The following is a 72,089-nucleotide window of genomic DNA, read 5'->3' on the forward strand; positions in this document are numbered from 1 at the left end:
GAAATAATAGAAAAGAAGGTATAGTAATAGAACATATCAATGAAAGAATAGAAGAAGAGATATAGGAATAGAAGAAAGGTATAGGAGATATAGTAGAGCAATAGGACAGGGGACAGAAGGCACTCTAGTGCACTTGTACTCGCCCCTTACTGACCTCTTAGGAATCTGGATAGGTCAACTGTAGATAATCTAAGGGTAAAGTATTGGGGGTTTGGGGATGACACTATGGAGTCTGGTAATGAGTTCCACGCTTCGACAACTCGGTTACTGAAGTCATATTTTTTACAGTCAAGTTTGGAGCGGTTAATATTAAGTTTAAATCTGTTGTGTGCTCTTGTGTTGTTGTGGTTGAATGAGCACCCATATTGTTGGGGAGAATATGCTTATTCTGTAAACTGCTTAGATAGGGCCGTAAAAGCACTGTGAAGCAGTATATAAGTCTAAATGCTAATGCTAACATACAAAAATAATTTCCATTTTACTGGCTATTTAAGGGTTGTTCCATATTTGTTGATATAGAACCATTGACACTTTAATTGCCATTTGTCCTACAGCTTCAAATTTCAGTGGTTTTTAATCCTTACTTGGTGTTTTCCTCTTTGACATCTGATTTATTTTCATCTCTGTCACTTCTCACTTACCTGTAAGGTCACTTCCTAAATGTATGTTTTCTCTTTACAATATTTTAATCTTTCAAGATATGTAAAAAAATCAGAGTTCCCTTTGTAAAAGGTTTCAATATTGGAGTTTTTTATATCCTTTAATCTCATCTGTCTTTATTAGATTTTTCTGTGATTGCTCTTGAATATTCCTATTTTATACATTTCCTGTAATATCTCTGTTCCTAAAAAAAATCTCATTTACTATTTCTTGTTAGGTTCTTTCATTTGCTCACAGCTTTGACTGAGATAGCCTTTCTTATCATTTTTTGCTTGATGTTGAAAGTCAGCAATCAGTCATCATATGTCATTCCTGTTCCCAAGTCTTTCATCCCACAACTTTCCCTCCGTATAACAATAGCTTTTCTTGAATCACTACTTTTATAAATTATATGGAATTGTTTTGCCACTTGATTTTTCAGTGTCTTTTATATCTTCTTATAGCTTCCCAGATTCACTTTTGCATATTAAAGATATCAATATTTCTTCCACTAATATTATATTGCCCTATTTTCTGGCAATAATAATAATAATAATAATAATAATAATAATAATAATAATAATAATAATAATAATAATAATAATTATTATTATTATTATTATTATTATTATTATTATTATTATTATTATTATTATTATTATTATTATTATTATTATTATTTATTGGATTTGTATGCCGCCCCTCTCCGTAGACTCGGGGCAGCTAACAACAATAATAAAAACAACATGTACAATCCAATAATAAAAAACAACTAAAACCCCTATTATAAAACCAAACATACACACAAACATACCATGCATAACTTGTAATGGCCTAGGGGGAAGGGCTATCTCAACTCCCCCATGCCTGGTGGTATAAATGAGTCTTGAGTAGTTTACGAAAGACAGGGAGGGTGGGGGCAGTTCTAATCTCTGGGAGGAGTTGGTTCCAGAGGGCCGGGGCCGCCACAGAGAAGGCTCTTCCCCTGGGGCCCGCCAAACGACATTGTTTAGTCAACGGGACCCAGAGAAGGCCAATTCTGTGGGACCTTATCGGTCACTGGGATTCGTGCGGTAGCAGGTGGTTCCGGAGGTAATCTGGTCCAATGCCACTTAATCTCTTTCATATCCAAATTCGTGTGTGTGTGTGTGTGAGAGAGAGAGAGACAGACAGACAGACAGAGAGGAAGAGAGGGTGCATCCTCAATAATCCACAACAAATTTACAATCTGGAAGTGGCTAATTGGATTGCTTTGATGAAAGTATGCAGAAGTTGGATTGCTTAGCTTAGAAAGAATACACTCATAAAAATATATGATCGAGGTTATAAAATTACTAGTTAGAAAATAAAAGGCAGATAAGAGAAAAGAAATGTTCATATAATTTAAAATGAGCCTTTGGAATATGTTGCCACAAGATATGCTGTTGGTTTTTAAAATTCCTATAGGATGGTTCCATCAATAACTACTATAATTATTCTAGTTATTTAGGAATGGAGGGCTACACTGATCTTCTATTTACATCATCTGGAGTCATTCTGTGAGATAGATTACTGGCTACATAGGCTTAGATTTGATCAATCAGGACTATTCTTAAATTCTTATTACTTCAAGTCTGGCATTCCAATTTTCCATTGATTTATTCTCTGATTTATTGGGTTATAGCTGAGCATGTAATTACAGACATCATTTTAGAATATCATTCCTACTTTATTCTTTCATGTGGTCTTATCTAAGTTTAAATAGCTCACTTTAGTTCACTAATGTCCAATTATTTCTAAGACATTCAATTCGGTGTACCTGCCTGCAACTTTGGATAGTAAACATTCCTAGATTATTTTCTTGAGTGTCATAGACCATACTGAATCTCTCCCCCCTACTTTTCTACCTTTTTACCTTTCCGCCTAATCTAATATGACAGGACTGAGCAAATGAATAAAAAGAATTCTATATTTTGTGACTAAATGTCCAGTAACTTGCTTACTATTATTATTATTATTATTATTATTATTATTATTATTATTATTATTATTATTATTTATTAGATTTGTATGCCGCCCCTCTCCGAAGACTCGGGGCGGCTCACAACAGCAATAAAAAACAGTATAACAATGGGACAAATCTAATAATAAAATATATAAAATCCCCAACAATTAAAAACCATACAGCACATACACACCAAACGTGAAATATAATAAGCCTGGGGGAGATGTCTTAGTTTCCCCATGCCTGGTGATATAGGTGGTTCTTGAGTAACTTGCAAAAGACAAGGAGGGTGGGGGCCGTTCTAATCTCCGAGGGAAGTTGATTCCAGAGGGCTGGGGCCGCCACAGAGAAGGGTCTTCCCCTGGGGCCCGCCAAACAACATTGTTTGGTCGACGGGACCCGGAGAAGGCCAGCTCTGTGGGACCTTATCGGCCACTGGGATTCGTGCGGTAGAAGGTGGTTCCGGAGGTATTCTGGTCCAATGCCATGTAGGGCTTTAAAGGTCATTACCAACACTTTGAATTTTGACCCGAAACTGATCGGCAGCTAGTGCAGGCCACGGAGTGTTGTTACTATAAGATACCAGTCATCATATTTATTTATTTATTAGATTTCTATACTGCCCTTCTCGAGGCAACTCAGGGTGGCATACAACAACAACAACAACAACAACAACAACAACAATAATAATAATAATAATAATAATTATTATTATTATTATTTATTAGATTTGTATGCCACCCCTCTTCGAAGACTCAGAGCGGCTCACAATATAAGAAATCTAATATCTCTAAAATATGAAAATTTACTAAAAAGCATTTAAAAGAACCCATGAATACTCTCATACATTCATCCAAGCCAATCATATCTCATATCATCCGGAGACAGTCTCATCACTCATGGTCCCCATGCCTGCCGACAAAGGTAGGTTTTTAGGGCGTTGCGAAAGACCAGGAGGGAGGGCACGTTATGTATCTCCAGAGGGAGTTCGTTCCAGAGAGTTGGGGCCACCACAGAGAAGACTCTTCCCCTAGGCCCCACCAGTTGACATTGTTTGGCTGATGGTGAGGAAGCTAGGCTAAGTAAGGCCTGATATATTCATTTTTACTTACTATTGCAATACCTGCCTGAACTATGCTCTTTTGATATTTGACCTTTGTCCTACATATATCTGATATAAACTTGACATTTTTAAAGTGCTGACAATCTCTGTTCACACAGTCTCACTTCCTCTGTACCCGGCTGGGTTACAGCTGTAGTGTTAAAAGCGTAACCGAGAAATGTACTCAGGAAAGGGAACATATCTTTGATGGTGTAAGATAGGTTTTCATCTGCATTCTAGGCATAAAGACTGGCATATAGCTTGACAAGAATATAACCACTTATTAACCGCAAGTTCTTCTTTAGCCCTACCACAGGTATTTTCATTTCTGTAATTTCGGTTCTGTGTTTTTACATCATATAACCTTGTTTCTTTGATATATGATTGGTTATTTCGCTCTACGCTTTTGCATATGTATAAATACTCCCAAGAGACAGTTTTGAAACTGTTCAGATGTTCTTTGATTTCATTCTGAACCACATGCAATAAACCTGAGCATCTCAAATCTCCTTGTGGTCTCTGCTACCTTATTGGCAACAAGTAGTTCTTGACCTGGAGAAGGCCAACTCTGTGGGACCATAATGGCCACTGGGATACTTGAGGCAGAAGACGGTCCCGAAGATAATCTGGCCCTAAGGCATGTAGGGCTTTATAGGTCATAACCACCACTTTGAATTGGGCCCAGAGACCAATTGGCAACCAGTGCAGCTGGCGGAGTGATATTGAAATGAAGGCAGATCTTGGTAGTCCCACTATAGCTTGCGTGGCTGCACTTTGCACAATTTGTAGTCTCCAAACATTCGTCAAAGCCCCATGTGGAGAGCATTGCAGTAATGGAACCTTGAGATGATAATATGTTGTCACTTTTTATAACATAGAGTCTGAACATTAGACTTTCTTATTTCTGCACGAACATTACACTTTCTTATTTCTGCTCACCCCCCAAAAGCAGGGATGAAATGCTCCCGGTTCATTCATAGCTATCGGTCATCAGAAAGCCGGTCACAAATGTAATGTCCCCGTATAAACAACAAGCAGGATTTGCATAGAGACGAACAGCAATAGGTGGAGCTATCATATAACCGGATTGGTTAGTAAAAGGGGGTCAGAGAAGGCCAACTCTGTGGGACCTTATCGGCCGCTGGGATTCGTGCGGTAGCAGGTAGTTCCCGAGGTATTCTGGTCCAATGCCATGTAGGGCTTTAAAGGTCATGACCAACACTTTGAATTGTGACCGGAAACTGATCGGCAGCCAATGCAGGCCATGGAGTGTTGTAGATACATGGGTGAATCTGGGAAGCCCCACGATGGCATATTTCTCAATAGAGAGAGACTCATATTCGTGAATTGAATCTCTTTGTCCAACTTCACTGAAGAAACAAGAGATCCACACAGGATGATCTGTACTTCTGCTGGTTTAGAAATGGCTTTATATGAATGAGTTGGCTCAGCCTGCAAGAAATCAGGCTGAGCCAACTTATTAGGCAATTATTAGACATTCTTTTAGAAATGTGACTCACTATGATCCAGACACCTTTGTGACACTACGGGCATATGTATGGGCATAAGATGTCAATGTTTCCACTGACAATGCATTTGAAGCCTACATTCAATTATCCTCCAGTCCTGCTGACTTCAAAATACTGAGCCATGAACCAATTGGTTTCCCGTCCAGATGGCTAACAGGAGTGTTTTATATTTTTAAAAAAAGACAACAGAAAGAAAGAAACATGAAAAACCAACGTTTCTCGTCTCACGCTGCCATAGCTCTTAGAATAACAATTGCCCCCTTTCCTCTATTCCATTAAAAAAAACGAAGGAGGAAATTACCTTCAATTTTTTCTGATCCATGCTTTCAGCACATATTACAGTGTGCCTGTAAAAGTAATTGCTAAAGAGCGTAGTCACCTTTCTTACAGGGGGGAAAACAACATTGCTTCTCGTAGTTGAATTCTCCGAGCCAAAGAAGAAAAATGGACATTTGCAAAGCCTCACTGATAAAAGTCAATGGACATTCCACTTGTATCTCTTTTTTTTAAAATAATTTTTTTATTAATTTTCATAAAATAGACAAACAGACATACATACATTCAACATAAAAGGTGGGGATATATTTTCCCCGCTTATCTCAAAAGTATGAATTTAAGTACATAAAAAAGAATACATAATTGAATATATAATTGAATGTTAAAAAAAAAGATTTGTTAAATTTTTCATTAAAGAAAATTCTTCTCATAATAATTCTTTGTATATAAACTAATTCTAATATATTTCAAAACCAAACTTAATTTATCTAACGCTATTATAAGCAAAACAATTTACACATTAGTATCTTAATATTCTATTGTTTTTTCTTATCTATCCGTATATAAACTTTGTTCCATGTTTCATAAAATTTCGTATCTTCTTGATCATTTAAGCGTCTTGTCATCATATCCATCTCGGCGCAGTCCAATATTTTTGTGATGACTTCTTCTTCTTTGGGGATATCCTCCCCTTTCCAGTTTTACGCATATATAATCCTAGCCGCAGTTAAAATATGTATAATTAAATATAAAATTTCTTTCTTATAGATCTGATTTGTAATTCCTAATAGAAAGATTTCCGGGGTAATTTCTATATCTTGCTTTACTATTTCTTTCATTATTTTCTCTATCATCTTCCAATACATTCTGGCTTTGCTACATATCCATCATTGGTGATAATAAGACCCTATTTCTTTCTTGCATTTCCACTTGTATCTCTTAAAGGTAAAAATCCTTCCCATTTAAAACAACAGCTAGAAACAGCATTAAATAAATTGGGGAGGATCAAATTTAATGTTCGTATCAATTAAAGGACACACATGCCTAGTTTCCAAGATTCTGCGATTTCATAAGAGAGGCAGAGAAAAGGGGGAGATGAATTGCAATAATCCAGACCACCAATAGATTGAAAGCAAGGAGAAAAATATTTTGCTGGTGTCCTGTGACCAGCCTGATTGTGGCGACTCCTAATAAAGGGAAAAAGATAAAATACTACTTTGAAAATGTTGCATGCTTTCCAATGTCCTTGTGAACTCAGTCCCTCACCAGGACTAGCATGGAGCTACGCCCATTTAGTTGCCCCGGAAGTTTATTCTACGTCATTTTCCGCCCCGGAAGCAATTGTTTGACCCTGCAGGTCCATTGTTTGGGTCATAGTTAGTTATGTTAATTATGCTAATTTAATTAAATAAATTATGCAAATTTATTTTAATAAAAATGACCCAGTTTTAAATCCAGCTCTTGTGTCCGTGTCGTTACTCCGTCTCTTCTGCAAAACACAAACATATTATTTCCACTACTGGGTTAATATCTACATATTACTGTGGATACATATATCTGCAATATCACAAATCCTATCCCCTTTTATTTTTTTCATTAATATTCACCGTAGAAGTGGCTGATAGATGGCACTTTAAGAACAAACTGGATCATAAAAAAAGAATAAAAACACATTGTTTTTCATTCTCAATGAATGCAACCAGCAGTTTATCCTCTTCCTCTTCAGTTCTCACATCTGCTAGGCTTTGCCTGCAGCTACACTTATTAAATTTTTAAAGTCCCTAGACTACTCAGTGCTGTAACTTGTCTATATTTAATGCTTTCAGCATATCATAAGTGCACAATCTAATGTATTCATTGTAACATTTTTTCTATCTTCTTGCAATTTACAAATCTCATTTCTCTCCTTTTTAAAGATGCTGAAGAAATTAACAGTATCTTACCATACTGCTTGAGCAGAATATTATTTATTTATTTATTTATTTATTTATTTATTTATTTATTTATTTATTTATCTATCTAGTTAGTTAGTTAGTTAGTTAGTTAGTTAGTTAGTTAGTCAGTCAGTCAGTTAGTTAGTTAGTTAGTCATTTAGTCCAATACACAATAATACACAATGAAGGTTATAGAGGATATAATAGGGAAGAAATACGAGATATAGGAGAGACTATAGGGCAGGGGATGGAAGGCACTCTAATGCACTTATGTACGCCCCTTACTGACCTCTGAGGAATCTGGAGAGGTCAACCATGGATAGTCTAAGGGTAAAATGTTGGGGATTAGGGGATGATACTACAGAGTCCAGTAATGAGTTCCACGCTTCAACAACTCGATTACTGAAGTCATATTTTTTACAGTGAACTTTGGAGTTTGATATTGTTATCATGTGGTATTGTTATCATGTGGTCTGGACTTTGATTTGTGATGAAAAGAAAAAAGAAATTAACTTGAATCTATAGGGAGCGAGGGAGGGAGGGAAAGAGAGATGGAGAGAGAGAGAAAGAGAGAGAAAGAGAGAGAAAGAGGGAGAAAGAGGGAGAAAGAGAGAGAAAGAGAGAGAAAGAGAGAGAAAGAGAGAGAAAGAGAGAGAAAGAGAGAGAAAGAGAGAGAAAGAGAGAGAAAGAGAGAGAAAGAGAGAGAAAGAGAGAGAAAGAGAGAGAAAGAGAGAGAAAGAGAGAGAAAGAGAGAGAAAGAGAGAGAGAAAGAGAGAGAAAGAGAGAGAAAGAGAGAGAGAGAAGAGAGAGAAAGAGAGAGAAAGAGAGAGAAAGAGAGAGAAAGAGAGAGAAAGAGAGAGAAAGAGAGAGAAAGATCTCATTGTAAATGCTCCAGGAAGTTTTTAAGAAGAGATTGGACAACCATTTATTTGAAGTGGTGTAGGGTTTCCAGTTTAATCAGGCAATTGGACTAGAAAACTTCTAAGGTATCTTCCATCTCAGTTATTCTATTCTATTGAAGATCATACTACAAATACACTGCTCAAAAAAAAATAAAGGAAACACTTAAACAATAGAATATAACTTCAAGTAAATCAAACTTCTTTGAAATCAAACTGTCCACTTAGGAAGCAACACTGATTGACAATCATTTTCACATGCTGTTGTGCAAATGGAATAGTTGTGCAAATGAAATATTCAATGAGAATATTTCATTCATTCGGATCTAAGATGTGTTATTTGAGTGTTCCATTTATTTGTTTGTTTGTTTGTTTGTTTGTTTGTTTGTTTGTTTATTTATTTATTTATTTATTTATAGCAGTATATAAGGGTTCTTATTATATTAACGCTTTGTAGACCAGCACATTTTTTAAATTTCCAGATTAAGGCTAAAATTCAGAAGGTCATTTAGCTTTAATTTGTGACTGTGTAGCTATAGAAACTATTACTGCTTCTTGATAGGAAATGAAAACATTTACAACTAATTATAGCTCCATCTTGCTTACATACCAATGAGGTGTCTGATAAACCCTTCAAGTAATCCTGACAACTGATATCATCTAACAAAAAGTATTCCGTTCTCTCAGGTTGTTGATAATTGGTAGCAGCTCATTCCCATGAACGTTCTCAGCATATAGCAAAATATAAGCAAAAATAAATCCCCCCCCCCTCTGAAATTCTTACAGTGCTTAATTTCATTCAACCACCCCCCTTTACCCATTTGACAAAGCCCATAGGGAGGAAATAAAATAATAATAATAATTCACAACTCTGATGCACATACTGGTACCATTCCATAGCTGTTCTCAACTCAATCAGTCGTAAATAAACACACACACAAACAAGCATTTGCTTCTTTCTATTAAGAGCAACATTTAGAATTCTGACATTTGAAACTCCGAGTCTGAAAAAACAGTGCCAAATGGAAGAAAGCTAACTTTTCTTTTGAAAAAGAAAAAGAATGCTATATCTACCAAATTCTACAAGTGTTGTGGAAAAATCTCCCATGCTCTTTGTTACATGCTATCGATGACTAATATGGATGAGCATATGACTCAATAGAAAATGTTGGAGAGTTTTTATTAGGAAATAACCCTATCTTTTAATTAGAATGTATGATAGAAAACCAAAACCAAAGCAAGATTGTAGCAAAAGACAGACCATGATAATACGGTGACCGGTAGTGGTCCAACGTACAGGGACATGGTGGCTCAGTTGCTAAGACACTGAGCTTTTCAATTGAAAGGTCAGCACTTCAGCGGTTTGAATCCCTGGTGCCCCGTAACGGGGGTGAGCTCCCGTTACTTGTCCCACCTTTTGCCAACCTAGCAATTTGAAAGCAAATAGAAAAATAGGAACCTTTGGCATTTAGTCATGCCAGTCACAGAACTGTAGAGACATCATCAGACAGTGCTGGCTCTTCAGACTTGAAACAGGGATGAGCACTGCCCCCTAGAGTCAGGAATGACTAGCAGAGTGATGGCGAACCTATGGCACGGGTGCCACAGGTGGCACGCAGAGCCATATCTGCTGGCATACAAGTCATTTCCCTATCTCAGCTACAATGTGCATGTGTGTGCCAGCCACTGATTTTTGGCTTGCACAGATAATAATAATAATAATAATAATAATAATAATAATAATAATAATATAAATAAATAAATAAACAGACGATCCAAAGTGCAGACTCTGTAAAGAAACAGATGAAACAATCGATCACATACTCAGCTGCTGCAAAAAGATCACACAGACTGACTACAAGCATAGACATGATGCTGTGGCACAGATGATCCACTGGAACTTGTGCCGGAACTACCATTTACCAGTGGCAAAGAACTGGTGGGATCATAAGCCCGAAAAAGTAGTCGAAAATGAGTAAGCAAAACTACTGTGGGACTTCCGACTTCAGACTGACGGAATTTTGAAGCATAACACACCAGACATTGTGATCGTGGAGAAAAAGAAAGTATGGATCATTGACATCGCAATCCCAGGAGACAGCAGAATTGAGGAGAAGCAGCTAGAGAAATTAGTGAAATACAAAGATCTAAAAATCGAGCTGCAACGACTCTGGCATAAGCCAGTGAAAGTGGTCCCAGTGGTACTTGGCACGTTGGGCGCAGTGCCAAAGGATCTCAGCGGACATTTGAAAACCATCAGAATTGACAAAATCTCCATCTGTTAATTGCAAAAGGCCACTTTACTGGGATCGGCAAACATAATTCGCCGCTACATCATGCAGTCCTAGGTGCTTGGGAAGCACCCGACTAGTGATGAAATACGAAATCCAGCATAGTGATCTCGTTTGCTGTGTTGTATTGAAATAATAATAATAATAATAATAATAATAATAATAATAATAATAATAATTTATTAGATTTGTATGCCGCCCTTCTCCATAGACTTGGGGTGGCTCACAACAACAATAAAAACAATATACAGTGTAACAAATCTAATAATTAAAAGAAAGCATCTAAAAACCCATCATTTAAAAAACCATACAACCCAAGCATACCATACATAAAACTCTGTAAGCCTGGGGGAGGTGTCTTAATTCCCCCATGCCTGCTGATATAGGTGGGTCTTAAGCAATTTACGAAAGACAAGGAGGGTGGGGGCAATTCTGATCTCTGGGAGGAGTTGATTCCAGAGGGTCGGGGCCGCCACAGAGAAGGCTCTTCCCCTGGGGCCCGCCAGACGACATTGTTTAGTCGATGGGACCCAGAGAAGGCCAACTCTGTGGGACCTTATTGACCGCTGGGATTCGTGCGGAAGAAGACGGTCCCACAGGTATTCTGGTGCAATGCCATGTAGGGCTTTATAGGTCATTACCAACACTTTGAATCGTGACCGGAAGCTGATCGGCAGACAATGCAAGTCACGGAGTGTCGGAGAGACGTGGACAAACGTAGGTAACTGGGAGGGAATTTTTTGCTTCCAGGGAGCCTCTGGTGGGATGGTGGAGGGCATTTTTACCCTCCCCCGGCTCCAGGGAAGCATTTGGAGCCTGGGGAGAGCAAAACACGAGCCTACTGGGCCCACCAGAAGTTGGGAAACAGGCCATTTCTGGCTTTAAGAGGGCTTCTGGGGAGCAGGGGGAGCTGTTTTCATCCTCCCCAGGCATTGAATTATGAGTGTGGGCACTTGCGCGTGCGTGATAGCAAACACCCATGGTCTTTCAGCACCCGAGGAAAAAAAGGTTCGCCATCCCTGGACTATCACATATGTGCGAGGGGAACCTTTACCTTTACCTTAATGGTTCAAGATACTGTGTTTCTCTGAAATACATGAAATCTAATGCTGTTTTATTTTATAGTTGGTATAAATTAGATTAGATTTAGATTAGATTTATTGGATTTATATGCCGCCCCTCTCCGCAGACTTGGGGCGGCTCACAACAATAGTAAAAAAAAGTACATAGTGACAAATCCAATGCCCACCAATCCAATTACAATTTTAAGTTGAGAAATTCATAAAACAATCCCAATATATATAAAAAACAAGCACACAATCAATCAGATAGCAAACAACATGGGCAAGGGGGAAATGTTTTAGTTCCCCTATGCCTGGCGGCAGAGGTGGGTTTTAAGGAGTTTACGAAAGGCAAGGAGGGTGGGGGCAATCCTAATCTCAGGGGGGAGCTGGTTCCAGAGGGTCGGAGCCACCACAGAGAAGGCTCTTCCCCTGGGTCCCGCCAGATGACATTGTTTAGTCGACAGGACCCGAAGAAGGCCTACTCTGTGGGACCTAACCGGTCACTGGGATTCGTGCGGCAGAAGGCGGTCTTGCAGATATCCTGGTCCGGTGCCATGAAGGGCTTTATAGGTCATAACCAACACTTTGAATTGCGACCGGAAACTGATCGGCAACCAATGAAGACTGCGGAGTGTTGGAGTAACATCGGCATACTTAGAGAGGCCCATAATTGCTCTCACAGCTGCATTCTGCACGATCTGAAGTTTCCGAACACTTTTCAAAGGTAGCCCCATGTAGAGAGCGTTACAGTATTCCTGAACTTTCAGAGGTTTCAGCACTAGAGATTGTTTTCTCCCTAGCAACTGCTTCATCTAGCTCTCCCTAACCATCATTTTGCCAAAGAAGAGTATTGGGGATAGATGGTCTATCTTTTCAATGACAGCTGGGTGATGCATGAAGATGCTGTAAATCGCTCCTGCAGAAAAGGGCCAGTGACATCCTATTAATTTCTTTCCAATATACACTGTTGTCTTGATCTTTCCTATCCTCATATGTACCATGTTTTGACTCCTTTGTAATCTTTCTGGGAAGAAGAAGCCTCCCTGAAGGACAAAATGTAATCATGGTAGATGGGTCATATTTAATAGTTTTTTGCTGCTTTGCTATATTCTTATTTCTTTTATTCAGTGTTGGTTATGACCTTTAAACAAGGCTCCGCAAAACTAACTGCATTGGTTGCCGATCAATTTCTGGTCACAATTCAAAGTGTTGGTCATCACCTATAAAGCCCTTCATGGCAGCGGACCAGGGTATCTACGAGACCGCCTCCTGCCGCACGAATCCCAGCGATCGATTAGGTCCCACAGAGTGGGCCTTCTCCGGATCTCGTCAACTAAACAATGTCGGTTGGCGGGCCCCAGGGGAAGAGCCTTCTCTGTGGCGGCCCCGACTCTCTGGAACCAGCTCCCCCCAGAGATTAGAACTGCCCCTACCCTCCTTGCCTTTCGTAAACTCCTTAAAACCCACCTTTGTCGTCAGGCATGGGAGAACTGAAATATCTCCCCTGGGCCTGTACAATTTATGTATGGTATGCTTGTATGTGTGTCTGCTTAATAATGGGTTTTTTTAAAATATCTTAAATTGTAAATTATTAGATTTGTTATGAACTGTTTTTATTTATTTATTTATTATTTATCATTTAGATTTGTATGCCGCCCCTCTCCGCAGACTCGGGGCGGCATACAAATTATTGTATTGTGAGCCACCCCGAGTCTACGGAGAGGGGCGGCATACAAATCTAATAAACATAAACATTATTTAGTTGATTCTTTAAAGCGAGGCACAATACTGGAGCTACTATTGGCTAATTGCAAAGACAGTGATCATTTTTTTAAAAAGCCTAACTTCCTTACTTATGTGTATTGTGATGGTGAAATTTTTTATAATAAATGTAAAAAAAATTCTTAGGGCAGCATTAAGTCACACATACACACATACATTTTTACATTTTTGGGGGCGAGGAGTTGAATCCAGATTTTACAAGCTCTAGTGAATCTGTATTAATAGCTGAAGAAGCTCGGCTTTATCTGGGGAAAGAGATCCATTGTTCTTCCATCAAAAAACGTAAATTGATTGTTAATTTCCCTGAAACCAAATAAGAAAAAAGTGGTTAATTGCGAATGAAAAAGAGGGGGGATGGGGAGTTCCATGTTTGGAGCTGTATAGGGAAGCTTTTCAAATGGAAAGGTTAATGGAGTTGCAATTATGTGAAAATAAATGGGGTGAAATTGGAAAAACAGATAAACAAGATGAAGAATAGAGAATTAATCTTTAGAAAGTGGAACAAGGATATACAAACTCAATACAATTATCGACCTTAAGTCGACGTGTTAGCTGCTGCAGCTTACAACAATCAAGTAAATAATGGAGAAAACAAGGTGACCTAGAATGAAAAGACACACAAAGACACAACACACACATACACACAAGCACACATACACACAAAGACACAACACACATACACAAGCATACATGAACATACACAAGCACACAACAGATACAAACGCAAAGTAAACCGCTCCAAAAGAAAATACAACTTCAGCAACTGAGTAGTTAATGCCTGGAACTCACTACTCGACTCTGTAGTTTCGTCAGCAACCCCCCAAAACTTTACCCTTAGACCAGTGATCCCCAACCTTTTTTTGCCCATGCCCCACCTAAACATCTCTAAAATCCTGATGCCCCCCCCCCCCCGTGACATAGAAACATAGAACATAGAAGACTGACGGCAGAAAAGACCCCATGGTCCATCTAGTCTGCCCTTTTACTATTTCCTGTATTTTATCTTACAATGGATATATGTTTATCCCAGGCATGTTTAAATTCAGTTACTGTGGATTTACCAACCACGTCTGCTGGAAGTTTGTTCCAAGGATCTACTACTCTTTCAGTAAAATAATACTTTCTCATGTTGCCTTTGATCTTTCCCCCAACTAACTTCAGATTGTGTCCCCTTGTTCTTGTGTTCACTTTCCTGTTAAAAACACTTCCCTCCTGAACCCTATTTAACCCTTTAACATATTTAAATGTTTCGATCATGTCCCCCTTTTCCTTCTGTCTTCCAGACTATACAGATTGAGTTCATTAAGTCTTTCCTGATACGTTTTATACTTCAGACCTTCCACCATTCTTGTAGCCCGTCTTTGGACCCGTTCAATTTTGTCAATATCTTTTTGTAGGTGAGGTCTCCAGAACTGAACACAGTACTCCAAATGTAGTCTCACCAGCGCTCTATATAAGGGGATCACAATCTCCCTCTTCCTGCTTGTTATACCTCTAGCTATGCAGCCAAGCATCCTACTTGCCTTTCCTACCGCCCGACCACACTGCTCACCCCATTTTGAGACTGTCAGAAATCACTACCCCTAAATCCTTCTCTTCTGAAGTTTTTGCTAACACAGGAACTGCCAATGCAATACTCAGATTTAGGATTCCTTTTCCCCAAGTGCATTATTTTACATTTGGAAACATTAAACTGCAGTTTCCATTGCTTTGACCATTTATCTAGTAACGCTAAATCATTTACCATATTACAGACCCCTCCAGGAATATCAACCCTATTGCACACTTTAGAGTCATCGGCAAATAGGCAAACCTTCCCTACCAAACCTTCCCCTATGTCACTCACAAACATATTAAAAAGAATAGGACCCAGAACAGACCCTTGTGGCACACCGCTTGTAACCTGTCTCTGCTCAGAATACTCGCCATTAACAATAACTCTCTGATGTCTATGCTTCAGCCAGCTTGAAATCCACTGAACTATCCAGGGATTAAGTCCAATCTTCACTAATTTATCTATCAGCTCTTTATGTGGAACCGTATCAAAGGCTTTGCTGAAGCCCAGATAGGCAATATCCACGGCACCACCTTGATCCAACACCTTTGTGACATAGTCAAAGAACTCAATGAGATTAGTCTGACACGATTTGCCTTCAGTAAAGCCATGCTGATTTGGGGTCCAATAAGTTATTGTTTTTTAGATGCTGATTTATCCTCTTTTTGAGTAGAGTCTCCATCATTTTAACTACAACTGATGTCAAGCTAACTGGCCTGTAGTTTCCAGCTTCTTCTCTACTGCCCTTCTTGTGGATAGGCACAACACTGGCCATTCTCCAATCCTCAGGAACATCTCCTGTTAACAGGGATTGGTTAAACAAATCAGTCAGGGGGGTAGCAATGACAGATCTGAGTTCTTTAAGAACTCTGGGATGGATGCCATCTGGACCCATTGCCTTATTTATCTTTAATCTTTCAAGTTCTTCTAAGACATCGGCTTCTAAGATCACTGGAGCTGAATCCGTACAGCTGGAAGCAATGCTATATCCCTCTATAGTATTATTTTGTAAGGTGTCCTTTGAGAAAACTGAACAGAAGTAGCTATTGAAATGGTCAGCGATCTCCTTATTCCCATTAATGCATGTATTATTCCCGGTACTAAGCTTTGTGATGCTGCAGTTTTTCTTCTTCCTATCACTAATATATCTGAAGAAGGTTTTATCCCCCTTCTTTACAGATTTTGCTATTTCTTCCTCTTTTGAGGCTTTAGCAGCATATATTATCTGTTTCGCCTCCTTCTGTCTCATTTTATACACCTCTCTATCAGCTCTACTTCCAGACTCTTTATACCTCCTATAGGCAGCCTTTTTTTCATTGACTATAGCCCTTACATCATTGCTAAACCATAGCGGTTTCTTCTTCCTTTTACCTTTAGTTACTTGCTTTACATAAAGTCTTGTGGCTTTTAAGATGGCCTTTTTTAATACAGTCCACTGGGTGCTCGCTCCTGCCATTTTATCCCTCCCCTTTAATTCATTATTTAAATATTCCCCCATTGCATTAAAATTTGTTTTTCTGAAATCCAATACTTTGGTTGCAGTATAGGATTGCTCACAATCAGTTTTTACATCAAACCACAAACATAGATGGTCGCTGCAACCTAAATTTTCTCCCACCTTGACCTCTGAAACCCGATTCCCATTTGTAAAAACTAAATCTAGAATATTCTCCCCTCTAGTTGGTGTCTTAACTAGCTGTGCCATAGCTGCTCCTGTAAAGGCCTCTACTATATTCTTACTTTTGCATGTAAGGGCACTGGGGATATTCAAGTCAACATCAGGCATGTTGAAATCACCCATAACCACAATATCTCCCTTTACTGCCATTAGGGTAATCTCATCCACCATCTTGTTGTCATGTTCCTCAGATTGCCCTGGAGGCCTATAGATCACCCCAATTCTAATGACAGAACCGTCTTTATTTTGCATGCAAATCCAGAGGGTCTCCAGATCTTTACATGTATTTTGAATTAGTATTGTTTTTAGACTTTCTTTAACATAAATGGCTACTCCACCTCCCCTTCTCTCTATTCTATCCTTCCTATACAGTGTATATCCTGGTATGGATATTTCCCATTCATTGGAATCCTTAAACCATGTCTCAGTTATGGCAACCAGATCCAAATTATCTCTAGATATTATGGCCATTAACTCACAGAGCTTGTTGCTCAAGCTTCGAGCATTCGTGCACATTACCCGAAGAACATTATTTTCATTATTAGTTTGCCCCTTATCATCAACAACTACATCTATTTTATTTTCAGCTCCCTTTTCATAAGCTTCCAGAAACTGATGTATCCTCATTGGTCGGGGACAGAAATCCTCCACATCTGGTACATCTCTGTCCCCTTTACCTAGTTTAAATGCCTGTCCAAAAAAGCTCTGAATTCCTCACCGAGCACCTGGGTACCTCTGTATGATGGATGCAAACCATCCCTCTTAAACAACTCCCTATTAGACCATCTACTGACATCATGACTTACATAACCAAAACCTTCAGCTTTACACCACTGCCTTAACCACACATTAAACTCTCTGATACAACTTGTTTTACCCTCCTGGCCACAAACCACAAACATATAATTCTTACTATTCAAAAAGTGAACTCCTACTCATGTGAACTCCTACTCATGTGGAGGAAGCCTAAAAGGCCATTAACTTGGTTTTAAACAAGGTTCCAATTGCTCCTATTAGAAATCAAATTGCCCCCCTGTGGGGTGTAGGCTCCACATTGGAAACCACTGCCTTAGACTGTCCACTGTTGACCTCGCCCGATTCCTAAGAGGTCAGTAAGGGGTGGGCATAAGTGCACCAGCATGCCTACCGTCCCTGTCCTAATGTTTCCCTCTTATTATTACCCATCTCATGTATATAAGTCTACAGAGAGGGGCGGCATACAAATCTAATTAATAATAATAATAATAATAATAATAATAATAATAATAATAATAATATAAACAGTGCTATTTAGATATAACTTATATCTATGCATAATATCAATATGTACTTGACAAAATAAAATAAAAAACTGCCAAATTGTTTTTGTCATTGTCTGTGTATGAAAAGAAAAGCATCTCTAGGAGACATGGTGCCCCCCTTTTCTGCGACCGAATGGAATCTGGGGAAAAAAAAACACCACCCCAGGAAACATCAGAAATTTTAACATTTGGCACATTGCATAGATAGATGATATATAATTCTTTGAGGTGCAGTTCAGAAATTGTCTCTGCAGAGGCCGACAACTCAAGGTCTCCACTTTCTTTCTATTACCTGGTATTTTAAGACTCCGTGTTTCACTATCCTGTCTCAGGAGCCAGTGAAATTTCTGACATTGATACAGTATGTCTTGAAGAAGCTGTAGTTTGTATCTTCTCTTCCTCATTTGCATGGCTGCTGACTATTCCAGGATAACCTTATATCTGAGCCCATTGACTGCCGCACGAATCCCAGCAACCAGTTAGGTCCCGCAGAGTGGGCCTTCTCCAGGTCCCGTCAACTAAACAATGTCGTTTGGCGGGACCCAGGGGAAGAGACTTCTTTGTGGAGGCCGTGGCCCTCTGGAACCAACTCCCCCCAGAGATTAGAATTGCTCCCACCCTCCTTGCCTTTCGTAATCTCTTTAAAACCCACCTCTGCCATCAGGCATGGGGGAACTGATATATTCTTTCCCCCTAGGCTGCTACAATTTATGCATGGTATGTTTGTATGTATGATTGGTTTTATATTAAGGGTTTTTAGTTGTTTTAGTATTGGATTGTCGCATGTTGTTTTTACCACTGTTATTAGCCGCCCCGAGTCTATGGAGAGAGGCGGCATACAAATCAAATAAATAAATAAATAGATAGATAGATAGATAGATAGATAGATAGATAGATAGATAGATAGATAGATAGATAGACAGACAAACAAACAAATAAACAAACAAACATACAAACAAACCCTCCCTGATGCAGCAATATCTTAGAATGCAGATAGACATATAGAGTAAAATAAACTCTATTTCTGTCACATGGCTGGCAAACAAAATTAATTTCTTTAAAAAATATTCCTAAATACTTATATCCCGTGGAATGTATCGCACTTTATAGGATTTTATTTCCATGATTTTTCTGGAACTTAGACCACAATTTTATTCTATTTGAAAAATATGTTTGTTTGCTTCTAGCTATTGGATCCTTTGTTTTTGTAAATACTGGTTTAAAATGTAGCTGTACAAATATTTAAGAATTTGATTGCCTTCTGAAAACACTGATCATATGATTTCCCATTTGTGTACTAGCAGTGGTTTGATGTTAGTAGGCATGTAACTAACCATTCATTTGTCCAAAAGAATTTCATTAAGAGATATTCAGACATCAAAGCTAATTTAGCTGCAAATATGATCGCTCCATTCCAGGAAGAAGGTTGTTAGTTGTGTGACACACACACACTCTCTCTCTGTGGGGGGGTGTTTGTGTGAAAGAAAGAAAGAAAGAAAGAAAAAGAAGGAAGGAAGGAAGGAAAGGAAAAGAAGGAAAGAAAGAAAGGAAGAAAAAAGAAGGAAAGAAAGAAAGAAAGAAAGAAAAGAAAGAGAAAGAGAAAGAGAAAGAGAAAGAGAAAGAGAAAGAGAAAGAGAAAGAGAAAGAGAAAGAGAAAGAGAAAGAGAAAGAGAAAGAGAAAGAGAAAGAGAAAGAGAAAGAATGAAGGAGATGGAGGAAGGGAAAGAAGGGGGGGTTAGGATTAGGGTTAGGATTAAAGATTAGATAAATATCCAATTTCACTTTACAGAAACAATACTATTTTTTCTTACCATAGAAACCAAAGAAGTTCTTCTCTTATAGAGAGAGAAGAAAGGAACACTCCTACATTAATAATTAAGTATGTTTTTAAAAATATAATTTGGGCTGCATGAAGTGCATAGCTCCAGGGACACATTTTCTCATGAATACTTAAAAATATGGTCTTGACATACAAAAAGTATCATCCACAAAGTCTGAGGCCAATGCTAAACTTCACATGTGGTCACAAAAAGGGGAAGGGAATAAAGGTCAAATATCAATCCAATACTACCTTCTAGTGCAGCCCCAGATGATGGAAGGATAGTAGAAAGATATATAGAGCGCTGTTGAGGTGAGACCACATTTGGAGTACTGTGTTCAGTTCTGGAGACCTCACCTACAAAAAGATATTGACAAAATTGAACAGGTCCAAAGACGGGCTACAAGAATGGTGGAAGGTCTTAAGCATAAAACGTATCAGGAAAGACTTAATGAACTCAATCTGTAGAGTCTGGAGGACAGAAGGAAAAGGGGGGACATGATTGAAGCATTTAAATATGTTAAAGGGTTAAATAAGGTTCAGGAGGGAAGTGTTTTTAATAGGAAAGTGAACACAAGAACAAGGGGACACAATCTGAAGTTAGTTGGGGAAAGATCAAAGGCAACATGAGAAAATATTATTTTACTGAAAGAGTAGTAGATCCTTGGAATAAACTTCCAGCAGACGTGATTGGTAAATCCAGAGTAACTGAATTTAAACATGCCTGGGATAAACATATATCCATTGTAAGATAAAATACAGGAAATAGTATAAGGGCAGACTAGATGGACCATGAGGTCTTTTTCTGCCGTCAGTCTTCTATGTTTCTATGTTTCTATAAAAATGAGATGGTTGCTGGAAATTCCCTTTAGGTTAAAAGGACATAATTTTAATTTCCATACAATGGAGCAAAGCAATACTTTTTAATTGTTTATTTTAGTAATAAATACACAAAGTGGTTGTTATTTTTTGAAGGCAAGTTTGCATGTCTTCCAAGCAGCTACTCCATCCACTTGTTTGAAGATTCACACGAATGGAAATCATTTAGTGAAGCATTATCAAAGTACTTCAGGTACTTCAAAGTACTTCAGGTGATTTTGTAGTGTTTTCTTTCACCTCAATAAACTAAATATGCATTCCAAGATAATAATTTTTTTAGCTTCATAATTTCACATTTTCTCCTTTAGTTTGTTTAACTCATAAATGTTGTGGATCTTCTAGTAAAAGAAGGGCCTGTTCATTTACATACCTTGTAGGCAGAATTTCATGATGAAAACTTACAAGAAAGCACAAATACTGTGCATAGTCAAGATCTAGCAAGACAAACCTTTGCGACAAAGGGTGGAGGACATCGAGAGGCAGCTAAGAACTCCTCTACATGAGAACTTTTCTAGATAAGAACTGGGTGTTCAAGATTTTTTTGCCTCTTCTTAAGAACCATTTTCTATTTCAGAACCCGACACCAGAAAAATTTCCCTGGAAATTTGAGAGCAACATGAAGGCCCAGCCAGTTTCCTGTTATTTCCCCTTTAATCCTGGCCATCTCAGGCTTTTCTGGGCTGCCAGAGGAGCCTTTCGGTGGCGCTTAAGGCAGTCCAGAGTGAATGAAGCATTTTTGGTGCTTAGAGAGGGAATAAACCTCTGCCAGCACCCAGAGAAAAGAAACTCTCCCTTCGCTCTGGGCAGCCTCAGAGTCCCTCTTTTTTTTTTAAGCCTTAAAGTTTTGGATTTCTTTGATTCCCCTCACCTTCTTCCTTTGGCAGTGACTGTCCTCCTCTTCCTCTTCCTTCTCCTCCTCCCACCCAAATTCCGAGCTTTTATTTCTTTCCTAATTTGTTTGCGCACATTATTTGCATTGATTCCTATGGGAAAAATTGCTTCTACTTACAAACTTTTCTACTTAAAGACCTGGTCACGGAACGAATTAAGTTCTTAAGTAGAGGTACCACTGTACTTGCTTTCTGCAGCTATCTTTGTGACAAATCACTTGTATACTGCCGTGATGACAAATCTATGGTATGCAACTCCGCCACTTTAGTTTCACCATGCATGCCAACTGGCTGATTTTTGGGTCTGCTTTACTTTCCAGAAATGTGCATGCATATGCTGGGGGCGTGGGGGGGGGGGGCTACCTTTCTCCTCACTTTCTGCTATGCCGCCCCTCTCTGCAGACTCGGGGCGGCTAACAACAGTGATACAAAACAGCATGTAACAATCCAATACTAAACAACTAAATTGTAAGGCCTAGGGGGAAAGAATATCTCAGTTCCCCTATGCCTGACAGCAGAGGTGGGATTTAAGAAGCTTACGAAAGGCAAGGAGGGTGGGGGCAATTCTAATCTCTGGAGGGAGTTGGTTCCAAAGGGCTGGTGCCGCCACAGAGAAGGCTCTTCCCCTGGGTCCCGCCAAACGACATTGTTTAGTTGTCAGGAGCCGGAGAAGGCCCACTCTGTGGGACCTAACTGGTCGCTGGGATTCGTGCAGCAGAAGATGGTCCCTGAGATAATCTGGTCCGGTGCTATGAAGGGTTTTATAGGTCATAACCAACACTTTGAATTGTGACCGGAAACTGATCAGCAACCAATGCAGACTGCGGAGTGTTGGTGTAACATGGGCATATTTGGGAAAGCCCATGACTGCTCTCGCAGCTGCATTCTGCATTATCTGAAGTTTCCGAGCACTTTTCAAAGGTAGCCCCATGTAGAGAGCATTATAGTAGTCGAACTTCGAGGTGATGAGGGCATGAGTAACTGTGAGCAGTGACTCACGGTCCAAATAGGGCTGCAACTGGTGCACCAGGCGAACCTGGGCAAACGCCCCCCTCGCCACAGCTGAAAGATGTTTCTCTAATGTGAGCTGTAGATCGAGGAGGACACCTAAGTTGCGGACCCTCTCTGAGGGGGTCAATAACTCCCCCACCAGGGTGATGGACGGACAGATAGAATTGTCCTTGGGAGGCAAAACCCACAGCCACTCTGTCTTATCAGGGTTGAGCTTGAGTCTGTTGACACCCATCCAGACCCCAACAGCCTCCAGACACCAGCACATCACTTCCACTTCAATAATAATAATAATAATAATAATAATAATAATAATAATAATAATAATAATTTATTAGATTTGTTTGCCGGCCCTCTCCAAGTAGATGTGCATGCATGGAGAGTTGTGTGTTCATGTGCAGGGGCAGGGTGCACAGTACAGGCATCACAATATGGGTGTGGGCTATGTACACTTGCAACAACAACACTGGTATACTGTGTCTTGTAAATTCCAGTATGATATTTGTATGCCAAGTCTTTGTAAATTTGCATGTTTATTTACAAGCATTTTTTTAACTGGACTGTTAGAGAAGATGAAAAAATAGAAAAAGAAGTAGAAAATTCCTTGGGTTTTTCATGATTGTTTTTCAATGTGTGCATTAAGTTTGAAAATGAGAATTTTGATCATTTCACCTGAACAGTAAACCAATGGATTGTTTCACAGTGAAATACACAAAATGTTAAAAAATTACTGTTTAGTTCTCTGTTGAAAACTCACTAAACATTGTTACCTGTTTATTGCAATTTATTATTGTGCAAGTAGACAATTTTATTGTATACATTTCATTGATACTGAAAGAGGATGCTTTAATTGAGTAAATACGAATAAAAACTATTTGTTTTTAAAAAAAATATGCCTAGTTTTCTTTCCTTCCTTTTATATTTGTTTCTGTCACTAACTAATTTGATCTCTTTTTCTAAAACTTATTTTTATATCCTGTGGGGTGTTTTTTAAAGTGCTATTTGTCCTCTACTTTGAAATCATTGCTGTCTCCTCTAAATTATCCTGGGAAATCATGAAAATGTGAGGATGTCATGGATACTTACGAGCAAAATGTCTTGAATCGAGAAAGAGAAAAATGACACCAGGAAGAATACAGCAGCCAATCTTGGAATCACATAATTGTTCAACACTGAGTCCGTGGGCTTAATTAATTCTCCTGTATCATGTGTATTAATTTAAAGACAAGTGTCACAATGCAACCACAAAGCAGTGTCATTATAGACTCCTTCTTGCATTTCTAGCAGACAGAGGCAATGAAAAATCCAAAGTATTTGAGATGGTTGCCAAGTGCTCCACAGCCGGTGTTGCAGCATAACAGTGACATGGATAAAGCATCCTTAGTTGTGATTTACGAGTTAATTTTTTGCTGCCCCTAAGAACTGATCATTTTGGAGGATTGCAAAGCCCTACTTCAACTCAATTAAAGCCTGGGAATGAGAATACTCAGTTTCTTTCATCAGCTGAGTATCAAGGCAAGAGTTTCTATTGCTGATAGATGCATATTTTGAACTAGAATATAGGGAAATAATTCCTTATATGTGCGAAGCTATTAAAACTTTTAGATTGGTGTTGGTGATAAGAACTATAGTAATAAAGCTGTCCAATTAGTCTGGGAGAAAGTAGCCAACAAGGCAAATGTGCAAATGTTTATAATAGGATATAGAAGAACTTTGCATCTCCATGCTAAGTCAGCAACTTGCAAAATTATTAGTATATAGGTAATCTTTTGCCCTTCTACTATCATAACAGTGGCTATGCATCCTATCAGGTTTCTGTTCCTCTATCTCTAATCTTTTATTTCATAGACCTTCCTAATTCTGTCATGCCAAGATGCTTTATACATCTCTGAAAATTCCTAACCTGTATTAAAAAAGAAATACAGAAAAATAACTGCTAGCTGTAAATGCAAATAAATTATGTACACATAGAAAAATTCAGCATAGATCTTGCATGGGCAATGGTTTAGAAGAATAGAATAGAATAGAATAGAATAGAATAGAATAGAATAGAATCTTATTGGCCAAGTGTGATTGGACACACAAGGAATTTGTCTTGGTGTATATGCTCTCAATGTACATAAAAGAAAAAGATACATTTGTCAAGAATCTTGTGGTACAACACTTAATGATTGTCATAGGGGTCAAATAAGCAATGAAGAAACAATCAATATTAATAAAAATCTTAGGATACAAGCAACAAGTTACAGTCATACAGTCCTAAGTGGGAGGAAATGGATGATAGGAATGATGAGAAAAACTAGTAGAATGGAAGTGCAAATTTAGTAAAAAGTCTGACAGTGTTGAGGGAATTATTTGTTTAGCAGAGTGATGAGTTTACCGGTATATCAAAAATGTATTTTTAAAAAATGTATACAAAATTGCCTTGGCTTCATTGAAATGTATACAAAATTGCCTTGGCTTCATTGAAAACAAATTATATTGCTGTGATGGCGAACCCATGGCACGTGTGCCAATGGTTGCACGCAAAGCCATATCAGAAGGCACATGTCAGCATCGCTATGTTTCACATTTCCACTACGCTTTGGCTGTCATAAGTAACAGGGGGAGGTATATGGGGGATTTGGGAGGGGAAGATTTCTGGAAGGGCCCTGATAACTTCCGTTTCTCTGGCGAAGGCCAGGATGAGTTTCGGTTCTCTTTGAGAAGAGGTGAGAAGCTGCATTCCATAAGCATGACGCGAGGGTAAAGGTGTGTCTACCTGAGAAAGATGGACAATGGGGATTGGCTATTTCCCTATTGGCTATTTTCGATAGGGGCAACTACCACGCCTTTTTCTTCAGTCTTTGCTTTGCTTCTGATGCATTCAGTTCTGATTTGAGTAAAATTCACTTTTGAAGTTCAAAATGGACTCTGAGTTTTATTTTCCTTAAATTCTGATTGAAGCCAGCCTGACAGCACGCGAGACATTGCCTTAGGTCAGTTCCACATGCATGTTGGTTATGACCTTTAAAGCCCTACATGGCATCGGACCAGAATATCTCTGAGACCACCTCCTGCCGCACAAATCCCAGCGGCTGATTAGGTCCCACAGAGTTGGCCTTCTCCGGGTTCCGTCAACCAAACAATGTCAGCTGGCGGGACCCAGGGGAAGAGCCTTCTCTGTGGCGGCCCTGGCCCTCTGGAATCAACTCCCTCCAGAGATTTGAACAGCCCCCACCATCCTCGCCTTCCGTAAAATGCTGAAGACCCACTTTTGTCGCCAGGCGAGGGGATAATTACCATCTTTCCCCTTATTTAATTATGTTTTTGGCTTTACTGTATGTTAGATTAGGTTGAATGTGTATGATTGCATAGTTAGGGATTTTATTATGTTATTAATGCTTTCTTAAATTGACTTAATTTTTATTATTGGATTTGTAATGTATTGTATTGCTGTTATGCTGTGAGCCACCCCGAGTCTTCGGAGAGGGGCGGCATACAAATCTAATAAACTATAAACTATAACTATGCATGCACAACTGATTTTCAGCCTTAGGGAAGTAAGTATTTAAGTATTTATTAGATTTGTAAGCCGCCCCTCTCCAAAGACTCGGGGCGGCTCACAACAACAACAATACAATATACAGAGTACAAATCCAATATAAATTAAAAACGAAATTTAAAACCCATAGATATTAAAAACAATAATTACTGCACAATCATACGATTCTCATTTATTACAGTCAGGAAAAAAAGGTGGTGGTGGTGGTAAGAGATAGTTATTCTCTCCATGCCTGTCAACACAGATAAGTCTTCAACATCTTGCAGAAGGCAGGAAAAGTAGGGGCAATTCGAATCTCCAGGGGGAGTTGGTTCCAGAGGGCCGGGGCTGCCACAGAGAAGGCTCTACCCCTGGGTCCCGCCAGAGGTTTTTGTTTTGCCCTGCCAGAGGCATTGTTTAGTCGATGGGACCCGAAGAAGGCCAACTCTGTGAGACCTGATTGGCCGCTGGGATTTGTGCAGCAGAAGGCGGTCCTGGAGGTATTCTGGTCCGATGCCATGTAGGGCTTTATAGGTCATTACCAACACTTTGAATTGTGACCGGAAATTGCCATTTCATCCTCCAATGGCTTTAGGGAAGCTTCCCTGAAGGCTCTGGAGTGTGAAAAACAGCACAACGGGCAAAATGGAAGTCAATTTTTTTGAACTTCCGGTTTTTCACTGTCCCAGGCTTCAGTGAGGCCTGTGTGCATGCATGTGGATGGGGGTGGGTAGTCAACACATGCGCAGGGGGCAGCACAGGTGTTTGTGCATGCATGGGGGGCAGGGAATCGGTGTGGGCACATGTGCTCATACTAGCACACACACACACACACACACTTTTGGCACACAAACCAAAAAAAGTTCACCATCACTGTTATATTGTATTACAATTTCAATAATAAAAAATATAAAGCTACACTGCCCTCTCCTCTCTTCTCTCTAATATTTATGTATTCATTTACCATATTTTTGCCTTCAAATTAGTATTGACTCCGGGAAACTGCCTGGAAAAAACTCTGGCATTTTCTGGGCAAGGTTTTTCCACAAGTGGGTTTCCATTGCCTCCATCCTAGGATTGAAAGATCATCCAGTTACTTTTGTACATAAGGTGGGATTAGAACTCACAATCTCCTTGTTTCTAGCCTAAAGAAGGAGGTGTATATCAGTATTAACTACGATTTCTAAAATGTCAATGTTGGTAAGCAATAAATTTTTAATATTTCCATCCGAAGCTAAATGTGACATTAATAAACAACATCAAACTATTTGTTGTGCAATAACGTTTAGTGCTGTCTTGAGTTTAATATTTAATGCTAAATACTAAATTTAATGCTAAAGTTCTGCACTGCTTTGTTATTTATTAAAATGAAGCAAAACTGCCAGCTGCACACCAAAAACAAACAACAGCAAAAAAAGTGGAGGAAAAGAATTTGATTTCCAACTTCTTCTTTTTGTGCTCCTATCAATTTGTTTATAGACTGGGAAGAGCTTGTTTTGCAACTAGCTACTATGCAAAGTAGCCTTCATCATTTTGGTAGAATAGAATAGAATTTATTGGCCAAGTGTGATTGGACACACAAGGAATTTGTCTTGGTGCATATGCTCTCAGCGTACATAAAATAAAATATACATTTGTCAAGAATCATGTGGTACAACACTTAATGATTGTCATAGGGGTCAAATAAGCAATGAAGAAGCAATATTAATAAAAATCTTAGGATATAAGCAACAAGCTACAGTCATACAGTCAACATGGGAGGAAATGGGTGAAAGGAATGATGAGAAAAACTAGTAGAATAGAAGTGCAGATTTAGTAGAAAGTCTGATAGTGTTGAGGGAATTATTTGTTTAGTAGAGTGATGGCGTTCAGAAAAAAACCTGTTCTTGTGTCTAGTTGTCTTGGTGTGCAGTGCTCTGTAGCGACGTTTTGAGAGTAGGAGTTGAAACAGTTTGTGTCCAGGATGTGAGGGGTCAGTAAATATTTTCCCCGCCCTCTTTTTGACTCGTGCAGTATACAGGTCCTCAATGGAAGGCAGGTTGGCAGCAATTGTTTTTTCTGCAGTTCTGATTATCCTCTGAAGTCTGTGTCGGTCCTGTTGGGTTGCAGCACCAAACCAGACTGTTATAGAGGTGCAGATGACAGACTCAATGATTCCTCTGTAGAACTGTACCAGCAGCTCCTTGGGCAGTTTGAGCTTCCTGAGCTGGTGCAGAAAGAACATTCTTTGTTGTGCTTTTTTGATGATGTTTTTGATGTTAGATGACCATTTAGGTCTTGAGATATGATAGAACCTAGAAATGTGAAGGTCTCTACTGTTGATACTGTGTTGTCTAGTATTGTGAGAGGTGGGAGGCTGGAAGGGTTTCTCCTAAAGTCTACCACCATTTCTACGGTTTTGAGTGTGTTCAGTTCTAGATTGTTCTGGTCACACCACAAGGATAGTTGTTCAACTTCCCGTCTGTATGCGGATTCATCATTGTCTCGAATGAATCCGATCACTGTTGTATCATCTGCAAACTTCAGTAGTTTAACAGATGGATCATTTGAGATGCAGTCATTAGTGTATAGAGAGAAGAGAAGTGGTGAGAGTACACAGCCTTGGAGGGCACCTGTGCTAATTGTACATGTATCTGATGTGATTTTTCCTAGCTTCACCTGCTGCTTCCTGTCTGTTAGGAAACTTGTGATCCACTTACAAGTGTGTTCAGGTACCGCTAGCTGATTTAGTTTGGTTAAGAGAATGTCCGGTACAATGGTATTGAATGCTGAACTGAAGTCCACAAAGAGGACCCTAGCGTAGGTCATTGGAGATTCAAGATGTTGATGAATGTAGTGTAGAGCCATATTAACAGCATCAGAAGTATTGCATTGTTTGGGTGCTCCTATTGTCTCACACAATTTCTCAAGTTTTACTAATGAACTTGAACCAAATATAAATGAATCAGAACTGACTCTGGGTCAAATTGTGGAGTCATTTGCACAATCCTTATCTGTTGTACAAAGAAAAAATGTTGAAAAAAAAGTGTTCCTGTACCCACTAGGTGTCAGTGAATCAGAATACCAATTTTCTTTTTCATATGATGCAGAAACAAATTAAAAATTATAACAAAGGAGACACTACACTACACTATACTATACTACAGAACAATACTTATAAAGATGATACAATCGAACTGAAGCAAAGTGAAGCAAATGACTGCTGCACAGAAATTATATCATTGTGATATATAGTTGTCAGATATATCCAAAGCAGATTCAGATGTCCATTTAATATCATACTAAAACCTGTAATTTTAGAAGTGCCTTATGCATTGTGTGAAATAAATGAAAATGGCCATCTGGGTTGAAAGTCTACATTTATTTCTCTGCATTTTAGTCCAGCAATTACCATAATCAAAGAGTCAAAGAGATTTTCCTTTTTCCTACAGCATATCTTAAAGAGTTTATGGAGGATGTGAATCTCTCTGACCAGCTTAAGCATGGTTAAAGAACCGAGCATTATGTAGAAGTGAAAATCAATACTTGCTCTTATTAACATTGCAATTATTCCTGCAGACACGAGGAGACATTGGATTCCAACACCTGTGCACATTTTAATTTATGGCACTTCCTTAAATCTTAGGCTGCTACATATGTTCTGTTCACAGCTGGGTACATGCAATATATCTGCCAAATCAAGATGCTGCTCAGAGCATTGGTTTAACAAGGTGCTGAAATGCAGAAGTCTCAAGGCAGCTTTTTTGTGAAACTGGAGAACATGAAGAAAACGGACCCCTTCCATGCCACCTCCTCAAAAAACTGAAAGAAGGAAAATGATTCTGTCGTAGATAAATGTCCTCAGCAATTAGCAGAAAATTTCAAATGAAATCTGCAAAGATAAATTAAATGAAGCTGGCTCCATTTCCCCCCTGTCTCAACATTACAGGCAATAATGCCTGGGATAGGAATGAATAGTCGATGACACTTATTTATAGATTAACAGAGTTGAAACTTGGAAGGGATCTTGTAGGTCATCTAGTCCAGAGGTCCCCAACCTTTTTTGCACCAGGGACCGGCTTTAAGCTAGACCAGTTTTCCATGGCCCGGTGAGGGGGGGGGGGGGGGGGGGGGAGAGCTAGCTGTCAGCGGCGCCGTAAAAGGGGCGATCAAGAGAGGAATGGGTGAATGAATGGACGGAGGGTGGGAAGGAAGGAAGGAAAGAGGGAAGGGACAGGAACAAAAGAAGGGTGCAAAGGAAGCAAGGAAAGGTGTGAAAGGGGAGAGTAAGAGAGGAAGGAGTGAAAGAAGGGAATGAGGGAGGAAGGAAAAGGAAAGCAAGAAATGGAGGGAGGAAAGGAAGGAAAGAAAGAAAGAAAGAAAGAAAGGGGGAAGGGACAGGAACAGAGGAAGGAAGCAAGGAAACTTATGAAAGGGGAGAGTAAGGGAAGAAGGTAGGAAGGAGAAAGAAAAGAAGAAATAGAGGAAGGGAAGGTAAAAGAGAGAAAGAAAAAGAGCAAGAAAGAAAGAAAGAAAGAGAAAGAAAGAAAGGCAACTTCAAAGAAAGGCTCACTGAGCATCTCTCACTCTCTCTCTCTTTCTATCCCTCTTTCTTTCTTTCTCTTCCTTTCTCTCTCTCCTCTTCCTTTATCTCCTCTCTCTCTCCCTCTCTTTCTCTCCCCCTCTCTCCCCCTTTCCCTCTCTCCCTCTCTTGCTATCTCTCCCCCCTCTCCCTCTCTCTTTCTCCCTCTCCCTCTCTTTCTCCCCCCTCTCTCTTTCTCTCTCTCTCCCCCTCTTTCTCTCTCTTCTTCTCACTTTCTCTCTCTTGTTTTCTTTCTGTCTCTTTTGCTTTCTCTCTCTCTCACTCTTTCTTGTTTTCTTTCTCACGCTCTTTCTCTCTCTTGTTCTCTCTCTTGCTATCTCTTTCTCTCCCCCCCCTTTCTCACTCTCTCTTTCTCACTTTCTCTCTATCTTGCTGTCTGTTGCTCTCACTCACTCTCGTTCTCTCTCCATTCTTCTCAGCGATGACGCGCGCACGCCCTGCCCGCCTCACCTTTGCGAGAGCACTTTCGCCCCGGGCTCTCAGCAAGGGGGTTTGGAGGAGAGGCGGGGCCGGCGAAGGTGATATTGAATGTCGGGGGAGAACGGGCGGCTGCAAGCGCTCCCTATCCCCCTGCTAGCCCACTCGGAATATTCAAAATAAGAAAAGCCTTCGCCGGCAAAGGTTTTTCTTATTTTGAATATTCCGAGTGGGCTAGCAGGGAGATAGGAAGCGCGTGCAACCGCTCGTTCTCCCCCGACATTCAATATCACCTTCGCCGGCCTCCGCTGAGGAAAGCCTTTGCCGGCATTTCCTCTCGTTGTCAAGGAGGCGCAGCGGCGGGCGGAGAGAGGGAAGGAGGGGGGGGGGCAGCGGCGTCCCTCCTGGCCTTGGCGGGCCGCCCAACCCTCCCCACCTCCTGCAAACACGGCGGGCGGCGGGGGGGAGAGCGAGGAGCCGGTTCCGGCGGGCGCGGGGCTTGGCTGGCTGGCGGGGGGAGCGCCGCTGGTGATGCGGAAAGGCCGAGGGGGCCCTGGCGCCGCGGACCGGCTGAAAAGCTCCAACGGCCCGGTCCCGGTCCGCGGACCGGCGGTTGGGGACCTCTGATCTAGTCTAACCCCCCACCTGGCAGATCCTACACCATTTTTGACCAGTCTCTTCCTGAGAGCCTCCAGTGATGAAACTCCCACAACTTCCAAAGGCAAACTGTTCCATTGATTGATTGCTTTCCCTGTTAGAAAATTTCTCCTTATTTCAAGTGAAATCTCTCCTTATTCAGTTTGTCATGTTGTGGTTCGCTCTGGCCCGGCTCCTGCCCCAAGGACTGTGGATGCGGGGGAGACATCCATATGCTGCAGGCCTGTTTTGCCCCCGGTGGATTCTGCTAATGAAGGCTCCTCTGACCAAGAAGACATGAGTGACAGGGAGGAGAAGAGTGTGGCAGACAGCTCAGAAGGAGATCAATTATCTAGCTCCTCCTTGGATTCAGAACAAGAGTTAATGATACAGCCATGCATGCGGAGAGCGATGCATAGGCAACAACAACTGAGAGATTATTATCAAAGAAAATGAGGCCACCTGTGGTTGGGTGGGGCTGTGGTCATTAGTGAGGCTGCTATAAAGAGCAGCCTGTGGGTTTGGCCATTGTGGAGGATTATCTGATCGTTGTGTTTCGTGACTGCTTTACTGACTTTGACTTTTTGTGTGCTGATTTTTCCCCCGCTTTGAAACTAAACCAGAGCAAAGCGTGTTTCACTTTGTGAAAGAAGAAGGACTGTGAATTACCTCACAGCTGCAAGCTAAGTATCACAGAACTGATAAGGGAGTTGTACAAATTACCAGTTTGTTTGGAGACGAGTGCTCTTTGCTATACAAAAAGAGGGCTTGGTTTAAGTGAATTTTCATTATAAAGAACATTGTTTTGAATTTTCAAACGTGTGTGTGTCTGAAATTTATACCTGTGCATATTTGGGAGGATTCTACCAGAGAGCTCCACAGAACAATGTCACATGTTTTTTTGCTGAATTTGAAAATTAAGGGAGACTAGGATAGATCTATTTCGGCCTTATTTTGGTCTCATCAGCTAGCCATACCCATATATATTACTTTTGTTATTGGGAATTTTGAACTTTTTTGATTTTCCTTTTTTCTATTGCTTTTATTTTTGTTTTATTTTAGGTTAAGAAATTGAATTATTTGAATACTGTAACAACTAAGTTTAATTCAGTACAGTGTTCCCTTGTTTATCACGGGTGTTACATTCCAGGACCACCTGCGAGAAATGAAAATCTGCGAAGTAGGGATGCTGTATTTATTTAAGTATTTATACACTATTTTAAGGCTTTATAAACCCTCCCCCACACTTTTACGCTACATAAAACTTTCCCATTCCCTTAATAACCCTTTCCACACTGTTCTGTGCATGTATTGTATCTTTACACTTACTGTAAAATGTTTTAAATTCCTAAACCTACCTGGTGAAACAATGCTCCACTTGAAATGGCCAAGTGTAGGAGCAGACTCAGAGTTGGGGAGGCTGTGCACAGATGAAAAGTAAACAACGTGTACTGAGCCAATCAGGCTTTGGGATACAGAGCAGCACTCTCTGGTTGGTCACTTCTCCATCAATCAACCAATCGTGTGTTGTTTACAATCTCAGGTAGGCAAGTAGCATCTCAGGCAGGTGGGTTCCACAGAAAACCTGTGAAGTAGTGAAAATCCATGATATATTTTTCCATTAATATTTTATAAAAACCCATGATGCACCGGTGCGTGAAAGGTGAACCGTGAAGTGGCGAGGGAACACTGTATAATGTAAAAGACACTGGGCTAAGAATTTAATGGCCAATTAAATTCTTGGCATTTTTTTTAGAAGTAGCGCAAAATATCTATATATTATAATCTAATAGTGGCTAAGATATCTTACACTGTCTCTATCACCAAATTGATCAATACTTTCTAAATTCAGCTAAAACAATAACATTATGAACAGGCATAACAACAACAACAACAACAACATTAGAAGGGATCTTGGATGTTTTCTAGCCCAACCCCCTACTTAGGCAGGAAACCCTACACTGCCATTTACAACCATTTAACCAAAGTTAGCTAAACATTTAACAACAACAACAACAACAACAACAATAATAATAATAATAATAATAATAATAACAACAACAACAACAACAACAACAATAATAATAATTTATTAGATTTGTATGCCGCCCCTCTCCGAAGACTCAGGGCGGCTCACAACAATAATAAAAACAATATTATAGTAGAACAAATCTAATATTAAAAAACATATAAAACCCTCTCATATTTAAAAAACCAAACAACACATTCATACCAAGCATAAAACAAAATATAAAAGAGCCTGGGGGAAAGGTGTCTCAACTCCCCCATGCCTGGCGGTATAAGTGAGTCTTGAGTAGTTTACGAAAGACAGGGAGGGTGGGAGAAGTTCTAATCTCTGGGGGGAGTTGATTCCAGAGGGCTGGGGCCGCCACAGAGAAGGCCACAGAGTAGTCAAGAAGAGGAAGCCAGATGGAGAAAGAAAAGGAACATGATGCAAATTGTTTACCTCTACCTCCATCGATACTTAGATCATTCAAAACATGCATGCAAGCAAGCATATGGGCATGTGCCTTAATGGAAACACACACATATATATTTAAAGATTTTTAAGAATAAAGATAAAAATGGATGCAAACTTAGAATAAAGAAAGAAAGAAATCAAAGACAAAGTTAAAAATGCAAATAAGGAAAAAACTAGACAGAAAGTAGCTTCTGATCTCCATTACAACAGTTATGAAACAATTATGAATTTTCCTCTTGTGCTATGGTTACGACATAGCTTTCTTTTTTCTATAATTATTCTCATTATCAAAGCCAAAAATTGCAAGTTAATTCTTTTCTGTTTTATCTAAAAAAAAAAAAATCCATAGGGATTTCCTTTCAGCAGTAAATGTAAGTTCTGTATTTTTCTTTGATCAAGGAAGCCAGTGTAGCCACCTCAGCACGTACCACTAATTCCTATATCTTTTCATCATCTGCTATCTTTTCATCTTTGTGTATGCAATAATCTGGCTGCAGTTATTATGTATAAAAGCAAAGTTCCAATACCTTTTTGTGATTGTGGATGAATCCTAAAAAAACTCTCTAGTTTCAACTGTATTTTCATATTTATAATCCTCGGAATAGGTATTTGTTTCCAGAATATCCTAGCTTCTTTTCACATGTCCAACAAACAGGACAAAATGTTCCTTCTTGTAGTTTTATATGTGAAACAGAAATTGTAAGCTTCTTAATACATTCTAGATAGTTTCTTTGGTAACATATACCAACAGTAAATCATTTTATAAATAGTCTCTATAAATATTATAATGTGGTATAAACATATTTCCCCATATATAGATCCCCTATCTCTATATTATAACTACTTAGTACATTATCGTGCATGTTCTGTGGGGCTCTCTGGTAGAATCCTCCCAAAAATTCACAGGTACAAATTTCAGACACACACACGTTTGAAAAGTCAAAACAATGTTCTTTATAATGAAAATTCACTTAAACTAAGCCCTCTTTTGGTATAGCAATGAGCACTCATTTCCAAACAAACTGGTAATTTATTCAAGTCCCTTATCAGTCCTGTGATACTTAGCTTGCAGCTGTGAGGCAATTCACAGTCCTTCTTTCACAAAGTGAAACACACTTTGCTCTGGTTTAGTTTCAAAGCAGGAAAAAATCAGCACACAACAAGTCAGTCAGTAAAGCAGTCATGAAACACAACGATCAGATAATCCTCCACAATGGTCAAACCCACAGGCTGCTATTTATAGCAGCCTCACTAATTACCACAGACCCACCCAACCACAGGAGGCCTCATTTTCTTTGATAATAATCTCTCAGTTGTTGTTGCCTATGCATCGCTCTCCGCATGCGTGGCTGTATCATTAACTCTTATTCTGAATCCAAGGAGGAGCTAGATAATTGATCTCCTTCTGAGCTGTCTGCCACATTCTCCTCCTCCCTGTCACTCATGTCTTCTTGGTCAGAGGAGCCTTCATCTTCAGATTCCACCGGGAGCAAACCAGGCCTGCAGCATGTGGATGTCTCCCCCACATCCACAGTCCTTGGGGCAGGAGCTGGGCCAGAGCTAACCACAACACGTGCATTATTTTATTTGATTTTTTTTCAAATTTCAATAAACATTTATACATTTTAGCAATTAGGTCTTCATCACATGTACATAAACCTGTTTAAAACTCAGTATTACAATATTAAAAACAATTTTTGTCTACTTTCAAATTTTCCAATAGTTATCAATAAAACAATTCACATCTATATCCCTCTGTTATCCATTCTTTTCTTGATTTTATTTTATGTTCCCCTTGACAAAAGTCTGGTATATTCGATAATTTAGCCATTTGTGTTTGTTATTTCTGTTCTATCAAATGCTTCTTCTGCTAACAAATACTGACAACCCACTCCGTCAGTCATCTAGCAAAGAAAGACTTGTGACCATTGGTTTTGCTTAGAATATGCTGTCAGAGTTCCGATGGATGCCCTAATTAAATCATGAGCCTTGAGCCAAGTTTCAAAAGAGATCCTGTTGTTTATTCAGAGCAACATGTCCAAGTGAAATTAGCTCTGCCTCTAATTTATAGCCCAATTTACAGCCCAAATATGACCCTGTTTCTTCTCTCCTCCCAGAGTGTGTCATAAATCACATTATCTAATGGAGTACTTTTGTGGATGGTAGGGATCACGCTTCTTCAGCTGTTTTTGGTAAACTGGGATACAGCCTTGAGAATGTACTTCTGGTTGTGGCTGCTGTGCTGCTCTGTCAGTTTCCTCCCCTCCAACCTATGGCAACTCGAGACCAGGCCAGGGTTGCTTCATGAGTTGACATGCTTAAATAACTATAGAATAGTTACAGAAGTAGCCTAAGGTGAATCTGAAGTTTTCCCAAGAAAACAACACAAAGGAAAGTTCCTTCTCCCCACGCCTCCAGCCATCTCCTGGTTATCTGCAAATGTCCAACCAGGTGCTTGTATATGGTTCAGGAAATAGATGTCTGACTCCCAGCTCTGCATATCATTACTTGACTTTGGTTGGCTGGAGCCTCTCACACGGATCAGCTTTTTCACATTTCAATCTTTCCCTCTCTTTACCCCTCTGTCTGTCTGTCTGCTCATGAAACTTGGATAGGTGCGATGCAGCCATGACAACTAGAAAGGTATTATCAGGCAGACCTTGGGTTTGTATCAATTCCATATTCTCAATATGGCACTTGTAGCATTATGATTTTTAAATTTCATGTTAACCTTAATTTTCTCATACCAGAGATATTTGTGTCACCCAAAATCTAAGTCACCTCCTTCTAATTCCAAGAATCTTTTATTTCTCAGCAGCAGTCATCCAGAGTAGAGATGGATGACAATGAGTCAATTCTGTTGTGTTAACATGTAAATTTATTTATTTATTTGTTTGTTTTTTATTTATTTATTAGATTTGTATGCTGCCCCTCTCCGTAGACTCGGGGCGGCTAACAACAGTAATAAACAGCATGTAACAAATCTAATGTTTAAAATAATTAAAAAACCCATGTAAATTCTCCAGAATAATATTTGAATGCTAAACAGTTTATAAAGCAATATCTTAAAGTTACTTCCCCCTTATTACTATTATTATTATTTCACTATCTCATGGATCATAATTTTCCCTTTGTGCTCATTGAATATATGGTCCCAATTTAAGCCCTTCTAAAGGACCATCTTCTTCGGGAGATTCACAGGATTTGGATGATAGAGATACATATTAACAGAGTTGTAAGTCATTTAGTTTAACCCCTGCCCAAGCAGACCCTACATAATTTTGACAGATCATAGTCCAGTCTCTTCTTGAAAGTTTCTAGTGACGAAGTTCTCACAACTTTTGAAGGGAAGCTGTTCCATTGCTTGATTGTTCTTTGACTACCCCATATTATAAGAAAGACTATCTCTGAAGGTACAAATGGCACCTTTTCACATTTCAAAAAATTTTCATCAAGCATTCCATTTCATTTGATTGATTGTGAGTAAATTCTGATAGGAGCCTCCCGAAAATTCAAGGGTACAAATTTCAGACACACACATGTTTGAAAATTCAAAACAATGTTCTTTATCCCAAAAGTCAAAATAAACTAAGCACTCTTTTTGTATTGCAAAGAGCACTCTTCCCAAAACAACCGGGTAGTCTGTACAATTTCCCTTAAGCAGTCATTAAGTACTTAGCCAGCAGCTGTGGAGAAACTTCACACCCCTTCTTCTTCCAACGAAGTGAGACACACGCATACACGTTGCTCTGCTTTGGTTGAAAAAGCAACAAAGTCCAGCACACAAGATTCCTGACAACTGCAAATAGATATTCTTCCACAATGGCCAAACCCACATGCTGCTATTTATAGCAGCAGCCCTAATTACTGGAGCCCCACCCAAACACAGGTGGCCTCCCTTATTTCCTGTAATAGGTTCTTACTTGGTCTCTTCTACGCATAATTCTGCGCTTGCGTGGGTCCAAAATGTCATCATCTGAAGCAATAGAAGATACGGAAGATTGACTGCCTTGGCTCAGTGCCAAGCCCTCCTCTGTCGAGTCACTCCCACTTTCTTCTTCGCCCGAGGAAACTAAACTCTGATCTGATTCTGTCGGCAATAACACAGGCCTGTGACATGTTGAAGTTTCCCCCTGCATCCACCTCCCCATTCCCTGGGGCAGGAGCTGGGCCAGAGCCAACCACAACACATAATATTTCCACATTTTAGGCTTGAAGTTCTGACTGTTGCTTGTTTTAAAATGTGTCTCCTTCCAAAAGTCATTGGATTAGGTTAATTACCAAATATGGAGAATAAATGAATGAATTGTAATATTGATTGCTGTTAAGCAAACATGTCCTGCATTTTGGGACAGGGAAGATGAAATGCCCAGTGAAAGAATTATCAAGTACAGAAGCAGTTGTTCCATCTCTCAACATCTCCCAGTTTTATGTCAGAGTGGAGAAGATGGCATAAAGCACAGTGCAATGCCAACGACTTCATTGTCCACCAATGTAAAAGGGCACAGGGAATTGCCTTGGAGAAAAGGAGGAAGAACTGCTACCAAGGCAACAAACAGATAAGTGAGGTTTGAGTCTGGGCCAAGAAAATAAATTGACAAAACAGCTCAGATTAGCCCTTCCCTACTTCCCAGGAAGATAAATTTTCAAGTACATTCAGACATCAATATTCCATTGCTATCGCTGCTACAAGAAAAGTAGTACTGACCTATAGGCATTGCTTACCTTGTAGGACTGACAACCACGATGTTTTTTATAGACAATTAGAATTGAAAAGATCTATTAAAAGTATCAAAGCCACTTCCCCGTTCAGAACAAGAATCAAAATTAAAGCATTTCAGGGAGATAGTTTGCGTCCAAACATCCAGCAAAAAAAAAAAAAAAGTATAATTATGTTGAGAAATATATGTGCATGTCTTCATACATAGAAGGATGCCTCTATCTTACTATCTGTAAATTTGTATATAGTGCAATGCCATACATTAAGTCCTTCTCCTTTCACTTTGCCATTATTTTTTGGCTCATTTTTCTCCCCAGTAAGCCATCAGAGGGCTACTTGGTACAGAAGTTCTCATCCAAATGAATCAATTTTCAGATTCATTGTCACAAATTCTGAAAACTATTTCTTAATAGAATTATACATGCCTATCAGTGCTGGGATTCAGATGGTTCAGATGAATCGTTAGTTAAATTGCTGGATGGCCTCTCCCCTCCCCTCCCCTCTTCACCCCTTCTAGGAGTCCCCAGGTGTCACATTTTGGCTCCCAGGTAAGTATAGGGAGTCCTACTACACCCAAAATGAGGCACAAGAGGTACAGCACACCTCCTGTTTTTGCTACCAGGAGTCTACAGTGAGGCCTCCTATGCCCAAAATGGGCCATGGGGGTAGCACATCCCCCTGTGGCCCATTTTTGCTCCCAAGGTGGTGAAGGAGGCCGAGTGCGGCCTACCATGGCCATGGCCACATCCATCTAGCTGGTCATTAAGGTAGAAAACTGGTTGTTAAATTATTCAAATCCCATCACTGATGCAAATCTACCAAGTGTGCAATTTTTCAGTGAAAATACTGGGTATTTTTTAATGGGAGGCAAATAGAAGTAATGAAATAGAAGTAATGGTTGATTGGTGATGGATAGATGGATGGATGGATGGATGGATGGATGGATATTCATTCATTGATTGATTGATTCATTCATTCATTCATTCATTCATTCATTCATTTATTTATTTATTTATTAGTTTTGTATGCCGCCCCTTTCCGTGGACTCGGGGCGGCTCACAACACAATAAAACAATTCATAACAAATCTAATAATATACAATTTAAAATTTAAAATAGTTAAAAAAAACCCATTTTTAAGCAGACATACCTACAAACATACCATACATAAATTATATAGGCCCGGGGGAGATGTTTCAATTCCCCCATGCCTGACGATAAAGGTGGGTTTTGAGAAGTTTACGAGAGGCAAAGAGGGTAGGGGCAGTTCTAATCTCTGGGGGGAGCTGGTTCCAGAGAGTCGGGGCCGCCACAGAGAAGGCTCTTCCCTTGGGGCCCGCCAACCGACATTGTTTAATTGACGGGATCCGGAGAAGGCCGACTCTGTGGGACCTAATTGGTCGCTGGGATTCGTGCAGCAGAAGGCGATCCTGCAGGTATTCTGGTCCGATGCCATGAAGGGCTTTATAGGTCATAAGATAGATAGATAGATAGATAGATAGATAGATAGATAGATAGATAGATAGATAGATAGATAGATAGGTAGGTAGGTAGGTAGATAGATGATTGATATATGATTGATAGAAGATAGATAGATAGATAGATAGAAGATAGATAGATAGATAGATAGATAGATAGATAGATAGATAGATAGATAGATGATAGATGATAGATGATAGATGATAGATGATAGATGATAGATGATAGATGATAGTTGATAGATGATAGATGATAGATGATAGATGATAGATGATAGATAGATAGATAGATAGATAGATAGATAGATAGATAGATAGATAGATAGATAACCTCGGAGACCAGTTTCAAAGGATGCACTTCTGAAAAGAGGGTTTGCATAGTTGCTACTCTTGCATACCCCGATGGTCTAGTTTTGAATAGAAGCAATTTGAATAATTTCATCAGAGTACCCTATATGCTTCTGCAAGCTATGGAAGGCAGTTTGATTAAAATAGTCAGTTCCAAATAGTTTGAGATTAAAATATGATTGCACTCATTAAGATTCCATGAGTGATGTGGAGGAAGCGTTTGTGTCAATGCCACTCCACAGCACTGGAAAATATTCTTTGGAAAGGCAAAGAAGTCATTATAACGTAAGCTTATCAAACCCACAGAGTACAATAATGGCACTAAGTTGGGACCTGAAATGGAACGAGCCAATAATTACTAAAGGGAATGGGAGGTATTCAGCCTGGAGATAGTGAGATAAAGGAATATCATGATCATAGACAGAAGAAAAAGAGTCCATAAGAGCTCACGGTGGATAATCTACATTATTTTAAAGTCAACCTCTTTTTAAGTCATTCAATTATATCAATAAGAATTGAACAAACCTCAGGAGACAAGATGTTAAAAACAGAATGGATTTTACATAATGCTGTCATAGGGCAACTCTATGGGGACATCCAGGTTTTCATCTTCAGAGGAAATGAGGAAATGAAGAATGAAGAAAGAATGATTTGTGAAACAATAGTTTGCAGCACAGTTTCTATTAATGCAGTTTAAGGTTGCAGAATAGGTGTGTGTGTGTGCGCACACACATGCTCAGTTGTGGGTTCTAAATTAGATTGCTACTGGTTCATGCTCATTATGCTTCTGTGCATGCATAGAAGAACCAGTCCGAACTGGGAGCAATGCACAACTGGTGTGTGTGTGTGAGAGAGAGAGAGAGAGACAGACAGACAGAGAGAAATAGAGAGAGAAAGAGAGACAGAGACAGAGAGAGGGGGAGGGGGAGGGGGGTGCATCCTCAATAATCCATAACAAATTTACAATCTGGAAGTGGCTAATTGGATTGCTTTGATTAAAGAATGCAGAAGTCGGATTGCTTAGCTTAGAAAAAATACACTCATAAAAATATATGCTTTTCTACTGCAAAAGATTTTCATCCCTAGTGAAGAAGAAACATTAACAATATAATTGTTCATTAAAATATATTAATTTTACATTCTTCTTTTTAAAGGTCTATCAGATGTTATGTTCAAATCATTATCTTCTTGTGACAGAGTTCGATAGGACGTTTCACAGAATACAAGACACCTTCTAGCCATCTAAACCCATCTTCCCATTCGCAATTCGAATCTCTAGGAATGCGATTCGACTTTCTCGCTCTTTGGAAAATGACACTTCCATTGGAAACATGGAGATGCAAAGATGGCTTGATTTACCTCTGCAATAGTGGATCCTAATAGCACCTAGCCATGCCTTTGATTGGACTGGCAAAGCAAGCCGTATTCATGAAAATATAGTAAGCTGCTAATTGCAACCTTCAGAAATCTGAACTAATTTGTTTGTAAAGTAGAGAAATGTCAAAGGAATGTCAAACTCCAAACACACCAAACAGGTAGGGGGGGGGGGAGACCAGTTGATTTATTACGCTTTCTGCATCAGTGACATTTGTCATATGGTCTGAAAGAAGGAATATTTAGCACAGCCTTATTTGCCTACTTAGTTCTATGGCAAATGTTTGCAAAAAAAAAATGAGACTGTCAAGGCTAACAATGCAACAGTGCTCTCTGGTGGCATGAAACAAAGGTACTTTAACCTTTGTAGAAAACTCACATATGTTGTCCAGTGCATAAGCCCTTGAAGACAGATAAGTGACAGAAAGTCTCAACATGTTCTTCAGAGATAAGAAGAAAGGCCATAAACACCTCTCAACCAAGTAAAGCATGAAATGAAGGTCTTGGTTTAGCGAAAGTAATGCGAATACATATTTAAAACTCATGGACACATATACCTACAAATTGATGTTCATGTGATGTGGATATACCTTCATGTTATGTATAATTTTTTCATGTAACTCATATGTGTAATATTTTTTATTTATTTTATTTTATTTATTCTTTGTCCAATATACAATACATATGGAATGAAATAGACATTAAGTAGTATATATAGGGATAGTAAGTAAAAAAGAAGAGGAGTGGATGAGAGGGAGAGAATATATAGGATATATGAGAAAAGGAAAGGTAATTGGACAGGGGACGTTAGGCACACTAGTGCACTTATGTACGCCCCTTACTGGCCTCTTAGGAACCTGGAGAGGTCAATCGTGGAGAGTCTAAGGGAGAAATGTTGGGGATTGGGAGTAGACACTATAGAGTCCGGTAATGAGTTCCACGCGTCGACGACTAGATTGTTAAAGTCATATTTTTTACAGTCAAGTTTGGAGCGGTTAATATTAAGTTTGAATCTGTTGCATGTTCTTGTGTTGTTGCGGTTGAAGGTGAAGTAGTCGTTGACTGGAAGGACATTGCAGCATATGATCTTGTGGGCAATACTTAAATCGTGTTTTAGGCGCTGCAATTCTAAGCTTTCAAGACCTAGGATAGTTAGTCTGTTTTCGTAAGGTATTCTGTTTTGAGTGGAGGAGTGAAGGGCTCTTCTGGTGAAATATCTTTGGACGTTTTCGATAGTGTTGATGTCTGAAATGTGGTGTGGGTTCCAGACAGATGAACTGTATTCGAAGATGGGTCTGGCATAATATATTGTATTAAAAATGTCCACCCCTCTGGTGGCAATCTTTTATTTTTGAACAGTGGGGTGGACTTTAACATGTAAAGGTGATAGAATTGATATAATGCTAGATTGCAAAAACATAGAATTTAATAATAAACACAGACAAGCAATTACTAAAAAAAAGAAAGAAAAAACCTGGAAAAATGTGGTTTAATTTATTTCCTATTTATTTATATTATTCACTCTGAAGTTCCTTTAAAAGGGAAAAGAAAGGACGAAAGGGAGGACAAGGAAAATTATTCAACATCTATAAAGCTATTATTTTTATAATTACATTAGATTGTGACAATATAAACAAAGAATATGACAGTTTAGCATTTTAAGGAATAATATTAGAACCAACTCCGAGGTTGACAGAAACCAACTAAATAATAAGGATTAAAAAGTGCCTTAAATTAATCTGAAACTGTTCATCCTTATAATTGTGGCCAGTGCAATAAATTGTAGTGGTTTAAAATCTTTGTAACAAATAAAAAAATGCAAACTTTGCATGTGGCATCTCGCTGTGCATATGTTTCAATAATAGCATGTGAAACAAGACCCTGTAGAGTACACTTTCAGGTGAAATGAGGATATATTTCTGATTTCTCTGGAATTCCAATGACATTCTCCTTACTGAAAAATGTGAGAATCAGTTGCCTTGGGAAGAAAATACTCTGTTATAAACAGAAATCGTTTTCCATCAATGGAATAAAAGGAGAGTAATTTTTTCCATTGCAGCAACACCTTCCTTGTTATTCTCATAGCCTTTTTTGGAGGTTTTCCCTTCTCTTCACAATAGGTTGGAGGGCAGGTAGAAGACCAAATGGTGTTAGGTCAGGGGTGAAGTCCAGCAGGTTCTTGAGAACCAGTAGCAGTAATTTTGAGTAGTTTGGAGAACCAGCAAATACCACCATAGAGTGGGGAGGAAATGGAAATTTAGCAGTATCCTTCCCCTACAATGCCACCAAGCCAAGTCCATCAAGCCACACCATGCTCATCAAACTACACCCACAGAACCCGTAGTAAAAAATTTGGATTTCACTAATGTGTTAAATTCCAACCTTTGACAGGAAAAGGGGAGATGTTGTTTTTGTTACACTGCCATGGCGCAGAAAGGGAAGGTTATTCAGAGAGTTGAGCTGAACAGACTAACTATATCCTAGGTCTTGAAAGCTTAGAATTGCGGCGCCTAAAACACGATTTAAGTATTGCCCACAAGATCATATGCTGCAATGTCCTGCCTGTCGGCGACTACTTCAGCTTCAACCGCAACAACACAAGAGCATGCAACAGATTCAAACTTAATATTAACCGCTCCAAACTTGACTGTAAAAAATATGACTTTAACAATCGAGTCGTCGACGCGTGGAACTCATTACCGGACTCTATAGTGTCTACTCCCAACCCCCAACATTTCTCCCTTAGACTCTCCACGATTGACCTCTCCAGGTTCCTAAGAGGCCAGTAAGGGGTGTACATAAGTGCACTGATGTGCCTAACGTCCCCTGTCCAATTACCTTTCCTTTTCTCATATATCCTACATATTCTCTCCCTCTCATCCACTCCTCTTCTTTTTTACTTACTATCCCTATATATACTACTTAATGTCTATTTCATTCCATATGTATTGTATATTGGACAAAGAATAAATAAATAAATAAATAAATAAATAAATAAATAAATAAATAAATAAATAAATAAATAAATAAATAAATAAATAAATAAATAAATAAATAAATAAATAAATAAATAAATAAATAAATAAATAAATAAATAAATAAATAAATAAATAAATAAATAAATAAATAAATAAATAAATAAATAAATAAATAAATAAATAAATAAATATTGTTTTTAAAATAAGCAAATTCAGCCTTGGATTGGTGGAAGTAACATACCTCTTCCTGTAAAACTGAAGAAGCTTCTTGGGTGAGAAGCAAAACATTTTCAAAGGGGAAAAAAAAGAAAGTAAATTTAGTTGTCTTTTGGAAAAAGCACTTGTGGAACAATCCTGACCTGAATGATTGATAATTTTTAGTGTTGGGCGAACCCAACGAAGTTCGAGTTCGGCAAACTCACCCAAACTTTGCTGTGAAGTTCAGGTGAGTTCGCCGAACCCGAACCCAAATTTTTGCTTGCAGCAAGCTGCTGCAGCATCCTTTTCTGTAAAAATAAACAAGGAGATGGGGAATTCCTCACCTCCTTTTGCTTCCTTTTATTTTTACAGAAAAGGATGCCGCAGCAATGCTGCAAGCAAAAGGAGGTGGGAAATCCCACGAAGGGATTCTGGGGGCAGGGCTTTGATGTCACGGAGACTCCTTCCTCCCCGTTTCGGCCGGCCAGGAAGTAGTCTCTGTGACGTAAAAGCCCCGCCCTCGGAATCCCTTTGTGGGATTCCCCACTCTCCTCCCAGATAGCGGCATTTCACAGTGTTCAGCTGAACCCGAACTTTACCCGAACTTTTTAAAAAGTTCGGGTTTGGGTTTGGCATGCCAAACACTGCAAAGTTCGGCAGGAACCCGAACTTTGTAGGTTCGGTTCGCCCAACACTAGTAATCTCCATTGATATTCTCCCTGCAATTTCTAAAACAGGCCCAAAATGGCTATTCCCAATTTCCCACTTTTTAAAATGGGACACAGAATTAAAGTTGGCTTCCCTGCACTACCATCTCTTCAGCCTTTGCCCCCAGGAACAACTGGAACATTCTTGCAAAAGTTTCATAAATCCATTGAAAATCTTTGTGAAAACAGTTGGTTTTGTGAAACTTGTATACGTCTCGTTGGGGATTAAAATCCATTGGAGTCAGTGCAATTTACTTCTACTAAACCCAGTCCACATACATGTGGGTCAGACACATCTCAATTGCATGTTTTATGTGAATGGCTAGGCTCAGGGACGAAATGTTACTGGTTTGGCCTGATTTGGGCATACCGGTAGTGGCGGCCACTGAGAACTGATGGCGGTGGCAGTGTGAGGCCCCGTCCACCCACCTGGATGCCATCATTTTCTTTTTTAATGGTCTGTGCATGCCCAAAGCCTTCTGCGCACTTCCAAATCAGTAGGGAAGATAAGTAGATTTGACTGCTGGCTAGGAGACTTTGAACATTGTACAATAAAGCAGAAGCGAAAGTGACTGAAAAGGAAGGAGAATATAAATGGAATACAATAGAATATAACAGAACAGAACAGAATTCTTTATCGGCCAAGTGTGATTGGAGACACAAGGAATTTGTTTCTGGTGCATATGCTCTCAGCGTACATAAAAGAAAAATATACATTTGTCAAGAATCATGTGGTACAACACTTAATGATTGTCATAGGGGTCAAATAAGCAATGAGGAAACAATCAATATTAATAAAAAATTTAAGGATACAAGCAACAAGTTACAGTCACACAGTCATAGAATAGAATAGAATAGAATAGAATAGAATTTTATTGGTCAAGTGTGATTGGACACACAAGGAATTTGTCTTGGTGCATATGCTCTCAGCGTACATAAAATAAAATATACATTTGTCAAGAATCATGTGGTACAACACTTAATGATTGTCATAGGGGTCAAATAAGTAATGAAGAAACAATCAATATTAATAAAAATCTTAGGATACAAGCAACAAGTTACAGTCATACAGTCCTAAATGGGAGAAAAAGGATGATAGGAATGACGAGAAATAACTAGTAGTAATAGTGGTGCATGCACATGGGAATGCACATAGTAATATGTGAAATGCTTATGTTCTTAAATCAAAATCTACGGAGAGGGGCGGCATACAAATCTAATAAATGAATGAATGAATGAATGAATGAATGAATAAATAAATAAATAAATAAATAAACAAACAAACAAACAAACAAACAAATAAATAAATAAATAAAATCTCTTATGGGGAAAAAAGAGTTTCTGTAGTTTGGTCAATCGTTAATGAGCAAGTTGGTGATGTGTGAAGCTAAAATTTATTTATGTATTTATTCAATTTTTTAATCCTGCCCTTCTCCTTAGACTCAGGGTGGCTTACAACATGTTAATAATAGCACTTTGTATACTCTTCTATTTTCCTGGGAGAATAGGTTATTTTGGGTGACTTGAATCTCCCATTTTTTACAGCTAGTAATGGTATGTTAGAAGCACTTTATTGCAGGTTCTAAAATATTAAATAATATGGAAAAAGGAATTGGGTAATTAAATGTGGAATAAAAAAGCAAAGCAAAACAAAAAAAGTATTTGAGCTAATAGGAGTTACTAAGAAGCTAGAAAGTGCCCTTTAGTTCTTCAATTAGGATGCATACCACAAAAAATGAACAGGTAGAAGAAAATGAATGAGTATTCAAAGTTGGATTGGCAGCTGAAGGGCAAACTCCTCGTTGGTGTAAACTCTTCACTTGTTCTTATTGAGCAAAGGCAGGGATGAGACTGCAGCCTTATTTTAATTAAAGTAGATTAATGATGTTGAATATTACAAATGGTAGGCCTGAGTCTCTGAAGCTAGAAAAATGAGGTGTAATTTAAAAGCTCCCTAAGGGAATTCCACTTTGTGGAGGGCAGACAAGGTTTTCCACAAGGAAATGTTAGATTATGTTGAAGATTACACCAAAGGAGGCAATAACTAGAGGATGTTATTATCATATATTGGTTTATGGCACCCTAAAGTGTGAGCAGGACTTTTGCCAAGAGGTTAAAATAATAGGATCCTTATTCAAAATGTTAAACATTTAATACTACTATATGCAAAAATAAAGGGTTATACTGCTACGTTGCCTTCAAACATGATTGAACAGTATGTCTAGTTCTTAAAAGCTCTGAATTCAATTCAATTTTAGTTTTTCTATCAATTTGTAAGTTGAATTTTTGAATGTTTTCTTCTATCAACTTGTAGGATGAATTTGTGCTGAAAGTATGTATGAGTTTTCTATTTCCCTACTCTCACTAATGATGCAAAAGCTCTGGTAAATATACACTTGAGGCCATAGCCAGAGAATTAGCCTTAGAATTAATATGGAAATGTGGCCTTGGATCAGTTCACACCAAAGCTAACACTCAGTTTTTGGGGTGTTCTAGGAGATGAAGTGTCATAAGAGATGCCCCAAGTAACTTAAAGGAAGAAAAGTGCCAAAAGTTGAATCTTCTGTTTTAGTTTAAATATCTAGATAAATCCTGCTGTGACACCTCAGTTCAGCAATGGGTTGCTACCGGTCTGGTCCAGTCCTATGAACTGGTACTGGCGGAAGTAGGCATGGGCCACTCATCCCAGACTGGTAGCGATGGGATTTAGAACCCATTAAGATGTCTGCAATCCAGTTTTAAATAATTTGTTAGACTTGTCTCTCAATAAAGTATGTTCTATTATTTTTTTACAGTCAGTTTTCTGTTCTGGACAAACTCAAGGGTCTGACAACAGATATTTTAATTAAAACTTCACCCTTTCATGTGGACGTATTTTATCATTATTGTTTATTAAAGTTGTATGCTGCTTGAATTTTAATAATTCTGGTGTTAATTTTTAACATGATCTACTCATCCTTCAGTAATGCCAGCAATTTAGTCTTCTGCTGGCTAATTCTTGAATTTATTCTATAGTTTAATTGTACAATTCTACAGATAAATTAAATTCTACAGTTAATTTTTTCTACAGTTAAATAGAAATATATATATAGTGGAAACAAAGCAATTCCTGGAATGATTGTTGTAGAATTTGCCTTTGGAGGAAAAGTCTGAAGAAACAAATCTAGAAGCCTTGTTTCTTTATTTTCTTATTTCCAATATATTTGGAAATAATATTTGAAATATTCCAAATATATAGGAAATAAGAAAATAAGGAAATAAGGCTTCTAGATTTGTTTCTTCAGACTTTTCCTCCAAAGGCAAATTCTACAACAATCATTCCAGGAATTGCTTTGTTTCCACTTCAAATATTCAGCATTTGAATAGTTCAACTGTATTAATAATCATCGGTCATAAATCTGTGCCGTACCTATTACTGCATACATTTTCCCATCTTCTGTCTTTTTCTGAGTACATGAGAAAACAAAAGTTCATATAATTATGGATAACTAGAGACAAATGATATGTGGCAGCACAGTGTCAATTTCACACATTTCACAAAAGAGCTGCTCAATGCAGTAGCAAATCAAATAAAGCCTCTGTTTTCATATTGTCTTGAAATTGTTTCAGGCTATATTAATGTCTCGTCTTTGAAAAGCTGTCAAGACTTCACACTAGACTTCTAGTGAAACGGATGCTGTCACTCAAACATCTTGCCTGCTGATAATGGTAGAGAGTAATGGGTGTTTCGGAGTTATTTGTTATTGAAGTTCTGTCCAGCCCTCATGTTAATCCACCAAGATGATTGAACTTTAGTAACCAGACATACTCTATGTAATATCCAGATAAAAGGTAGAATTTATATCTCCTTAGGGAATAATCAGGATTTTTCATTTACTTATTTCCCCCCTTAAGTCCTAATATTATAACTACCACAAATAGTTATAATTAGCACATTTGGCTCATTATAGTTAGTATTATTTAATAATAATCCATAAAAGGGATTCCTGTTCCATTCTTTAGTCTAATAGAACAGCATTACGGTTGCTGATAAAAAATATTGGATTGACAAAGTTGCCCGGATATAATGCATATTAAAATTAAATACTCTTTAGAGCCAGTTTAGTCTAAGTCAGGGGTGTCAAACTGGATTTCTTCAAGGGCTGGATCAGCATAGTAGTTGTCCTCTGCAGACCGCCCGGGGGTGGGGTGGGGGAGACAAGATGAATGGCAGATGGGATGGACACCTCCTGCAGCACCCTGCCAGCCAAAATGGGGCACAGGAAACTACAGGGGCCGTCCAGGCTGAAAATGGGGCATGGGGGGACCACATGTGGACTGCCATGCCCATTTTCACTAGCGGAGGCACTGCAGGCCAATCCTTTGCTATTTCCAGGTTGGCCCTATGGGCCAGATCTAAGCATCTCAGGGGCTGGATGTGCCCCATGGACCTTGAGTATGATACCCCTGATCTAAATAGTTAAAAATACCCAGACTAAAAATGAATTTTAATCCAGTCATAAGCACAAAGCCATCCAGGTGACTCGAGATCAGTTCCTTTCTCTTAGCAAACCACTTTTGAAAATCTTGCCTAGAAAGTAGAAGGACTTATCCAGATGGTAGTCAGGAACAAGACTGACTAGAAGGCACTATAATCCTTTCATATTATAATACAGTATATTATAATAATTATGCGCAATAAAATCAATATGATTAGATGCATAGTTCCGGTAAGATTGTGCCCTTCAGGAATATTTTTCCATTTCCATAGTAATCAAAAAGTCACAAATGAGTTCTATAACTTTTCAGACTCACAATGGCCTTAAGGCACTAAGGACTATTATTTATTTTAAAAAAATTAAAAAAATTATTTTAACGTTGCCTATATGAACTTAAATTTATACACAACAAAGAGGGTGCTTTTAAAAACCAGCAATAAGCATTTCACAGCATTTTTATACCATACTTTCTGAAAAAGTTATGCATTGAGGAGGTGGCTATTAGCAATTAGTTCAGGGAGAATTTTTGTTCAGTGAAAATGAAATCCATCTTACAAATTGTAAACGTTTTTATTCATTTATTACTCCATTAAATTTATTTTTGATATGAGAATTTGGAATTATAGAATGCTCTGGTGAAACTGTTATTCTTATATATCATTATTATTTATTGTATTTTTACATGAATATGTTTGTCTGGCTGTCAGCCTGTCAGTCTTCTTTTATGTCTATCTATACTTATCATAGGCCTGGATAAGGTAGCCAGAATTTGTCATATTGTATTGTATCATAGAAGTGATGAATATTCTTTTCAAGGCACTATATATACAAATTACAAACCAATGTATTATTTTCTTTCATCCTTTTTTAAAATTTGGCTATTTTATCTTTCTCTTATTCTCGTGTTTTAAAATGTTGTATATTGTTTTTTTTCTTTAACTGTACACACATAATCTAATCAGTCAATAATGTAGACTTATAAACTACTGCTATTAGTATAAGTAGACTTAAAAGCTTTTAAGTCTAAGTAGACTTATAAACTACTGCTATTATTACTACTACTACTACTTGGATGGGAAACCACCAAGATAACTTGCGACCATAAATAAGACGTCCTAAACAGTAGTGGTCAGTCTGAAGCCATTTTAATTGGAGTTTTTGGTCCACCACACTTTACACTATTTTAATATGTATTATTTTCCGTGGGCATTTGGGAGGGGGGAATTGCATGAGGGCTGTTTGTAGCCGTAACAAATTCTTTCTAGGTAGCCTTCACACTCCTGCACCTCCATGGAAGGAGATGGGTGGATTCTTCCAGGTTGGAAGTTGAAGATTGGTCAACATTTTGGGTGTGGGAACAAGGGCTTACATTCAGTTTTCTCCCAGATGTGCCAATATGACTCTGCTAATAAACTGGAACTTTGCGGAAGTTTCCTTCATCTCAAAAAAGTCTAAATTGGATCCATTTGGCTTAAATTTATATCATACTGGCTTTCACCAAAGTTTAACATGCAGACACTAGTGAACATAATTTCATGTTTATTTAGTAGAGTTAAACAATAAACCAAGGAACATTATGTTCCAAACCATATTCCATTTTCAATGGCCATGATTATGCTTCTTCCATTAATAATGGAACAATTTTCAAGAAATATCTCTAGGGTTCAGCAGATAAGTTTAAATCTATTTTATATCAGTTTTGTGGCTTTGTACAAATACCATTCTATTAATTTTTAAAATGGCTGGAAAATGTGTATTCGTAAAGTTCCAAACTGTCCCTAATATATTTAGTTAATAAAACATAAAATAATAAATGCAGCACATGAAAACACATTTTATCAATGCTTCTACTAATTTTTGCTTTAATATATTTTCCCTGATGTAGGCACTTCTGTAAGCATTTATTTTTAATATAATATGTTATTTTTGTAACATTCACATTTATATATGTGCTTTCTTGTTCTTTATTAATTTTGTATGAATGTTTAATTAGTCTGCTAGTTAAGCATATTCAGCAAAGTATGGCTTTCAGAGCAAATCTGCTTTTCTCTTTTGATGTCATTTGGAAAGTTAAAGAATTTGACCCTAAACATTGAATTAAATATACCTAATCACAAAACTCAAAATTTTAACACTTTTAACAACTCATTATTGTACAGTAGAACCCCGACTTACGAGACTAATTGTTTCCGGAAGGAGGCTCGTAAGTCGGAACGCTCGTATGACGAAACATTGTTTCCCATAGGAAACAATGTAAAGTCAATTAATCCGTGCAACAACAAAAAAACCCGCTGCCGCCGAATGCGGAAGTTAGCGTTCGGCTTCAGGAGACAGCTGCGAAGCGGCGCGGGTGTTTTAAAACATCGCCCCCGAGCCCCCCAGGCCAGCTGCGACATTTTAAAACACCTGTGCCGCTTCGCAGCTGTCTCCTGAAGCCGAACGCGGAAGTTAGCGTTCGGCTTCAGGAGACAGCTGCGAAGCGGCGCGCGTGTTTTAAAAGGTTGCAGCTGGCCTGGGGGGCTTGCCAGCACCCCCCCGAGCCCCCCAGGCTGGCTGCAACCTTTTAAAACACGCGCGCCACTTCGCAGCTGTCTCCTGAAGGCGAACGCTAACTTCCGCATTCGGCTTCAGGAGACAGCTGCGAAGCGGCGCGCGGGATACGAGCGCCAAGGAGCTGTCTCCTGAAGCCAAACGCGGAAGTTAGCGTTCGGCTTCAGGAGACAGCTCCTTGGCACTCGTATCCCGAATGTGAGCTTGGGAGGCGAACAAAAATGTCGCTCCCCTCCCAGCTCTTATCTCGAGTAGCTCGTAAGTAGAGCTGCTCGTATGTCGAGGTTCCACTGTATTTTATTAGTAGTTTATACTCTTTTCATTTTAAAACATTTGACTTCTAAGTATATGTTATACTTATTGTTTAAGGGTTATAACAAGTAAGTTATTTGAATTATTATATATTATTGATTTAATGTAGGATGACAATATGACAAAAGAGAACTAGACATATACAGTGGTACCTCTACCTAAGAATGCCTCTACTTAAGAACTTTTCTAGATAAGAACCGGGTGTTCAAGATTTTTTTTGCCTCTTCTCAAGAACAAATTTCCACTTACAAACACGAGCCTTCGAAACTGTAACTGGAAAAGGCAGGGAGAAGCCTCCATGGGCCCTCTCTAGGAATCTCCTGAAAGGAAACAGGGCCAGAAAATGCGGGGAGAAACCTCTGTGGGGCCTTTCTGGGAATCTGCTGGGAGGAAACAGGGCCGGAAAAGGTGGTGAGAAGCCATCATGGGGCCTCTCTAGGAAACTCCTGGGAGGAAACAGGGCCGGAATAGGTGGGGAGAAGCCTCCATGGGGCCTCTCTAGGAATCTCCTGGGAGGAAACAGGGCCTCCACCCTCCCTGCGGTTTCCCCAATCTCACATATTACTTGCTTTTATATTGATTTCTATGGGACAAATTGCTCCTTACAAACTTTTCTACTTAAGAACCTGGTCAAGGAACAAATTAAGTTCATAAGTAGAGGTACCACTGTACACATAATCCATGTAATTATATACAAAACTTTTACTGGAGTATAGCAGGGTCTTCATACTTGGATATCCAATTCATCTATCCAGGTAATCACTTCTGGCATTGCTTCCTGCCGATCTTCTAGGACAGGGCTGTCAAACTCCTGGCCCATGGGTCGAATGTGTTACCTCCTGTCCATAACCGCACCTGGTTTAACAAAGTGGGGGGGGGAGTCCTGATAGGTCACATGATGCTGCTGTGACAATATGAGTTTGACACCCCTGTTCTAGGGAACTAGAGAATGCACATAGTAAGCATATGTTTAATAGTTTGCATATCAGTATTACAAGGAGAATCTTTCAATTATTTGAATAACTCTCAAGTTTTCATACCAAAATAACATTTGCAGCAAAGAATATCAATTTTAGCTCACAAATCTAGGGATTTTCTTGTTTGAATTAATTGATAATGAACTAGTTTAGAATTTAAAGGAAGGAAACATAATATCTTACATAATGTTTTACATTACTAGTACAAGTTGTCTATATTTACTATGCATTTATTTCTAAGAAGTGTGCAGGCAAAACAATAAAATATCCCAAAATAGCAATAGCAGTAGCACTTAGACTTATGCTGCTTCATAGTCCTCTCTAAGTGGTTTACATAGTCAGCATATTGCTCCCAACAATCTGGGTCCTTGTAGAATATAAATCAACATTGATAATACAGCAATGCAATAATCAATTTAATACATTATCTATACTAGGCTCATCCATAATTTAAAGATATATTTTAAAGCTCTTTTTAAACTTTAAATTTGAACAATAAGCTGCTGGTAGAAAAACTACTGGAACGTCGAGAGGGAAATCTTCAAATATACCATATTTCAATACTTAGAAAAGTTCACACAGGGAGCTCAATATTATTATTATTATTATTATTATTATTATGCTGGATTTCGTATTTCATCACTAGTCGGGTGCTTCCCAAGCACCTAGGACTGCGTGATGTAGCGGCGAATTATGTTTGCCGATCCCAGTAAAGCGGCCATTTGCAATTGACAGATGGGGATTTTGTCAATTCTGATGGTTTTCAAATGTCCGCTGAGATCCTTTGGCACTGCGCCCAGCATGCCAAGTACCACTGGGACCACTTTCACTGGCTTATGCCAGAGTCGTTGCAGCTCGATTTTTAGATCTTCGTATTTCACTAATTTTGTTATTGTAATTATTATTATTATTATTATTATTGTTGTTGTTGTTGTTGTTGTTATTATTATTATTATTATTATTATTATTATTGTTATTATTTATTAGATTTGTATGCTGCCCCTCTCCGTAGACTTGGGGCGGCTCACAGCAATGATAAAAACAATATACAATGACAAATCTAATAGTTAGAATCTAAAATAACAATAATAAATTTTAAAAAGTCTAAAAAACAAGAAACCCCAATATATAAAAAACATGCATACAGTCATATCATACACAAAATAATAATAATAATTAAAAAAAATACTTAGGCAGGGGGAGATGTTTCAGTTCCCCCACGCTTGATGACAGAAGTGGGTTTTAAGGAGTTTACGAAATCATCATCATCGTCATCATCATTATTGCAATTCTAGGAAATAGATTTCACCCTTACAGATTGACAAATGGGAACTTTCTCTAATCAGAGTGTTGTAGGAAAACAAGTGAACCAAGTTTAGTATAATAAGGCTGCCTATCTTACAGCAGACATTCCAATCTGCCAAGCTGTGAGGCAGTGATGTAGTTTAGCTCCTTTATTGTTTAATATTCATATAAACTGAGTGGTTACTACTTTTACCCCCAAAAAGGAAAGGGACAAAAAGAATTTCACCCCCTTAAGTCTGGAGATAGACATTTGGCAAATGCTATTGTATGCTAATGATGCAGCAAGGTACCTCAGGAGAAGTTTGAAGGGGGCTAAGCAGAATTTTGCAACAAGAAAGGGACTGAAGTTAATTACTAAAAAACTAAAATCATGCTATTCTCAATAAGACCTAGCTGTCACAAATCCCAGTGGCAAAAAGAAATTAGCAAAATGGAACAAGTTCCAGGTTTTAAATATCTTAGAGTAATGTTTCAAGCTTCTGGAAGATGCCAAGAACAATCTTATTTATTTTATTTTATTTATTGATTGATTTTGTCCAATACACAATGAGGCTTTTAGTGGGTATATATACACCAGGGTGATTTGACACAAAAACATGTAACCCTTCCCTGGTGCAGAGCTGAAGGAATTGGATACTGTAGCCTAGAGGATAATTCTCTGCCTTACAAGGCAAAGGTTGCAGGTTCAAGTCCCAGTGGGTATGGCTAGCTGATGAGGCCAAAATAAGGCCGAAATAGATCTATCCTAGTCTCCCTTAATTTTTAAATTCAGCAAAAAAACCCATGTGACACATACAGATAGAATTGTCATCTATCAATAAAATTATAACTGCCTTGGAAATGGCCCTGGGTTGGGCCGAGAGGCAAATAATTGTTTGGATATTCAATAATTGTTTGGATATTCAAAGTAAAACGTTTTAAAATAGTAAGCTCTTATATTTCTATTGAAGAAATGTTTCAAGTTCCTCATTGATCAGGACTTCCAAATTGCATACTTCAGAAAAATTTTATAACTGACAATCAGTGTAGGGCTACCCAAATTTTTACTACCACACTGTGGCTTATGTAGAATGCCCTGCATTTTCTTTTAACATCTTTCAGTACAAATTGGATGCTATGGGAGAGCTCCATTTTTGCTACCCCACTGCGTTCCACCACCACCCCAGTCTGAGCAGCAGCCCACCCCCTGCTGACAATCCTCAAAAACAAAAGAAGCAAGCAAAAATAATAGCATTGTTTTTTGTGTAATCACTGGTGGCCAAGTTCAACTTGAAGAACGACTTTCTCTTTAAAAACTTTGTGTCATGATCTTTTAAGTTTTAATACATAAGATAACACAAGCATTTAACCTAGGCTTTACTTCCACTGAACAAGTTAACACCTGTATTTTTCCTGCAGTGGAAATGAAAAAGGTAAGCTGAAAATACATTGGCATCTGGCCTTAACTGCAAAGAGAAATGTATAACAGTGAGCTTTAGGGGAATCCTTTCTTTTCTCCAAGACTTGCCAGATGGCAATTTAGTGTCAGTCAATGAAGCTTTACCATTTCAAGGGCTTTTTAGAAATCTACAAAGTCAAATTTTGAAAAGAGAAAAGGCATTACAATTCTTTTTTTAAAGTTTCTTTTATTTACACAAACAAACATTAAAAATATTGTGACCATCTTGTTTGATCATTTCTTTGTATTAGGATTCTTGAACTCACATATAGAATCCAAAGTGAATCTATACTAAGAGTATATCTGATCTAGGTGGTCTCAACTAAATTAGGTCTTAAACAGCAGTCTAGCTAAATACCATCTATTTTGAAGGTTAAGTGATTGGTGCTTTTCCTTGTCCCAGAATTTAAACTCAAGGTTGGGATGATGGGTATCTAATCTTGAAAAATGACATAGGGAAGCAATAAGGCTGCCTTTGAGAACTAGACTTCAAAAGTGATCTGCTACTTCTTCGTTAAGCTGCTAGAAAAGTTAGCAACAATATTTTTTAATATATCAAATTGTGAAGAAAGTTATGTTCGATATTAGCAGTCTATAAAGTATGGTTTTAATAGGACAAAATAACACAAATGTTCTCCTTTTGTGTTATAACATTTTTAAATATGTGTATAAGAGAAACTATAATGAAAATTTCTGAGCTGTTCATTAAAGCACAGAGCAGTACAAGTGCCACTAGAAACTCACATCAAATCCAACAATCCTAAACTGGTTGGTGCAATGAGTTACAAAGATACAGAATTGCAGAATAATAAAGTTGGAAGGGACCTTGTAGGTCAGCTAATCCAACCTTCTACTCAAGCAGGAGAATCTATACAATTTTTTAAAAAACTGAGCCGAGGTGGCGCCGTGGGAAGAGAGCAGTACTGCAGGCCACTAAAGCTGACTGCTAGATCTGCAGGTCAGTTCAAATCTCATCACCGGCTCAAGGTTGACTCAGTCTCCTTTCCTTCCGAGGTGGGTAAAATGAGGACCTGGATTGTGGGGGAATATGCTGGCTCTGTTAAAAAGTGCTATTGCTAACATGTTGTAAGCCGCCCTGAGTCTAAGGAGAAGGGTGGCATAAAAAAAATTGAATAAATAAATACATAACGTAGAAACATAGAAACATAGAAGATTGACGGCAAAAAAAGACCTCATAGTCCATGTAGTCTGCCCTTATACTATTTCTTGTATTTTATCTTAGGATGGATATATGTTTATCCCAGGCATGTTTAAATTAAGTGACTGTGGATTTACCAACCATGTCTGCTGGAAGTTTGTTCCAAGCATCTACTATTCTTTCAGTAAAAATAAAATCGAATAAATAAATTTCTGACACATGGCTGTCTTGAATGTTTTCAATGATGAAACACGCACAACTTCTGAAGGACAGCTGTTTCATGGTTGATTGGTCTGCTCTAAAATTTCTCCTTATTTCTAGGTTGAAACTCTCCTTGATCAGTTGTATTAATGTTCAAAATACAGTATGGATTCCAGACAAATGAGCTGTATTCGAGAATTGGTCTGGCAAAAGTTTTGTATACCCTAGTTTTCAGTATGATGTTACTGGAGAAGAAGCTTTACAAAATTATGAGATATTCATTACAGCACAACAGTACAAATGCTGGTAGAAATTCAATCAAATCCAACCATCGTAAGCTGGTTGATGCAATGTGTTTTAGTCTGGCTGATTCACTGAAAACAATAAGGTAGGATAGATTTCAAAGTGGCTATTCTTAGCATGCCTACAAGTGCTACCAATCTATTCTTCCTACTTTCTAGCTGTTAGACTGAAGTTTAGCCAAACTAAGGTATCCTATTTCCAATCACACAACTCGACACTGATTGTCACATTGCTCTTTCATTTCAAAAGAACTGCATAGATTTCTACTTGTTTTCTCAATTACTAGTTTTTCCCCCCTTAGGAAGCAGTGATTGTACATTATTTTTAATATTGATGCAATTTTCTTCTGATTCTCATACATCACTACATGTATTTTTGTTCAAATTAGAAGGGACTGGGAGTGGGAGGAAGAGATAAGTATGCAGATTTTGCGATTATTATTAAACAGATCGGTGAGCATCATAAATATTTATTATATACTACCTTAATTATTTACTTCTTCTGCACACCACTTTCTTGCTAGTTTGCATGAATAGATGTTAACATCCAAAACATTTTTATCTTTTGTTATTATGCAGGCTATGCAGAGATTTATTGCTACTTTATACCGACAACATCTTGATAAAGCCTATTTTGCACTTCAAAAATGTGTGAGAGAGATTCAGGGTGGATAAGTTACAATAAACTGTGTCTTAATGTCTTGGTAACAGAGTTATTAACAGTTCTTTATCCTTTTAGAAATAAAAAGGTTGAGCTGTGAGTCTCCTTGCCTTATCTCTATTATATCAGCATCAGATCTAAAACAGGAGTATAGCACTCGGGACCTTTACCAGCTGAAGAGGTGGAATAATAATGCAGACACAGAGCTGGATTTAAACTGGGTCATTTTTATTAATTAATTAAAATTAATTTAATTCAACCTAACATGGACCCGCAGAGGTCAAATGAAAACATTTGGGGAGGAAATGACGTAGTAAAAACTTCCTGGGCAATTCGGGGCGTAGCTCCATGCTGATCCAGGTGAAGGGGACCATGCCCTCACCTGGATCCCAGCCATGCAAGGCATGTGGGAGGTCTCACTGTCCAATCCCTGAAAGGCAATTGAAATGGGCGAGACCCAGGGGCAACTTCTCCCCAATTGCTCAGGCCGGTTAAAAAGCCACCATGAGCCCTTGGAAAGAAATCTGCAAATCATCCCCAGGGATGACCAATGGAGAACACGCAGTTGCTAACACCTCCCAATTTCTGCCCTAACCCGCCAACCCAATGACCAAAGGTAAGCCAATTAGAACTGATCAGTGAACGAAATACCCCCTAACCATCTGTCCTGCACTGCAGTGTGGAATAGGCGAAAAAGCGGTCACAGGAAAAGGCTGAGACCGCCAGAAATTCCTATTCGGCCCCCTAAGGGCGACCCTTCTAGCACACTGAAAGATAGGGAGGGCGGGCGGGTGTTCGCCTGCTCGTTGTCTGGGATGAAAAGGAAGCCCCGAGCCTGCGCAGCCCTTTAGGCTAGCAGGCCCCGCCCTGACAACATTGGTCGTTGGTCGGCACCGATGACAGGCATGGCCGGGATCTTGCGAAATCTCACGAGATCCTGGCCATTCAAGATGGCGGCTATGCCGGGGACCGTGTTTCCCCAGCCCCGCTGCAAATCCGGGCCGGTGGTAAGTCGCCGGCAGGGCATTCTGCCTTTTGTTTTTACAGAGTAAAAATGTCTCTCCTTGGTTGGAGCTTTTGAACTGAATTAATAATTTTACTTGGATTTAATTTCTTTGAACTTTATATTTTGAAAGCCATAATATGAAGGCAGGCCAAGATCCATGTCTCCCTAAAGAAGTAATAATAATAATTAATAATAATAATTTATTAGATTTGTATGCCACCCCTTTCCGTAGACTCGGGGCGGCTCACAACAAAATAAATTTATAAAAGTAAAAGTAAATTTACTCTTGGTGGAAATAAAATATGGGAGTTTTTTTTCCTTATGTAATATCAGTGGCAAGATTGGTCTATGACCAAAAATGGAAAGAGAAGGAATGGATTTTGAAACAAATGGATGATAGAATGGATTGCTTTGCTTAGAGACAACATCTTGGCTAATTTCTTGTGATCTGGAGACCACTATTAGATTTTTTAAAATAAAACAATGAGTGAGGGGGAATGAACTTTTGATTTGGGGAGTTGAAGATTAGTTAGGGCATTGTACCTTTTTAAATATAAGGCAGCTTACATTTGACTATTTATTATGTAATTGGTAGCATAAATTTATGAGATTTAAATTAAGAGAGTATTTTATGTATATTTTTATTTATTTGTTTGTTGTTGTTTGTTGCTTGTTGCTTGTTGTTTATCTATCTATCTATCTATCCTTCTATCTTTCTATCTTTCTATCTTTCTATCTTTCTATCTTTCTATCTTTCTATCTTTCTATCTATCTATCTATCTATCTATCCTTCTATCCTTCTCTTTCTATCTTTCTATCTTTCTATCTTTCTATCTATCTATCTATCTATCTATCTTTCTATCTATCTATCTATCTATCTATCTATCTATCTATCTATCTATCCATCCATCCATCCATCCATCCATCCATCCATCCATCCATCCATCCATCTATCTATCTATCTATCTATCTATCTATCTATCTATCTATTTATTTGACTTCTATGCCTCCCAAACTCGAAGATCTCAAGGATGCTTTAGAATTTTTACAATGTTGATTATGAGTATGTTAAGATATTTCAAAGTTTGGTGTTTTTAAAAAAATGAAGAGAAAGATAGCTGTATTGTTGTCATTTCTGTACTAAATGAAAGTCAAAAGTCATTTTTGTTTGGGATTGTTTGATGTATTTTTGTTGCTATTGATTTTTTTTATTTTCCTTTTCACTTTTATGTTAGCTTGTATTTTAATGATTGATTTTGAAATATATTAAAGATATTATACATATAAAAAGAAATGAAATTACTACAAACAGAAATCTGTTACTCACTGAATCTATTAAAGTATAACTCAGTTTCTCCCGTTAATATAAAATGACATATCAATTTCCTTTAATATATGTTATAACATAATTCTAGTTCTATCTCAACCATGAGAGCTGTCTGAGTGGCTTTGGGCCAATCATTCCACCTCAGCCCAACCCACTTCATAGAGTTGCTGTGTGGAAAATAGGAGGAACTATTTATAAAACATGATGGTGGAGGATGGATGGATGGATGGACTACAAACACAATACACTGCTTGGCAGCTTTCTGAAAAGAGCATATTGGTTCCACACTGGATTCAATTCAGACAGCTGAATTAGAGATCTCCTGAGGTATAACAGCTTCAACGAATATGTGACCGATCTTGCTTGGGCTAAAAGCTAAGCAGAGTTGGCCCTATCAAATTATTAGCCTATAGGCTAGAGAAGAGTCAACAACATAGGGGGATAAAAACCAATAGCTACCTACTTCTTTATATTGTTTATAAGACTGTCTGGTGTCCACAAAGCCACCAGGAGCTGAGCTCAGGTGAAAAAGAGCGCTAACCAAATCTAGAACCTAGAAGCTAACTACATTTTTGAATGCTACATGTTTCTCTTGAGATATTTGATATTTGAGTCTGCGGAGAGGGGTGGCATACAAATCAAATAAGTAAGTAAGTAAGTAAGTAAACAAACAAATAAATAAATAAATAGATAAATAGGTCCAAAGACGGGCTACAAGAATGGTGGACGGTCTTAAGCATAAAACGTATCAGGAAAGACTTAATGAACTCAGTCTGTATAGTCTGGAGGACAGAAGGAAAAGGGGGGACATGATCGAAACATTTAAATATATTAAAGGGTTAAATAAGGTCCAGGAGGGAAGTGTTTTTAATAGGAAAGTGAACACAAGGACAAGGGGACACAATCTGAAGTTAGTTGGGGGAAAGATCAAAAGCAACATGAGAAAATATTATTTGACTGAAAGAGTAGTAGATCCTTGAAACAAACTTCCAGCAGACGTGGTAGATAAATCCACAGTAACTGAATTTAAACATGCCTGGGATAAACATATATCCATCCTAAGATAAAATACAGAAAATAGTATAAGGGCAGACTAGATGGACCATGAGGTCTTTTTCTGCCGTCAGACTTCTATGTTTCTATGTTTCTATAAATAGATAAATAGATAAATAAATAAATAAATAAATAAATAAATAAATAAATAAATAAATAAATAAATAAATAAATAAATAAATAAATAAATAAATAAATAAATAAATAAATAAATAAATAAATAAATAAATAAATAAATAAATAGCTGAGAACTGCCTCTGGGAGGATTTAAGTTGTTACATTATCTATTTCAGCTATCATTCCCTTGATTGAAGAATGCTATTTTTCTTTATTTGTGATGCCCATGTTCTTCCATAGAGCAAGCAGCTTTGAGGGGAATTATTATTATTATTATTATTATTATTATTATTATTATTATTATTATTAATTAGATTTTTATGCCGCCCCTCTCCGAAGACTCGGAGCAGCTCACAACAACAAAACAGTACAAATCCAATGATTAAAACAATTTAAAACCCTTAATATAAAAACAATCATACATCTCAGACAAACCATACATAAAACGGAAACGGCCCAGGGGAATCAATTTCCCCATGCCTGATGACAGAGGTGGGTTTTAAGGAGATTGCGAAAGGCAAGGAGGGTGGGGGCAATGACATGAATGCACATGGATTGTTGAGGAAAGAAGAAAGATCTTCCAAATCAACTGGCAATTAATGGGTGACAGTTGGGCATATTATATCACACTCACAACAAGAGCGAGCATTATTCTCAAGCCAAAATGCCAAAGTCTTCAGTGTCACTAGCTAAATGAGCATCAGTGTATTGCCTGGACCAAATAGGACCCTGCTGATAGATTGGAGTGGAGTGGAGTGGAGTGGAGTGGAGTGGAGTGGAGTGGAATGGAATGGAATGGAATGGAATGGAATAGAGTAGAGTAGAGTAGAATAGAATAGAATAGAATAGAATAGAATAGAATACAATTTTTATTGGCCAAGTGTGATTGGACACACAAGGAATTTGTCTTGGTGCATATGCTCTCAGCGTACATAAAATAAAATATACATTTGTCAAGAATCATGTGGTACAACACTTAATGATTGTCATAAGGGTCAAATAAGCAATGAAGAAGCAATATTAATAAAAATCTTAGGATATAAGCAACAAGTTACAGTCATACGGTCAACATGGGAGGAAATGGGTGAAAGGAATGATGAGAAAAACTAGTAGAATAGAAGTGCAGATTTAGTAGAAAGTCTGACAGTGTTGAGGGAATTATTTGTTTAGTAGAGTGATGGCGTTCGGGGAAAAACTGAACAGAACAGAATTATTTATTGACCAAGTGTGATTGGACACATTGTCTTTAGTTCATATGCTCTCAGTGTACATAAAAGAAAAAAATACATTTGTCAAGAATCATGAGGTACAACACTTAATGATTGTCATAGGGTACAAATAAGCAATTGAGTGTTAATTGAGTGTTTTATTTCATCTGTGTTGAATAAATAACTGCAGTATTATTATTATTATTTTTAGTTGGCTGCAACAAAGATTTGGCCACATGGCAGAAATAACTTCTTTGTCTAATAAGCTGTAGCAACATTGCAAAAACAAACAAATAAAATATTCAATAACAAGATTCTTTTTTTAAAAAAGTATACCTATTTCTGTAGTCCTACTGAAATGATGCACTTTATTTCCATAACAACCTACAAAGCCATGGGGACAATCTATTTATGTTACTAACATGTCCAATTCAGACTTCCTTCTGCATCAGTCAGCTCATCTGGTTAAGATATAGTGAGTTAGATTTTTGTAGATTTTCACGGGTACAGGTATGTAGGTCTTGGTGTCTTTTCCCATGTAGGATTGATAGAATTTGGGCGACAATTCGACGAGGTCCCACTCGTCACCTTCAGGTCTGCAGGCACCAACTGCAAAAAGTATGCCAAGGTGTCACCCTTAATCTGCAAACATACATTTATTTATTTGGGGTTTTTTTTTGTTTATTTATTTTTTTATTATTTTTATTTATTTATTTATTTTGTCCAATACACAATGAGGGTTTTAGTGGGTATATATCTATATACACATAGTAAAATACATGATGAAGGTTATAGAGGAGATACTCATAGTAAACTATATCTAAGAAATAATAGAAAAGAAGATATAGTAATAGAACATATCAATGAAAGAATAGAAGAAGAGATATAGGAATAGAAGAAAGGTATAGGAGATGTAGGAAAGCAATAGGACAGGGGACAGAAGGAACTCTAGTCTAGTGCATACATCAACTGCATCAACTACTCAAAGTGTTACCCCAACTAATCAGGATGTTACAACACAGTCAACCAACCCGCTTGCAGCAGCTGAGCCAGCACTCTACACATCCCTCCAGTATTTATAGAGGGATGGCAGATCAGACCACGCTTTGTTTGCCCTAGCTCAAAACTGAAAGCACCAGCCTGAAGATGACCAGAGGGACCTCGTCAAAACATCACCAAGATTCTATCAATCTTACATGGGAAAAGACCTGAATACGCCAAGACCTAGAGATAGATAGAGATAGAGATAGAGATAGAGATAGAGATAGAGATAGAGATAGAGATAGAGATAGAGATAGAGATAGAGATAGAGATAGAGATAGAGATAGAGATAGAGATAGAGATAGAGATAGAGATAGAGATAGAGATAGAGATAGAGATAGAGATAGAGATAGATAGATAGAGAGAGAGAGAGAGAAAGAGAGAGAGAGAGAGATGATAGAGAGATAGATAGGTAGGTATGTGTGTATATATATATATATATATATATATATATATATATATATATATATATGTGTGTGTGTGTGTGTGTGTGTGTATCTATGTATACACACACACATACATACACACTGCTCAAAAAAAGGGAATGCTTAAACAACACAATATAATTCTAAGATTCTAAGTAAATCAAACTTCTGTGAAATCAAACTGTCCACTTGGGAAGCAACACTGATTGACAATCAATTTCACATGCTGTTGTGCACATTCAACTTTGTACAGAACAAAGTATTCAATGAGTAAGGGGCGAGTACAAGTGCACTAGAGTGCCTTCCATCCCCTGTCCTATTGCTCTCCTTTATCTCCTATTCCTTTCTTCTATTCCTCTATCTCTTCTTCTATTCTTTCATTGATATGTTCTATTACTATATCTTCTTTTCTATTATTTCTTAGATATATGATGTTGTGATTCAGCCTGAGGCTGCTCAGGGACCAGCTGTGTCTCTGCTGGCTCCATGCCCGGAGGAGGATGACAGCGCAGAGGAGGGGGCTGAACAGTTGGACGGGGGAGAGGAAAATCAGGAATGGGATGAAGGAGAACAGCATGAGAGCCCCGGGGGGGGGGGGACTCTCCCCAGCCAGTAGCTTGGAGTCATTAGGTGATGACGCACAAGCTGTCATTGACATGAGACAGCAACGTTCAGAGCAACGAAAGGAGCAGTTAAAGAGATATTTTCACCATTGAAGTAGAAACAGCTGGGTTTGGGTGTGGTCCTCATCAGCAGGGTTTAAAAGGCAGGCAAGGCCTTGAAGCCATGTGGAGTGTTATCAGCTTGGCGTGGCGTTATCCTGTCTTGTTTCTCGGTGTCTCTGTTCCTGGCTTGTGGCCCAGCAGCTTTGGAACTTCCGTGGGAGGTATAGGTCTGCTTATCTACAGCTTTGGCTTGGCAGCAAGAATTCTGTATTGCTGCATGGACTTTTGGCCTTCGTGAATATATCTGAAGATACAGCATTTTCCTGTTTGTAAGGACATTTTCTGTTAACTGTGTTTTTCTTGAATTTTATAAAACTGCCTTTGTCTTTTACCAGTGTGTCTGGCTTCTCTTTTTGGGTTGGTATTGGCTTCTGGAGTCACCCAGACAGAACATATGTTACTATGAGCATCTCCTCTATAACCTTCATCATGTATTTTACTATGTGTATATATATATATATATATATACCCACTAAAACCCTCATTGTGTATTGGACAAAATAAATAAATAAATAAATAAATAAATAAATAAATAGATAGATAGATAGATAGATAGATAGATAGATAGATAGATAGATAGATAGATAGATAAATAAATAAATATGTGTTATTTGAGTGTTCTCTTTATTTTTTCGAGCTGTATGTATGTATGTATGTATGTATGTATGTATGTATGTACGTAAGTACACACACACACACACACACACACACACACAGGTTCACATGGCGAGCTGACGAGAGCATAAAAAGCTCGAAATACATCTATACTAGTCTCCCTTTTCACTTATCAGCAAAAAATATGTCACATATATCTAGCGTCTTCAACTCTTTTCAGGAAATGAATTGAACCTACCAATCAGAAGATGATGTTAGGAGGCTGTTTCTATCATGTCAAGCTCAATTTCCTCCTGTTGTGACTGTGAGTTTTGTGCACAGTGACACTTCCAGCTGATTCAGAGAGATGTCTGCTTCTTCAGCAAATTTAACACAATGCTCTGTAACATCTTACATACTATATGTCTTTTGTAATAGCATGCTTTTGCAATTAGCAGTCCTTGCTAACCATGCTGCTAGTGTCACAAAGAAGCAGTAGGCTAGCAAGTTAGTCGTATGTGTGTGTGTGTTTTACTTGGTTTCCTTCTTGCCATCCCTTTACAGTTTATGAGGTATTAAATATTAGACCTGGGGGTTAGAACATCTGATAAAAACTACTGTTCAGTTCTGACAGATATTAAAATTGAATACCACCTCCGTATGAAGTTTGTTTAAACAAATGTCAGCCAGATCTTAAATCTAACAGCAAAGACCTTAATATTCCCAGGGGGCAAATACAACAATGTATGCCAAAATCCTAGTTAAAGAAAAGGCCTTAAAGAGCAGTATTTGTAGTACCATCTGCTTCAAGTTAATTGTTCTCATGAGGCTACTCAGTTGCCATTTAATCTCTGCATCCCCTATTAGAAGAGTAAAAAGAAACCCAGAGATATATGAGGAATATCAGTAAAACTCATGCTGTACGAATAGCTGGTCTGACAGAGTCGTGTTCTTGCTATCAGACGTCTTATTGCTCATTTGAAATAAATTAAGAGGCTGGCATAGACTATTCAAAGACATTTCCGTGGCAGGTTCCTGCTTGATGATTTTCAGAGATTCACTTTTTGATTTGGACACTTTTATCATGGCATTTTCTTTCTTTTTTTAAAAATATTTTTTATTATTTTTCATTAGACAAACAAAGACAGACAACATTCAACATTCAAGGAGCTACCATTGCTCCGCTTATCATAGAATTCTAACTAATCTCCGAGACCGCCTTCTGCTGCACGAATCCCAGCGACCGATTAGGTCCCACAGAGTGGGCTTCTCCGGGTCCCGTCAACTAAACAATGTCGGTTGGCAGGCCCCAGGGGAAGAGCCTTCTCTGTGGCGGCCCCAACTCTGTGGAACCAGCGCCCCCCACAGATTAGAACTGCCCCTACCCTCCTTGCTTTTCGCAAACTCCTTAAAACCCACCTCTGTCATCAGGCATGGGGGAACTGAGACATCTCCCCCGGGCCTATATAATTTATGTATGGTATGGTAGGTATGTCTGCTTAAAAATGGGTTTGTTTAACTATTTTAAATTTTAAATTTTAAATTATTAGATTTGTCAGGAACTGTTTTTATTGTGTTGTGAGCCGCCCCGAGTCTACGGAGAGGGGCGGCAAATAAATAAATAAATAAATAAATAAATAAACAAACAAACAAACAAACAAACAAACAAACAAACAAACAAACAAACAAACAAACAAACAAACAAACAATAAATAATAAATAAATAAATAAATAAATAAATAAATAAATAAATAAATAAATAAATAAATAAATAAATAAACAAACAAACAAACAAACAAACAAATAAATAAATAAAAAACCTAACTGTAATCAGATCGATTCAGAAATATAACATTCTCACTCTATATTCTTATTAAATTTAACTCTGTTATTTATATGTGGTAAATTATATAACTTTAATTGATTTCCTTATCTATGAAATATAAACTACTTCAACTAATAATACAATATTAAAAGATAATAGATTAATATTAGTGATATTGCAAAAATACTCTATATTTTTGTTATTTTTAAGCTATTACATTCTATCTATTACTATCATGTTATTCAATTAATTATTATTTACTTATTTAATATGACTAAAAAAAGGGAAAGAAAAAAAGAACACATTGTCATATTAATTTCTAAATATTCTTTCATCTATACATACAATTAACCTTCTAATTAATCAATTCAAATAATTATAAATTCTTACTTATATAATTTTACCACTGTTTTTAAAATTCCACCATTTATATACTTTATCCCATATTTTATAAAATTCTGTTTCAGCTTGATTATTTAAACATTTTGTCATCATATCTAGTTCTGCACATTCCATAATTTTTTTAAATACTTTTCAATTGTGGTTCCCACATCAGCCAATATAGCACAATGGTTAAGATGCTTGTCCAGCCACTAAAGGTTACTAACATTTTCCTAGTGTCCAACCTATCTCATAAGGTACTAGCAGTCAGAATAAAAGGAAGGAAAAAGGAATATTTTTGTGGAGAGAAAGGGAGGGAGGGACAATGAGCGGCTGCTGTCTGCAATTTGGCAATTTGAACCTCACCAGACTCAAGATTGACCCATTCTTCCATCCTTCCAAGGTCAGTAAAATGAGGATGCAGATTGAGGAGAAATATGCTAACTATGTAAACTGCTTAGAGGGGGCTTAAAAGCACTGGAAAGCAGTATATACGTCTAAGTGCTACTGCTATTTTCACTGGGAAGTTGCATATTATAACTGTTGAGCCAGGATTTGACATAGATGAATCTAATACATTACACTCATTTATTCCTTTATTTTCTCTTATTATGTAAGGGAGGCCTTTTGGCTCACCAAATTCTTGGGGGGTGGAGGGAGAAGGAGCAAATAGATGGTTTGTTTTGGATAGGTGACCTTTTTCCCCATGGAAACAGAGGCGGCTTATGGTGAGAACAGAAGGTGCAGATTGAAGACTCTGGTTAAGGAGGGACATGGGTCCAGCAAACAGGTAGTGGAACTCACAGCTCCAATGGCCTTGTCCACTTCATCAGGTGTCACCAGGTCAAATTCGCTCCAAACAGATGGACTAAGACAGGCCCCTGTCACCTCGACTGACTCGTTGTCAGCCAAATCTGCACTCCAATTGGAGTCAAGGCCAGTCCAGATCTGAGCGATTTTATCTGCGAAAAACGTATTAAAAACCTCGGCACTACACTGCAAGGGCTCCCCAACTCCCCCTTGATTAAGAAGGGAGTGGGTCACCCTCAACAGGGAGGCTGGATGAGATTCTGCAGATGCAATTAGGCTGACATTGTAAGCATGTCTTGTCAACCTGATCGCCACTTTGTAAATCTTAATATGAGCTTTTACAAGTGTTCGGTCAGATTCGGATCTGGTCTTTCTTCAATGCTTCTCCAGACTTCTCTTCTGGCGTTTAATTTCCCGGAGCTCCTCGGTAAACCAAGGAGACCTCCAGGGTCTGTTGCCAGAGAGAGGTCACAAAGGTGCAATTCAGTCTAGAGCCTCCTTGAGCCTATTAACTCAATCTGTATAGTCTGGAGGACAAAAGAAACATTTAAATATGTTAAAGGGTTAAATAAGGTTCAGGAGGGAAGTGTTTTTAATGGGAAAGTGAACCCCAGAACAAGGGGGCACAATCTGAGGTTAGTTGGGGAAAAGATCAGAAGTAACGTGAGAAAATATTTTACTGAAAGAGTAGATGCTTGGAACAAACTTCCAGCAGACGTGGTTGGTAAATCCACAGTAACTGAATTTAAACATGCCTGGGATAAACATATATCCATCCTAAGATAAAATACAGGAAATAGTATAAGGGCAGACTAGATGGGCCATGAGGTCTTTTTCTGCCATCAATCTTCTATATTTCTATGTTTCTTTCTCCTTCACTTTTCTCTATTTCTCAATGAGTTTTTCTTTCTTTCTTCTTTATTTAACTAAGACACTAAATATCTATTATGAAAGAGGTTTAATGCCAAAGCCATATACCTGTATTCTTTCCCATAGTACTCATCTCCAAACTACTTTTTTGTGGTCTGTTTATGTAAACATATATATTTTGGTTGTTGTTTTAAAGATTTAAATTTTTAAAAAGAAGACTCTGATTAATGTGGATTGAGTGCTATTGGAGAATGTGATTTTAATGCGGTGTTTCTGACTTACAATATTATGTGGTGTAGTTTCGATTTGGGTTAGATTCAAAATTAAACCAGATTTTGCCAATTTGATGTCTACTCAAATAAAAGGAATTGTTTAGAAGATTAATATTTCTTTTATTTTTTGAATGGGTTTCATCACTTGGAAATCTGAGGATAACTTTGATAGAGTAGCATTATCTTCTAAGCATTCCACATCCTTGAGAATGCAGAGCTTTTAATTTCACCGATTTGTACATGACATAAGGTTTTTAGTCTACCCCACATGTCTTTAGATTACTTTTATGGTGCCTTACTCATATGCTGATGCTGTGATGTGGAACTTCATATAATTTGGTTGCTAATTTTATTGACTTGTCTGGGACAAAAAGAGATAGAAATCTAAGTACCTTCGGATGAATTGGGTTGCAGAAATGATCAGAAGCTATTTAAAATAACACAGATGATCTCGTTTATCAATAATATAATGAAATTTAATATTTAATGATAGACTATTAGCCTACAATGATTATATCCCATTATTAAAGAGCCATATTAAATAGTATTTCAGACCTCTTCAATGATAATCTTCTATGAGATGAATCTAGGACTGAAAAAAATAATTGTTAAATTAATAGCCGGTATAATTGCCTGTGTTAGAACTATTGCAGAAGAGACGGAGTAACGACTCGGACACAAGAGCTGGATTTAAACTTGGGTCATTTTTATTATAATAAATTTGCATAATTTATTAATTAAATTAGCATAAATTAGCATAAATTTGCATAAATCAACATACTCAACTATGACCCGGAAACAATGGACCTGCAGGGTCAAACAAACACTTCCGGGGCGGAAATGACGTAAAAGGTCAACATTCCTGGGCAACTATGGGCGTAATCGATGCTGGTCCAGGTGAGGGACCTCTCCCTCACCTGAGACCCTGCCATACACTCGCATGAGGGGGGTCCCGCCGGCTCACCCCTACCCTGGGA

The sequence above is a fragment of the Erythrolamprus reginae genome, chromosome 6 (assembly GCF_031021105.1).
Source record: "Erythrolamprus reginae isolate rEryReg1 chromosome 6, rEryReg1.hap1, whole genome shotgun sequence".
Classification (NCBI taxonomy): Eukaryota; Metazoa; Chordata; class Lepidosauria; order Squamata; family Dipsadidae; genus Erythrolamprus; species Erythrolamprus reginae.